This window comes from Microtus oregoni, unplaced genomic scaffold (genome assembly GCF_018167655.1).
Source record: "Microtus oregoni isolate MIOR12 unplaced genomic scaffold, Mior012 000033F_ref0000390, whole genome shotgun sequence".
NCBI lineage: Eukaryota > Metazoa > Chordata > Mammalia > Rodentia > Cricetidae > Microtus > Microtus oregoni.
The window spans coordinates 10,455,579-10,527,667 of NW_024543092.1; the positions used below are offsets into that span (position 1 = coordinate 10,455,579).

At 44.5% G+C, this 72,089-nt stretch overlaps 2 protein-coding genes across 2 annotated transcripts; both read left to right on the plus strand.

Moving 5' to 3' along the window:
• The first annotated feature begins 7,553 nt into the window (after positions 1–7,553).
• Positions 7,554–23,106, plus strand: Iyd (iodotyrosine deiodinase). The gene is made up of 5 exons (XM_041680201.1): positions 7,554–7,740; positions 12,280–12,471; positions 13,688–13,847; positions 18,982–19,138; positions 21,482–23,106. Exons 1-5 carry the CDS (start codon positions 7,575–7,577, stop codon positions 21,662–21,664), a joined length of 858 nt encoding a protein of 285 aa, XP_041536135.1. The 5' UTR covers positions 7,554–7,574; the 3' UTR covers positions 21,665–23,106.
• Positions 23,107–30,298: 7,192 nt separating this feature from the next.
• LOC121466534 (elongation factor 1-alpha 1) lies at positions 30,299–32,010 on the plus strand. The gene has a single exon (XM_041680289.1). The coding sequence runs from the start codon at positions 30,365–30,367 to the stop codon at positions 31,751–31,753; it is 1,389 nt and encodes a 462-aa protein (XP_041536223.1). The 5' UTR covers positions 30,299–30,364; the 3' UTR covers positions 31,754–32,010.
• Positions 32,011–72,089: the final 40,079 nt, after the last annotated feature.

Here is a 72,089-nt window from a genome sequence, read left to right on the forward strand (position 1 = left end):
CTGTGTGTATACTGCTCATATTTGTCTGGTTGCCCTATCTTATCCCCTTCTCTTCCCTACTCCTCTTCCCCACCAATAGTCTCCCTTCAATGTTATCTTCTCTCACTTGTTAAAAAAAAAATCTAGATTTCACGTATGAAAAGTGATATTTGTCCTTCTGAGTTTGGCTTGTTTCTCATATTATAATGATCCTGAGTCCCAGTCATATTTCTGCAAATGACAATTTTTTGTTTCTGTTTATAGCTGAGTCAAACAACATTGTGTTCATATGCCATTTATTTATCTGTGTGCCAATCCACCCATCCTTCACTCTATCTGTCTGTCTCTCTGTCTATCTGCAGACATATGGGTGTCCAAGTGGATCTCATACCTTAGCTATTACGTGGATGAACATCCACGTGATCATCCTCATCATGGACTGACTTAGCTTCCCCACAAGTGTCCCCAGCAAGGGCATGTTTGTACCATATAGTAGCTCTGGTTTCGTTTTATTGAGAAACTTCCACACTCAATTCTACAGTGGCTGCATACATACCAGGACCTACACATGGGGTCGACATTGCCCACATTCTCACCACAACTTACAGTTTATTTTCTCGATGTTATGGCAGTTCCTCTGGCTGAGATGAGATAGGATTTCAGTGTGGTTTCATTTGTTTCTCTCACGGTGAAATTTTTTTGTGATCATCTGTAGTTCTTTGGAGAATTGCTCAACTCATTTGTCCATTTATCGTTTGGGTGATTTTGTTTAATGTTTTAATTTTTGTGTTCTTTATGTTTTAGATAATAATCTACTATCACACATATAGCTGGCAAAGATTTTTGCCTATTATATTTGTAGCAACTTCAAAAACAGAAAACATGTTTTCTCTGTCATGTTTATGATGATCATCATGGTCTGTTTTGAAATTCTATACTTACCATTTTTATAATAGGTGTTTTGAATATCTCCCATCCAACTAAGTACTAAGCCGGGTCCAGCCCTACTTAGCTTCCGAGGCTGGGTGTGCTCAGGGTGGAACATACAGCAGCAGGCAGTGCTTGATTGCTGTGCAATCAGTTATGAAATGCTCCTCTTCTGACTTCTTCCATTACTTTGACATTCAAAAAAAAGTCTGTCTTGGCCAGGAGCCATGAACACTGGTTTTGCGTTCCCTTCTGACTCCTTCAGGTTCTGCTCTCATAGGTGCCCCATTGGCCATTACTACTGGGGTTCACCCCCCACAAGGCAGTCTCTTTAGTCAGGTGCTTGCAAGAGAGTTCCACCCCAATTTCTTCTTGAGGGTTCTCCTTGACCCCGGGAGACTCACTTACCCAGACAAGTACAGGCTACTCTGTCTCCTGTGAGAACAATGACACTTATTGATGATATGGACACTAGCAGAAAGTGGCAGACCAAACTTTCCTTGAACAAACTTAATACAGGCTTCATCAGCTTGTCTAGTCCAGTTTGGGCAAGATTCCTGGTGAGTCAGTTCTGATAAAAATTCCCTAGTCTCAATACATAATCAAATTGCGCATACCCCAATTTTAATATCTTATCACCCAGGCCTGTTTTTGCTGAAAGCCTGTTATGCTGGTCAAACAAGAATCCCATGAGTTTGGGGATGGAGAGATGGCTCAGTGGTTAAGAGCATTGACTGGTTAAGAGCTAGTTCAATTCCCAGCACCCACATGGCAGCTCAAACTATCTATAACTCTAGTTCTAGGGGGTCTGGCAACCTCACACAGACATATATGCAAATAAAACACAAATGTACATAAAAAAATAAATCTTTAAAAAAAAACACTTGGCTTTGATGTTTCCATAGTCACTCTCCCTCCCCTGACCCCCACCCATCTCCCTTGGTTACTAATCGCTACTCGTCCTTGTTCTGTTTGGTGCTGAGGCCAATTCCTTTCTCCTGCTTTGGATGGAGCAGTGCTCTAAATGAGGTCTTCCTTGCTATCTTTGATGAGAAAATGAGTTTTTCTTAAGGCTGAATAAAACACTAATAGGACCGAAAAGCAATTATTAATATTTTTGGAAACTTGTTTGATTATTTTGCAAAGGTGAACATTTGTTCGCCCATCACACAGAAGCTCCCTTCCTGAGGCATCCCTCCAAATTAACACCAGAGTATGGGTAAGAGGCCTCACACTGGGAGCTCAGGATGATGCTCCTTACATCATCAATGTCCAGGGTAAGCGTGGTGCTCTGTGATGAAGACACACAGAGACGCTGCTCATCTTTCAACGTTTGATTTCTTCTACAAAATAAGGACAGTGATTGTGTCTTCCTCAGGGGGCTCCCTGCCCCTTTCTCTGCTCTTTGGAGTTCTGACACAGACCCAGGGGTTACCCAGTTCAAACCAGAATATTGGCTTCGTTACTGGTGGAAGTCAGCTGTAGAAGCACATAGACTTGCGGCAGATCAAGATCCTATGCCTTCCTTCCAACAAAGTCCCATTCTGCTCCCATCACCACAGACCCAAGCCTCTCCAACCCCTCTCTGCTCTGATAGGCTTATCATTTGAGCAAACAACGAACACGGGGATGCTGCCAGGCCCCGGGAGCCACCCATGAACCTTCCCTCCTTTGATATGCAGTGAGCACGGGTGGGTGGGAGAGTGGACTGGGGAGCCAAGGTCTCAGTGGAAGAAGACTTGGGATGTTGTGGAAAGGTTTTCCACCATGAAGCCAGGGTCACCAAGGAAAAGATCTCAGGACAGCATTAGTTACCTGATACTATCAGTAAATGTTGTTACAACACACCAAGCAAGTTGCTGTTTCCTCTGTCTTGCCATTTCACCCATGGCTGAATGCTTTCCAAGAAGAACACCAGTTTCTAAAGATGAGGTAATGCAGATTGGAGAATTACCACGAGTTTTCTTGCTGGCCCAGCTTGGGCCTTAAGGAGTGCTGTTTGGATACTGCGCAAGTGAGAGGAGTCCCTAGGGACTCCTCCAGCCTCAGAATTATTCCCATAGGAGCAAAGACCGTCGTGACGGATGGGTGCATGCTTTCATAGTCCCCACTCTCTGAGCCCCACGGCTTCTATGCTTCTTTCCTGAGAGTTGTTTATAGCCGGGAGTGTCCTTGGGGGTTCCCAGAACTGGCACATCTACATGCCCACTGGGTTAAACAATACATGAAGCCAGTGAAATCTCACACTTTTCCCCTTGTTGGAGAACTTAAGGAGGCAGACTGAGTGTGGATCTAAATGTGTGCTTTGCTTGGAGAGGGAAGATGTAAGCTTTGATTAGCACCGTATCATCCCCAGTGTCTGACACTGTCACTCGATGGTGGGATCCCACGCAGGTGAGACCCCTGTCTTCTGTTATCTGAACTGTAAGTGTTCATGGGAAGGCTACAGGAGAGGGCACCATTTGCTTTCTCAACCACAGCCTTGGGTGGCACCTGGTCTGTCATCTTAAGGTAATTTAAGAAAACCAATTTTCCTTCTTAGGACCTGGAATTGATGCCTGGTATTTTGTTGTCTGTAAGATGCTGAGTATGGCTGAGAGGGGTGGTAGGAAAACGGTTCAAGTAGCATTCAGTGGGAGAATACTCTGCTTCTCTGGACGATGGGTTGCGGGAGATGGGTGAAGCTTTGGTCTGGAGAATCTGAACTTGAGGTAACATCAGTGCTGAGTGTCTCCCCTCTAGCCCAGGCTTTTCCAAACTTTAGCCATCACTAGAATTGTTTGGAGGGCTTGTGAAAATCAGACTGCTAACCCTTGCCCTGGGGTCTTTGTGTCAGTGGGCCTAGGAGAAGGCCTAAAAATAGAATATCTAACAGCCCCCCCCCCAAGGGATACTGCTGTTAGTGGCCGAAGGTCTCACTTTGGGACCCCCTGGTCTACCTTGTCTTCTGTGAAGGCCCCCGGGACATGGCTCTTCATTTTCGGTTTCCTTTTGGAGAGTGGAGTTGTTTCATTGCAAGTGTCTCCTCCTGCAGACTCGATGGTTGATGCAGGCAGAGGAAGGCCTAACTGAAGCACTCATTGGCACAAGACGCAATGGGTGTCGGTACAAGGCAGCCCAGTGAGAGTCAGGTCAGGACGTGTGCTTGCGTGGGACAGCATTAGTGAGGGTGACTATGTATAGACGAGGCTGACTAGCTCATTTGAATGTTCTTGTAAGTTCCTTGTGTCTCCCTGACGCCATATTTGACCTGAGATCAGATTGCAGAGTTTAGCTCACCCGTTTCCAACTTCTCCTTAAAGAGCTGCCTTTGAAGTCACTGGGGAACATTGGATCTTAACCAAGATCACAGTTTGCTTCTGTGAACTCTGTTGGCTCACTCAATGCCACTGGGCAGCATCTTCCTAGAGAGTCCCCTGTTGCCCTCCTTTGCCTTCTGCAAACACACACTGGGAACTTTAGCAGGCAGGAACACAGACAGATGTCCTAGATTTAACATCAGTGTAGTAATACGAGCGGCGGGGCTGCGTTCCCAGCACCCCGGCCGCCTGGCTAGCTTATGCCCCGAAATAATTACACGGACAACTGTATTCTTTTAATCACTGCTTGGCCCATTTCTATCTAGCCTCTTCTAGGCTAACTCTTGCACCTGGACTAGCCCATTTCTAATATTCTATGTAGCACAGCTAGGTGCGCTTACCGGGAAGATTCTAGCCTACGTCCATCCTGGGTCGGAGCTTCATCGCGTGTGTCTGCCCAGGAGCCAGGAGCATGGTGTCTCTGCTCCAGAGAGCAGGGCTGTCTGTCTGAGCTCACTTCCTCTTCCTCCCAGCATTCTGTTCTGTTTACTCCACCCACCTATGTTCTAAGCTATGAGCCCAAGCAGTTTGTTTATTACTTAACCAATGAAATCAACAGATTGATATATGACACTCCCACATCATATCAGCACTGTATTCGTTTCAGGGGGTGTCTTCTAGAATAATACTATTCCTAGTGTGGTCGGCAAGGTGGCTGCAGGCCACCAAGCAATTAATTAAAACCGATGATCAGAATGCAGTGATGAAGAGCAGTGGTGGGTGGCGTGGAAACACCTAGTGCCATATCCTGTACCTTCCTTCAGCACTCCTCCCCTTTCCTTCACTGGCTAAGGACAAAGGACAGACAGACACTAAGGAAGGTAGTGGTTCTCAACCTGTTGGTCGTGACCTCTTTGGGGATAGAATGATCCTTTCATAGGGGTCACCTCAGACCATCAGAAAACACAGAGAGTTACATTACATTACAATTCATAGCAGTAGCGGAATTACAGTTATGAAGTAGCAACAAAAATAAGTTTATGGTTGAGGGGTTCATCACAGCATGAGGAACTGTATTAAAGGGTAGCAGCACTAGGAAGGTTGAGAACCACTCTTTAGAGGTATTGCGAGTAAAGAGGTTCCCAGATTAGTCACATGGTGCCCTTTGACCCACAGGCTCTGTTCCTCGAGGGAAGTCCCATTATTCCAGTGTGAGTGTGTGATACAGAGGTGACCTGAAGCTTTGTCCTGTACTGACACTATTATAAGCCGGAAGCCTGGCCACTGAGAAGGCACTGGATTTAGAGGGCTGGGCCCAGCTCAGGTGAGAATTGAAAGAATTCACAAGACAAGGGATGGATAGTGGGGGCAGACCCCCACTTCCCTGAGACCTGCAGGTAAGCTGGGGCAGGAAGGAAAGTGGGTTCCAAACTCTAGAGTCCCAGTTTCTTCCCTCTGGAGGTCGTTTTCTGCCTTGACTGATCTCCATTCTGCTCTACCCAGGCTCCTGCTGATAGAGCTGCCAAGCTTCTTGCCCCTTGGATGTGCATATTTTAAACCTTTTCTGTAACACCCAGAGGAGCATGCATCTGGGTAGTCAGGTAACAGTGCCTCCTATACTAACCCAGAACACCCATGTCTGCAGCAGGCTTTCTTTTGGACCATCGACCAGCTCCCCAGTCATGACACGGAGACTTAATATTAGTTATGAATGCTCAGCCTTATCTTATGGTTGTCTCACTAGCTCTTTTAACTTAAATTCTTGTTTCTCTTCATCTACATTTTGCCTTGGGTTCTTTTACTTTTCTTTCTTTCTGTGTGTTTTGTTCCATGTCTGGCTGGCTGGTGGCTGGCTGGCTTCTGGCCTTGGGTTTGTCTCTCTCTTTCTCCCTTGTTCTCTTCATTTTTCCTTCTTCTCTCTCCTCCCATGTATTCTCTCTGTCCGCCAGCCCCACCTACTTCTCTACTTCCCAGCTATTGACTGTTCAGCTTTTTATTAGACCCATCAGGTCCTTTAGGCAGGCAAAGTGAAACAAATGCTTGACTTAATGAAACAGATGCAGCATAGACAAATGGAACATACCTGTCCACAGTTAACAAAGGCAGCAGAAACAAATGTAGCACGTCTTTGCCTAGTTAAAATAATATTCCACAACAGATATCTCCAACTTACCACCCAGACCCAGGCAGGGTCAACACTGCAGGCTCTGAACTAAGAGTTCTAGTCCACTCTACAGAAGGACACAATGTGGGTTCCTTTTGGCGAATAGACAGGGACTATTTATGGTCCATTTAACTTCTAGTAGCCGTCGGCAGTTATCTGGTCTCCTTGTGCCTCATTCTTTTGAGTGAAAATGGGGGCAATAGTGGGATCTATTGCACGAGGACTTTGTGAAGCATCTGTCATTTAGTGTGTGGAGTATGCAGAGACCACACGGTAAGCTTTCAGTGTGGAACAGTTGCCTCTATCCCCTGCCTTCTCCCTGCTCCCAGCTGTTAAGGACAACGGGAGAAGTCAGCCATATACAAGCCAGGAAGAAGCAAGTGTGCTGGTAGCTGGGGCTTGTACTTCCCAATCTCTAGAATGGTAAGACGCACGGTTTTGTTATTTAAGTCACCCAGTCGACTGTTATTGCAGCCTGAACAGCAAAGACGTGGGCAAAGATAAAAACTAAGACCAAAACAAAAGCATAAAAACAAAACAAACAAAAAGGCCCCCAAACATTTCAAACTTAGAGTCATTTTTGGCTTTTTGCATCACTTTTTTTAGATTAAATTTTTTTTCTCTAACATAAAACATGAGCCTTTCTTTTCTGTTGCGTATGTTGGCATGCATACTACTGAAAACAAATACAATCTCAGGGTCGTGCCTCTTACACAGGAACCTGAAAATGCACTTAGATAAGTCTCTTTCTAGATGTTTTCTCTTAGGACACCAGAATCTATATTTATAAATCTGTTCTTTTAAAAGTGAGCTCTCTGGGCACTTCCTAGCTTCAGGCAAATTGGAGACACTCTCAGAGCAAAGTTAAATAGGAGAAAGGTCAAATGCCTTTCTATCCACTGCAAGGAAGATCTAGCACATTATAGCATTTAACGTACCCCATGGTGATTAACATCTGAGACTAGACTGAGCAAGTGCATAAGTTTGAGAAATGCATGCATTGGAGCAGGACCAAACCTGCACGCACGAGACTGTGATCTTTGCTCCTCTGCAAAGTCGGCACGGAGTTAGAGAGTGCGTACTTTGCTCCTTTCCTGGCACACCTCCCTCTTCTTGCTTCTACTCCCAGCATTCTCTGCTTCCATCTCTGTTTGTATAAACGCCAGTGTGGGAGTGTGCTGACCTTCCGGGTCAGACTGCAGACCATGTTTCTCCTCACTCCGGTGCTGGTAGCGGTTGTCTGCATCTTGATTGTGTGGGTCTTTAAAAACGCCGATAGGAGCCCGGAGAGTAAGAAGGAGGAGGCTCAAGCTCGCCCCTGGGCGGATGAAGACTTGAAAGACAGCACAGACCTCCTTCAAGTGGAAGCAGGTAACAACCCATTGCTGGACGGGGTTTCACCCTGCGTGTTTTTATGACGTGTAAACTGATGCCAGGCAGTGGAAAGCAAGTCACGTGGTCAAACCATCACTCCCGTGAAAGCAGAATGATACGTGACAAACACGGGTCCTCTCTCAGGTCACTTGCCGGTACCACCCCCTACTCAGTCGTAAGCCATGGAGGCTTGGGTCTCTCCCAGCTCAGAGCCTCCTCTGGCAAACACAGTCTCTTTCTTGGGGCGGAGTGGGGGACTACTGTATAGGATGGCAGTGGGCGTTGCCAGGTTTTGATTAGGAATGGTGAAACTGAGAAAGTGGCATGTCTAGGTATTAGCTAGTTTTTCTCGTGCCAGGCCTGTAGGTTAGAGACAAGAGGAGCAGCCTCTGTGCTTAGCAAGGTAAAGGTCCAGTTCAGGGAATGAGATGAAACAAGGCTAGTGACAAACACTGGGGAATTAGGACAAGGTGTTTCGGAAAGGCTTGGGGGCCTGTTGGGGCTTTGGGAAAGGACAAAGTTGACCCCAAGGATTAACAGGTGTGAGCAGCAGGGGATGCTGGAGCAGGCGAGTATGTCAGAGGAGAAACAGCAAGCCTACACCTATGGTCTAATGCTTGGGAGAGATTCCAAGAAGATGGGAAGATGTGTAGGTATGAAGGTGGGGAAGAGAGAGATGGCTATGCTGGCCCTAGAGGGGAGGGGGCTCTCACAAGAGTCTTGAGCAGTCTGCATTTGTGTAGACCAAGTTTCCTGTCCTGCCAGCCACTTGTGTCCTGCTAGCCAGCTCCAAAATTAACCACATAGAGACTTAATATTACTTATAAATGCCCAATCAATAGCTTAGGCTTATTGTTAACTGCTCCCCTTCAACTTAAACTAACACATATTTCTACCCTCTACCACGTGGTGGTACTTTTTATCAGCATGGCATTTTCACCTTGCTTAGAGCCTTGTCTCCTCAAGACCCCTTCTGACTCACCTTTTTTCTTCCAAGAGTTCTCTCATTTGGCTCTGCCATCTCATCTCCTCCTGGCTAGCTATTGGCTTATTGGTTCTTTGTTAGCAATGGAAGTAGTACATCTTCACAGTCTACAGAAGGGTTATTCCACAGTACATTTGGGACATGTTGCCTGAGCTGGGTGTGAGAAATAGATTCTATTTGGAAGAAGCTGTTTAATTTTCAGTGAGTCTTCGCTTCCCAGAGGCTGCCTGGTGTGTGCGTGTGTGCGTGTGTGTGGGTGTGGGTGTGTGCGCGCGCGTGTGCGCGCGCGCACGTGCACGCAAATGTGCCTGCATTAGAATCAAGTCAGAGAGTGTCTCAAGAGGACTATCTCTTAGTGTCATATCCTGAAGGTTACCCTGCTCAGAGTACCAGCTACACAGACATGCATTGATGTGCAATGGTGTTACATCCTGAGAAGCCTGTGGCAAGTTAAGAATATTGTGGATTGAAAATGCAATAGATGCACCTAGCCAGGCAAATGTGACTGCTTAGCCAGCCACCAGTGAGCATGTGCAATGAGCTTAGCATGAGATAAACCATCTAATACAGCATCTTTCTTGCAAGCAAACACCGAGTCTCATGAGGTTTGTCGAATGCTCCAGTGAAAGTGAACTACAGGATGGGTTGGATGGGTGTGTTCTTGTGCCACGGTAAAGTTAAAACCTTCTAAATCGGACAATGTAAATAGGGGACTGTCTGGTCCCACTTGGGAAGCACTTCCCTTAACACAGATGCCTGTTCTAAGCTTTCATTGAGAATGGTGGTATTAAGGGAGGGCCTTGGATGCCCGAGTTACAGTGAAGAGCATCTTGTTTTAGATGTCACAGAAGACAGAGGGAATGGTTAAGGCTGTGTTATCAATGGACAAGAGAGAAGGATCCAGTTTAGGGGGGTGATATAAAGATGCGCTGGATTTAAGATAGCTGTGCTGTTAGGTAAGAGATTCTGGCCAGAATGGCACTAGTTTAAGGTGGCGCTCAGAGCGTGGGGAACTAATGACTTCACCTGTGGGAGACAAGGCTGAAGGCAGAGCTTGGGAGACACCCAAAGGTGAGAGGGATGTGGTGGAGAGATGTATGGGAGAAAGGACGAGGCATGAGCAAAGAGACTCGGGGACCACAGCACTCTCGCATAGCAGAACGGAGCCAGCTGGTGCTGGATTGGGCCACTTCATCTTCACGGTACTACAATGAGGTAGGCATTACCATTATCCCTATCACAGCAGACTACGGCTCTAGCAGGGTACCACCCACCTAGGCTTGTAGGACTCTGGCAGTCTGTCTCCAGGATCCAGGCATAGGGCTCTTTGCTGGGTAGCCACTCACACAGAGAAGCCTCAAACAAAGGAGGCATGAAAACAGAATTTCAGAGGTTTTTTTTTTTTTTTCCTTCCCTTCCAAGGCCACATTCCTGGGAGCAGTCAGGAGTTCAAGAGCAGAAAGAAGTGGCCCTGTTTGTTTTCAGAGGTCCCTGTTAGCTCTCCACTGTGGTCTCTGCAGAAAATTGCTGAGCTCATAGGCTGGACCCTCTGTGCTGTCTCTGTCCCCATTCCCCAGACAGACTGGGCGGATCTTCTTCCCCAGAAGAGAATGCAGGATGTGCCCCACAGCGCACAGGAAAGTCACTCAGGACAACCCCATTGCAACGTGATGAGGTCTCTTTGTTTGTCTTGATCAGAGATAATGGCTAGTACTGGGAAGCCTCATGCAGCTCCTTGCTTCATGGTGGTACCTTGGCCTTGGAAGCCACCTATTCTCCTGGCTGCCTATAGCTTATGCAAATATGACTGGGCCTTAAGGGTCGGTAACGTCATTCATGCAATCAAGGGAGCATTCCTTGCATATGCTCCTCTGCAGCTTCCTCACCACAAGGTTTTCCGAATCACGTGGAAAGTGTATATGGACACCTGGCAATGCTCTGCGTTGTTTAGAACTGATTGATAGCAAAGTATATACAATGATTGATAGCTAGGTATATGTGATGATTGACATCTAGGTATATGTGGTGATTGATAGTTAGGTGCACGTGATGACAGATAGCTAGGTACGTGTGATGATTGACATCTAGGTACATGTGATAACTCTCCATCACACTTACTTCCTCCTAACTCAGTGGTTCTCAATGTTCCTAATGCTGCGACCCTTTAATACAGTTCCTCATGTTACAGTGAGCCCTCAACCACAAAGTTAAATTTATAACTGTAGTCTTGCTACTGATTTTGTCTGCGTGTGTACATGTATGTAAGTCAGAAGACAAGCTGAGGAGCTGGTTCTCTCCTCCCATCCTGTGTGACTGTGGGATTGGACCCTAAAGGCCTTTAAGTACACTTTATAAGCTGGTGTTTTGGTATTCTCTCTTACCTGTTTCCTGTACAACTTCCTCCCTCCCCTACCGAAGCCACTATAACTGACATTCATTTCTTTCTTTGCTTTTCTTCAGGGTCCTAAGTAAACTGGCTCTGGTTTCCCTTGCTCTTTCTTCTGTGTTTGCTGTCTTTTGCTCTTTGCCCTAGATTTTTTTTTCTGACTACTATCTGCTTATCTTTTATTTGGACAATTTAATCTAAATAATTCTATCATTTTTCAGAAGTTCTGTTTTTCATCTCTGCTATATTAACTTTTTTTCTTCCTTCAGTAATACTGTAGAGATTCATATAAGTCTGTCCTGTTTCCTTCTCTAAGCGTGGTGTCCTAGCTGTTTGCTCTTTTGAGCCTGTGAGTTCTTAGAGCAACGAGGCACCTGTCCTTGTCAAACACTGAGGTTACTAATTTTTACTTAAGATATTCTGTTCCCCCGTGTGCAGGATTGCATTGTTGAATTATTGAGGGTTTTTTTTCCCTAAAATTCTTTACATATTGTCATTTTCTTCTGCTAGACAACTGGGGTGCTTTCAAGAGGAAACGCTAAGTTAGAGGAAGGACACACCAAAAATGTCATAGGCTCCTGAAAGATGACTTGTTTGTAACCCACACTTTGCCAAGGGATGAAAGAAACCTGAGGCTCTGAACTGATTCAACTTCTGACTGTGTGTGTGGTGTGGGCTTTGATTTTATTTGTCCTTCCTGCCTGAGGATCAGAAATTGGAAACCGGACTTGCAGGGATTGGCAGACGCAAGCAGGAAAAACAGGTCTCTGCACTTGCCTCTCTAGGTTCCTATTTTCCCTTCATTTTTGGCTTTGGAATGTCTTACTATGTTCTCAGCCTAATGCTTTGCAAAGACAAAACTACCTTATTTGGTAACCTGAATAGGAGATTGCATCTACCATTTAACAGAAACTTCCATTTGTTATTTTTTTTGTAGGCAAAACTCTCCTTTACTTTGATTGTTAACAGGCCTAGAATTTGAAGGATGATCACGATTAGTGGTGAAATTTCTACAGATCTTTATTTTCCTTCTTACAAACTTTGGTTGGCTATTTTGACATCGTGTAACCGCATAGACTCTCCTGGAACTTCATTCCCTTCCCTACAGTGACCTTGTGACCAGGGAGGTAGCTGAATTTGCTGTGCTTCTGTCTCCTATTCGCAGATGCTGATGAATGGCAGGAGTCAGAGGAGAGTGTGGAGCACATCCCGTTCTCTCACACCCGGTACCCAGAGCAGGAAATGAAGATGAGATCCCAGGAGTTCTACGAACTCCTCAATAAGAGACGCTCTGTCAGATTCCTCAGCAGCGAGCAAGTCCCAATGGAGGTCATTGAAAACGTCATCAGGGCAGCAGGTTGGTAATTTGGGTGCTGAGGCTTGGAGAACATCAGCTCCCCCGAAACTGTGAGAGCGTTGGAACAGCACTGAAGTCCAAACATGCAGACGGCTGGAGTCGTCTGTTTATTTATGAAGGTTTTCCCACTGTTCATGATGGCCAGTGATTTTTTACTTGCTACATTTTAACTCTTGTGTGTGTGTGTGTGTGTGTGTGTGTGTGTAAAAGATGTGATGACAGTTTACAACTTATGAAATCGATACATTGTGTGAACTTCTGTTTAAAACTAAATACTCTGAATAGGTTAGTGCACAGTGCAGGAGAAATATCTCTCCCCTGGTTGAAACAGGCCCCTCCTCTACACTCAATTCACATTTACATGTTTATCTTCCAGGAAACAACCTTTCTCTCATTCAGGTACAGTAATTGGTCGAGCTAACAAAGTAGCAAGATTTCCTTATGTGGATTTGCAAAGTGATCTGAAGCAAGACCAAGTCACTGAAATGTAAATTCCTGTCTCCGCTGAGGGGGAAACTAAGTACTATGTTGCTCCACACTCCTCTATGACTGTCCTTGCTGTGGTCCTACTCTGTCTAAGCCACATTTAAGCTCCTGTGTGGAGCTTGTCCCAGGCCCACTGAGACCCAGCTCTAACCCAAAATGCGTCAAGAACATTTTGTTTCAGCTAAGAATACAAATGCCTTGGATAGTTGTACCCTTAACCTAAGTGGCAACAATCATTACTCCAACCCTGTGAGGGTGTGCATATATATATATGTGTGTGTGTGTGTGTGTGTGTGTGTGTGTGTGTGTTTAAGGTAAATTTCTCTTCTCTTCTTCCTCCTTCTATGGCAGTGCTTCTCAACCTTCCTAAGCTGTGACCCTTTAATACAATTTTTCCTGTTGTGATGACCCCCAACAATAACATTATTTTCATTGCTATTCATAACTGCATTTTTGTTACTGTTGCTAATTGAAATGTAAATGTCCAACACGCAGGACATCTGATAGTTGGAGCCCTGTGTGGTTCTCAACCCACAGGTTGAGAATCACTGCTCTAGAGCTTTATCCCACTGTCCTTACTTATGCCTGTGATCCTCCTGCCTCGGCCTCCCTAGTGCTGGATGGGATTCCAGGCACGCATCACCACAACACCTGCTATTGTGCTTCCTCTTAACAAGCAACTTTCCGCTCCTCTTCAGTCTTACGTTGATTTTAATGTGCCGGGCAACAGGAACAGCGCCAAGTGGGGCCCACACCGAGCCCTGGACTTTTGTGGTGGTGAAAGACCCAGACGTGAAGCATCAGATCCGAGAGATCATCGAGGAGGAGGAAGAGATGAACTACATGAGGAGGATGGGAGACCGGTGGGTCACAGACCTGAAGAAACTGAGGTACAGAGCTGATGAACTAGGGAGGCTTGTCTTTGACTGTTAAGGGACGAAATTACCATGGTAGGCCCTGGGTTTGTGGGATTCAACGTTATTTTTATTATGATGATGTATAAACGGCTTATATTAGTATGGCTCAGTGTGATATTTGAATCCCTGTGCACAGGCTGCATGGGTCAAGTCTCACCCTGTTTCTGTTTTGTTTTGTTTCTCGCTTTATTTTGAAGTGGTTGTGAAAAGTAAGAACTGGCTTCTGCAAAGGCACTGACCCAAATCATTGCTGCTTTTCATTATTTTTAAAATGTTGAAAGATTTATTTTATATTTTAAATTATGAATAATCATAATGTGTATGTCGGGGGTGGGTATGTATGTGCAAGCTCCCATAGAAGTCAGAGGTATTGGATCCCCTGGAGCTGGAGTTACAAGCTCTTAACAGCTGCCTGATGTGGTTGCAGGAACCTGAGCGTGGGTCCCCTGGAACAGCAGAAAGTGCTCTTAACTGCTCAGTCATCTCTCCAGCCCAGAAATAATCACTTCTTGGCTAAAACTGACGAATCACTTCACTTTCCACCAGTCTGGAACATAATATTGCGACACGCTTTTTAAGATCTTGAATGGGGAAAATTGAGTTTTGTTTTAATTAAGGACAAGCTTAATAGATCTGAGCCATCAAATAGATATGGGTACTGTAGGTTCCCTGCAAAAGAAAACAGAGAAGAAATAGGGTGATGAGGGTCAAGGTAGGTGGGTACTGGCTCTCACCTCTCAGAAGGTTCTAAAGGAGGCAAGCCCAAGTGCTTCGCTCTCGGAGCACAGAGAGGCCCAATACCTCTGTCTCCCTGAGGTGGGCCTTCTGTGACAGGTTCTTTATCACCCATCTGACACTCCACAGTGATGGGCCTGAGAAGAACAGTGGGGTCACAAGCATGGAGACAAGGTAGGACTTCTAGCCCAGGAGCGAGAGCAAGGGCGAGAAGACCTAGACCTCTCGGCCATGTTATCCTGAGGGGGACAATTTTCTCTAGGATGTTTATACTGTATCAGAACTCATGTGTCATGGAGAACATTACTTCATACCATGCTCTCAGATAGATGTGGGGTACTAACAATGAAGCTATAATCTTTACTGTCTATTCCTGGGAAGAAATGGCTGAGTAAAAGTCAGTTTGAGGTCTGCACTTAGTGAACTACTAAACTAGCTGGACACTTGAGAAACTGTCACCCCTCTCGCTTCCCATCACCGACACAGAACTGTCCGCTCCTCTGCGCCCATTGTCATTATATACACCTTCCATGTATCTAGAACAGCCGCACCACTCAGCATTTTCACTATGCTTTCTTTTCTTCTGATTTTATAGGCTTTTTTGTTTATAAATCTATAATCAAATAAAGTACCTCTGGAGAATACAATTCAGTTACAGAGTCGCTTAACCTACAATATGTACATAGGGACATACTTGCACACAGACACAGATACACACACAAATACACACACACACACACACACACACACACCTCCAGGCGTTCAAGGAGCCCAGGTTTAAAAGTCTCTCATTATCCTCATTTAAAAGCCTCTTGTGTCCAGAATTGCAGTAGATGCATATTAGGCAATGAAAGACACCGTAGTTAAAAGTGATGGGTGTCAACGGGAGCTGGGCAGGTGGCTCAGAGGTAGGAGCACTTACCAGGCCAGCCTGAGGACCTGGGTTTGCAGCCCTAGCACCCGTGTATGGGAGTGTGTGCTGGAGAGATGGGGCAGAGATTGAAAGCATGTACTGCTTTTCTGGGGGACCTGCACCCAACTCTCAGCAACCAAATCAGGGACTCACAATTACCTTAACTCTAGCTCCAGGGCATCTGACACCACTGGCTTTTTATACCTGCACTAACTATATATACCCACATACAGACACATACACACACACACACACACAACACACACACACATGCACACACATAATTTTAATGATAATATAAACAATGCTCTTAAAAAAGCTAGAAATGACTGAGCACACCTGTCACTCCATTGTTATGTGAGTGGGGCAGAGACAGGAGGATTACTGGGACTTGCTGATTGCCAGCCTGGTCCTAGCTTTGGTGAGAGAGACTGTCTCCAGGGGAATCAGATGGAGAGCAATAGAGCAGAATGCTGGATGTTTTCCTCTGATCTTTGCGTGGGCACATGGGCATGTGACCACTACACGCCTCACACACAGACACATACCACATACATATGTTCCACAGGCATACACACAGAACGGCAAGTGGACAACGTGCCAAGTCACTCTTTTGAGCTGCCTTTGAAGCCCATAGCTGGTATTTTCAACATGTAACATGGGTCCAATTGACCATAAAAACCTTACCGTTTCAGGTCTGGGGAGACCTCTACCCAGACCTGAATTTACCAACTCTCCTTTCAGGGGTCCTCGCTCTTGCAGCTTTCTATTTGCGTTCATATGTCTTAAAGAATTAGTATAAAATTGAATTAACCAAGACTAAACAAAAAATATCAGTTGATAAGATACGTAAAGTAAATGAAAAATATGTTTGAGCGATCAGCTTGCCTTAGAATATCAGTGAGCTGCTTAACCGTGTTGTAGAATATTATTTTAAGATGTGTTACATGTGTTTATGCTGGTGAGCATTTGTTTTAACGATGCAAAGATGTGTTGCATTCTTTTATGTTGCATTTGTTTTACTCTGTGAAGTTGGGTTACTGTGCCAGACTGAAACACCTGACTGGTCTAATAAAGAGCTGAATGGCCAATAGCGAAGCAGGAGAAAGGGTAGTTGGGGCTGGCAGGAAGAGAGAAGAAATTGGAGGAGAAATCTGGGAAGAGATGGAGGAGCAAGGAAAAAAGGGACCAACCACCCAGCCACACAGCCAGACATGAAATAAGAGGGAAAGAAAAGTTATAGAGAAAGGTAAAAGCCCAGAGGCAAAAGGTAGACAGGATAAGCTAAGAAAAGCTAGCTAGAAACAAGCCAAGCTAAGGCCAGGAATTCACAGGTAAAAATAAGACTCCATGTGTGATTTGTTTGGGCGCTGGGTGGTGCCCCCCGAAAGAACAGAGATTAAAAGAGTAAAACCAACAGCAAACCAGCTCATAATCATCCTCAAATCCTTTAAAAACGTGTATTATTTACCTTTACTCTACACATATTTTATTTACTTCTTTTAAATTTTAATCAGGTCTGGAAAAGGGATTAGGCGATTAAGAGCACTTGCTGCTCTTACAGAGGACCTGAGTTTGATTCCCGGCACTCACATGGCAACTCACAGTGGTCCCAGGGGATCCAGTGTCTTCTTTTGGCTTCTCTGGGCACCAGGTATGCACATGGCATACATACATGCTTACATGCATGCAAAGCACTCATACCCATAACATAAATATTTTAACGTTAATTTTGATCATTATGAATACGATCAGAATCTTAAATCATGAAAATGTCAAAAGCATAGAAGAAATCACACAGCAGAATGCAGTCTGGGACACGGCACAGCCTCTTGGGGGTGCTCATCTCCCTTGGTACAGGAAGGAGAGCAGCTGCTGGCCTGCTCATGGCCTGCGGGCAGCAGCGTGAGTCATCGGGGACCTCTGAAGGCTGGAAATCCAGGGAGCCCAGACAGTGCTAAAAGGGATCCTTTTATATCGGCATTTCTGTGATTTCAAATTGTGATGCTTGTATTAGTACAAGCCACTTTCCACATGAACTCGCTTCATCCCCACGATGATCACGTGAGGTGGGAACACAGGAGCAGGCTCCACACACGAGGAAGCAGCAGAGAGAATGCAGCCAGCTACCCTGGCTCCAGAGTTGATCTAAACAATGAATGTTCTCCGTCTTCCATCTCTGTGAGGTGGGAAAGTACTAACAATGGGGCTAAGCTGGCTGAATGGGCCAGAAGACCCTTGAGAGCCATGTCATGAGATCAGCAGAGGAATATACACTTCTGGAGTGTTTAAAATAGTGACATGTAATTAGGCTAAACCATAAAATGAATAGGGACCGCCTCTTGATAATTAGTTGCATGTAATAGCCCATGGGGAACAGGAAGCAGTTAGCTCTCTTTTCGCCATCTCTTCTAGAATGAAGTTTCATCACAGATGTAGGGGGTCAGAGTAAGGGAATCAAGGAAGATATGTTTGGAGTTGAAGGACAAAATTTTCAAGGTATCATTGATACCCACTGGCTCTCTCAGAAGCCACTGCCTCTTCCCCCAGCGAGGGCTTCTCCTTCTTCCATCATCTGCTAATTCCCCTTGCCACCACTGCTGTCTCCCTCACTTGCTCCTTTCCTTGTCCTGGAACCCTTACCTCCTCCTTCTGTTCTCCCCGGCCTGGCCCTCCTTTCACCACCCTCCTGCCTGTGGCATGGCCCCGGCCAGGCTTATGGTTCCCCTCTATCAAGGATGACTTTGTAGTTCTCACTCACACAATCCACGTTCCTGAAATGGATTTTATCACAAGTTGCTCTGGTCAACAATGCAGGGTAAACCCTCCATCACCTACCAAATGAAGGCCAAAACCTTGCAAAATCTACAGGTACCTACCAGCCCACCCATGGCCTGGCAAGCCCTCCATCCTTCGGGCTCCGGGAAGTTTTCTGGCCTCCCCACATCCTCTTTCCTTACTGGCCATACTCATCCATTCATTCCTCCTGGAGCACTTTCTCCAAATCTCCTTCCTCAGCTTCACTGAGCAACTGGAGTCTGTTTCTGTGGCTTCCGGTGTTCTTTTCCAAATCAACACTTTGCTCGGAATACTTGGATGTGCTTGTTATCTGGTTCTTTAGTGCCGCCCAGCAGGCCTCATTTTGCTGAGTATCAGCTTGGTGACACCAGGCTATAGGACCTTTGTCTCTTTCAACCTTTCACAAGCTTTGCAATGCTGGGCACACACACTAGTTTGTTTTTCAACTTCACTAACCTTATACAAAAAAAGACCAATGTGGAAAAGAGTTAAAAATCCAGTCTTTTTTGTTTTAAATAGAAAAGGCAAGTTAAATGTGTATTTAAACTAAGTAAATGTGTAGATAAACTAGGGTAGTTTTTTTTTTTAAAGAAGAGAATAAAAAGCAACCCAAATTTGAGTAAATATTCTCCTGAATATCTCTCCATGGCATCCCTCCAGAACCAATTGGATTAAGGAGTACCTGGACACCGCCCCTGTTCTGATTCTCATTTTCAAACAAGTGCACGGTTATGCTGCAAATGGAAAGAAAAAGGTCCACTACTACAATGAGATCAGCGTGTCCATTGCCTGTGGCATCCTGCTGGCTGCGCTGCAGGTATGTTACCCACCCGCACGCCCAAGGTAGACCAGGAAGACAGGGACCCAAGACTGGCTTTAGCCAGCGGTTCTTGCTGTTCCTAACACTGTGACTCCTTTAACACAGATCCTCATGCCAACCAAAAAATTATGTTGTTGCTACTTCATAAATGTGATTTTGCTACTGCTACGAATTATAATGTAAATATCTGTGTTTTCCAATGGTCTTTAGGGGTTATGACCCACAGGTTGAAAACCACTGCTTTAGCAGGAAGTTTCAGGCAAGTTTCCAATTAGGGGTCATTTGAGAATTGTTTATCTAAAGTTGAGTTCCTATAAAAGGTCAATGTGATTGACAGCAAACCTTGGAAACCTGGATTGGTGGGCATTATGATTCTGCAGGCTGATTTTCTTGCTGGAAATTCACTTGTAATATCTCAGGGTCGGAAAAGCAGTGTTTGCTCTCTTCCATAAATAGCATGGAGCTTAGGGCTCTGAGCAGTCACAGGAGCAGAAAGTAGAGCCGGAAGGTCTCAGAGATATACTCCACTCAGCGCACACTGCTCCTTTCTAGGCTGATGTGACGATTAAGGAGTCACCAGGCTCTCGGCTCCTTCCTTGAGAGGTTCCCTATTCTGCATTGTCTAGGAAGACAGCCACGTGCTTACAAACTTTTCTGCAGAGGTCTTAGAGCAAGGCAAATGTGAAATGGAGCAGGACTGAGCTCTGCCTCTCAAACCCCTGTGCCATCTTTGGGAAACTCTGGGGATTAGATAGCGTATTAACAGTTCATCTGATGGAGACTTGGGGTTCCGGGGAGGGATGACGGAGAGCTACTAAACACACAAATTAATGCAATGAACAATATCACAAGAGAGAGTGGTCCTGCTTTGAAGGAAGGGTCAGTTTTATACAAACGAGGTTCCTCGGCAGCTCCGAGAAAGACGTGGCTTGCATCTGACACCTTACAGCATTTGGCTGTTGCTGCTTCTCAAACCACCCTGAGGAGCCTGGCTTTGGCTTTTCCTCCTGTGGGTGGACGAATGAAGGTGTCTTGGGACAGTGTCCGACCATAGAACGTTGCAGTTGATTTAGGTTTGGGGAGAAGCAGTGTGAGCCTGGTGCCAGCCCCCTTCTCACAGTGCCCCTGGCCTCTGGAAAGGGTTAGCCAGACTAGTGTTCCTGTAGAGCTTGTTGCTTTCTAGTTTCCCAGAATTCCAAGGCAGTTTACGACCGGGGGAAGAGAGAAAAGTGTTCCTGGAACCTGATCCCTAGCACAGTGACTTGATGGTATGGGATGGGATGGGATGGCCATGCAGGAAGCCAGAGGCAGCTCCTGGCCTTCCTCTGGGCTCAGGCTTCAAGGTGGCCAGGTGACTGGGGAAGCGTGGGTAGGAGGGGGAACAGCTGGGGAGGGGCCCAGAGGGCATCGTATGCTTGTGTGGATACGTCTGCCTGTGCTTCCCCAGCATGTGTCACCGGCCCCGGGTTTTATTATTTTGTGAGTTACGGGTTCTGTGGGGTTGGGACCCAGGTCTTCAGGCCTGCAAGGCAAGTACTTCACTGATGGAGCCATCTCCCTAGGCACTGCATGCCTCTTGTGGATGAAGATATGTGATGGTGTGTGTAAGACCTCAGGAGACCTTGTAGGAATTCACTCCAGATCCTTATAATGTGCAGGTTCAGAAGTCACTATTATGACAATTAATAACAAATAATCATCAGATGGGTAACTGGAATTCTGGAAAGAACATCTTTCAGGAAAACTACAGTGGACTTAGACTGTCGACAGTGTTGTTGGACGGCTGTTGCACAAGACACAGACCAGATCCTAAGCTTATCTTTAAGGATAGTTACATTCTCTCTCTCTCTCTCTCTCTCTCTCTCTCTCTCTCTCTCTCTTCCTCCCTCTTTCTCTCTTTTTTGAGACAAGGTTTTCTGTGTAACCCTAGCTGTCCTGGAACTCACTCTGTAGAACAGGGCAGTCTCGAACTCACAGAGATCTGCCGGCCTCTGCCTCCGGAGTGCTGGGATTAAAGGCGTGCCCCACCACCGTCCTGCTGAGAGTTACAATCTTCAAAGTCACTTCCATAACACAGTCATTCCTATTGCTCACTCATCATTAAAAAATAAGACGTTATTCTTCGAGGTGTTTCCTGCTGCTTGTCTAAAGAGGCGTCAGGCGGGGGGAGCACTGGCAAGGTTCACAGGGCATCACCTAAGCTGCCAGCCTCTTTGCCACTCAACTTCAGTGAGAAGTAATAAATGAGCAGGAGTAGAAAAGATGAGAACGGCCCTGGGCTGGAGAAAGAGTTGTGTTTTACCTGGCATTAAAGTGCTTGCTTGTTCTGTCTTGTTTCAGAATGCAGGGCTAGTGACAGTCACGACCACGCCCCTCAACTGCGGTCCTCGTCTGAGGCTGCTCCTGGGCCGTCCCTCACATGAGAAGCTGTTGGTGTTGCTTCCTGTGGGGTACCCCAGCAGAGAGGCCACAGTGCCTGACCTCAAGCGGAAAGCTCTGGACCAGATCATGGTGACAATTTAATCAGTCACCCCGTGCTGGGATGACACTTGCTTCCCCCACCCCACCCCCTGGGTCTGCTGGCTTCTCTTGCTCTCTAAGTCAGGTCTCCTCTGCACACTGGTGAACAAGAAAGGTACTTCTCATGTGATGAAATCTTTCTGCATCTCTAGAACTTTCTGTCCAGTAAGTACTGTTTTGGATGAACTGTTTTAGTGAACACAGAGCAAGAGGTCAAGAAGCATACACACCTTAACTCCTCTACAAAATTAGAGGCGATTATTTTCATTTACTTAAAAAATTCCTATAGAGAAGTCACATTTGAAAGTTTGCTGTAGTTCCAAGGGTTACCTATACAATGATTTATAATTTAAATGTTACCAATCATGTGGTCTTTTGGCTCTTTGCTTTCTGGTGGCTTTGAGACTATGAGTGTGCTATTGAGACCTATTCTGCTACTGGACTTCATGGAAATACAATCCTGAACGAAAAACATTAAAGTCACTAAAATGTGGTACTCACAGAACAAGGAGGCCTGTCTCTGTGCCATGACCTTGCTGGCAGTTATCTGTACATTATAACTGCATGGGGTATGTCGGAGCTGGTTTATACTAGCATGTGGAACCTGGGGATTAACTATTCTGGAATTTTGGAACAAGTTATTCAATTGATTGTAGCTTAAAATTGCCCTTGGTGAAGGTGCTTGCGCAGGAGTTGGCAGCCAGCACAGAGCAGTAGCAGCTTTTTGGAGAAACTGCTCACCACACACAGCCTTTCCTTCCTTCTGCTCTCATGAAACACACCTACCTGTTCTTCAGGAAACAGCAATATTCTATGGGACTTCCCTGGGGACAAGTGTCCAACTATTCCTGCCAGAGCTAGTCAATCACCCCTCCTCACCCACTAGCACTCCCAGTGTCCTGGTGTCCATGTCTTTATTTTTATTGTTTGGGCAGTTGTCCATCCAGCTAGTCTGCTCACTTCCTGGTGTCACTACCGTGGCATCCTCCTCCTTCTCCTCCTCCTCCCCATTTTCCTTTTCCTTTTGTCCTTTTCTCCCCGCTATTCCTCCTTGTCTTCTTTGCACCTCAGCTGGGCTGTTAATGAGAGAAAGCCGGTGCCCCCTCGTGTGGGGAAGATGGTCTTTTTTTGCTCTGAGACAGAATTAGACTTACAGGAACCTTTAGCCTTGAGGTCCTTTGAAGTATCTAGATGCTCCCAACATCTACACATCTTCAGTTTTCTCTACATGCACTCCCCCCCCCCGTGACCAGTGTGTGTCCCTAAGGTTTTACTGAAATGAGGTTTCTTTTAATGCTATTGTGGTTTTTGTAGATTCTCATGGGTGGAATGGGAACCAATTTATGTACATCTTATTATTGTATTGGACAAAGTTTCTCTGAGTTTCAAATATCAGAATAATAAACACTTGGTTGTCACAGTATAAATAAACACATACACACATACACACATGTCATCTTTTTCTAAGGTCTGGAAACAAAGCTCAAAATTTTCTTTGATGTTGTTTTCATCTGTTCTGCAGAGTAAAACTGAGGTTTAAAAAGGACCTTGTTGCCTTTGTGGGGTCCCTCCTAGCCCCACACAGGGAAGGTGGGGAAGGAAGAGGGTCCCCATTGTGACTGTTCAGGTATATAGCCACTAGAGAGGATGAAGAGAGCCAAGGTTCCACAGGAGTGGAATGAGGGGCCCTCAAGTAAAGAGCATCACAGGGAACTAGCTGGTCATTTTCCTATCATTGTCCCTAAAGATATATGACCCTGGTCTCTCATGTTCAACAAAGGCACAAAGATAAAGCTCTGGGAAGGGCTTTGGCAGATGCCTTTTGGGGAATTCAGAACAAAATAACGGTGGTAGTGGTGAGGTGGTGGCGGTGATGATGATGGTGGTGGTGGTAATAGTGGTGGTTGTGGTGATGGTGATAGTGGGGGATAGTGGTGGTGCTGATGGTGGTGGTGGTGCTGATGGTGGTGGTGATGCTGATGGTGGTGGTGGTGATGGTGGTAGTTGTGGTGATGGTGATAGTGGTGGACTGTGGTGATGCTGATGGCGGTGATGCTGATGGTGGTGGTGATGCTGATGGCGGTGATGCTGATGGTGGTGGTTGTGCTGATGGTGGTGATGCTGATGGCGGTGATGCTGATGGTGGTGGTTGTGCTGATGGTGGTGAATAGTGGTGGTGGTGATGGTGGTGGTGGTAGTTACTAGCTAGGGAGCACTGTAGTCTGGGTATTGATAGTACATGTGTGGCACACGACAAAGTACACAGTGACAAAGCATCACATATACAACTTACTACAACGACAAAGAAGGAGCTCCCACATGGGAGGAGTGGAACAGAGCAAACCTCGCTACTGTCTTCCAATGAGAGGGAAGCCATATACATGTTGTTAGTTAAATCTCCATCTCGGGAGTACTGAGGACAGTCCCTTTCCTGTTTCTTATTTGCTCCTTATGGGAGGAAAAGTGCTTTCTCTGATAAGTGAAATTGGGGGGAAATGGATATTGCACATGCTCAAACACAAACATGTACTCTGTCTTATGCTGCATTGCACATGCTCAAACGCCGCTGTGTACTCCATCTTACACCACATGGACAAATAGGGTGACTATTCACCAGAAAGATGGTTCACCAACTGATGTGTCTGAAGGTTTGAGTTTTTGCAGAGCATTCAAATTGATAAACTATTTTTTAAGTATTTAATTTTTTTTTTTTTTTTTTTTTTTGGTTTTTCGAGTCAGGGTTTCTCTGTGGTTTTGGAGCCTGTCCTGGAACTAGCTCTTGTAGACCAGGCTGGTCTCGAACTCACAGAGATCCGCCTGCCTTTGCCTCCCGAGTGCTGAGATTAAAGGCGTGCGCCACCACCGCCCGGCTAAGTATTTAATTTTTAAGGGCTCAAATGCACCTGGAATTTCGCATTCTAACTGGAAGAAATATGGTTATCAGTGAATATTTTGCCTGAGGGGAACGAGAACCATAATGGCTATTTCCTAGCTACCTACAGAGTAGCCCCTTATTATCTGGGTGAAATAGAATTATGAAACATAATATCACCAATCTACACAGAAGTACAAAAAATGATGAGAACGAAGTGGCACCAACTCTGCCTCCGTGGTGCCCTTACCTCCCCCACTAAAACAAAGCAGAGTGGAGAGAGTAGCCAGCACCCTTCCGGGTGGTCTCAGCTAATCTGCGGAGAATGTGCTGGGGAGACTCAGGAGGGGACCGTGTCCAAGCAGCAGTGCCGCCAAGTTAAACAGAGCGGTGCTGCTGGAATGTGAACCGCTTTAATCCCATTCTGGGGAGTTTCTAGAAAGTCACACCAAGGGGAGTGGCATGTGTTACGACTAGAGAACTGCGGCTCGGCATCAAATGCAACAGCATTGGAGCCTTTTTAGGGCGACATGGAAACATTCGAGCGGAGAACTGGAGCCTGTGAGGTCAGGCAGGAAGTGGCATTAGATCGGTAGAACTTCCAGTTTGGAACAAGGGCTCTAAAATGGCTTCCTTCTGAAGCATACAGAATAGAAGCCCCTTGTCCGTGCGATAATAACCCCAAAACAAGGCTTAGGATCCTCATTCCCCAGCTCCGGAGGACCTTATCTCACGCCTGTCCACCCTCCTCAGCTGATCTGAGACATCAATCATGCTGCGTTCCTGCTCAAGAGCTGCTACTTTAGCACCCCTGAGTCCCCTGGGGTACAAAGTCTGTCCCTTGTTGAGTGAGTAACTTACCAAGACCTGGGACATGTGGAACTGAACACAAGGGTGTTGAAAAGTACCATATTCGTATAATTGATACTTTCAGGCTAACTGTAGGGGGAATGTCATTGTGTTCTGTTTTCCTTGTTGAAGTGAATTAAATGTTTAAAGAGCTCACCATCTGAAGCTAAAAGGGAAAATTGGTGTTTGGGTTGTGATTTGACAGAGGGGTATAACCTGTCATAGCTCATTAGCAATATATGAACAGACTCATTATAACTTTATCAGGATTAGAGATGCTTAGGTAAGTGAGAATTCCAAGGCATGCCCGGCACTACACACCTATAATCCCAGCTACTCAGGAGGCCAGTGCAGGAGAATCCTTAGGTTTGAGACCAATCTAGGCAACAGTGAGACACCCTCTCAAAAATAAATTAAAAAGTACATGAGAACGGCGTAATTGGTTGTAAACCATCATGCTAATATTTGAAATGCTAAAAATTCAAATATAATGCATTATTATAAAGAGTTGGAAAATTTGAAAATGATTTTAATTTATTTTGTATATTATGCGTGCATATGTGTGTGTTTGTGTGGTAGTTTATGCATGTGTAAGTGCAGGTGGCTTCAGGATCCAACAGAGAGCATTGGGCCCCAGGAGCTGGAGTTACAGGTCGTTGTGAACCCCCTGGGTCCCCCACATGGCTGCTGGGACTTGGGTTCCCTGGGAAAGCAACAAGCACTTTTAGCTGCTGAGTTATGTCTCTAGCCTTCAGGAGTTGAACATTTTTAAGAGACTCATGACTTACTGGAATTTATCTTGTTGAGTTTGAGTTAATGAAGTATTTATCTAAGTTGCTCTTCCTTGAGGAGATTAATTTTATTTTATTTAAAATTTATATGTTAGTAATATGTATGTCCAGTCAGTTTTAATTTATATATACTGTTATAACAAAATATCAAAGATGGGGCCATTTTTAAACAAGAAAATTTCTTTTACTCAAAGTTCAGCAGGCATGTTTCATGGAAGTCTTTCTGTGTGTTATAACATGGATAGAGACATCATAGATGAAAGAGTGAGAGATCAAACATGAAGGCTCAGAGTTAGCATTATTCGCTTCACGGAGGCACAACCTTACCTCTATAGACTTCCCATCAGGCCTTCCCTCCCAGCATGGTTGCCTTGGCAACTGGGTATGCTTTTAGGGGGGTGGTTTGAAGATACAGCATGGCTAAAACATAACAAACAAACCCAACTCTGGTGGCTTACACAAACGGGATTATTTTTCCCTCCTCCTGCTTGAAGGAAGATGTTCAAAACCAAATCCACCAGGTCAGAGAATTCAGGACCATCCTCAACTGCTCATTTACCCTGTCTCATAGCCATGAACCATGGCCTCCACCATCACAGCCAAACTCAATTCTGGAAGAATGATAAGTTTTCAGAAAATGCAGTGTGCACATTGAATATCAATGCAGAAATATCAATCCATTGTCCATCTCTCTTCTCATCCATCTACCTATCAATTGGATCACATGAAAGAGACAAAAGGTGTTTAGGAACAGGGATCCGTATTTAACAGTAGCTTCAAGGAAGCCTGCAGTCCAGGTGAGGAAGAAACAGACAGCAATCTCTAGTGGACAAATCAGTCTTCAGGTGGTCAAGACCTTCCGTCTGCCAAGGGAGTGTTTATCAAGTGTACCTCCAGCCTTGGCCCTTGCTCCTAAGCCCCAGACTCTCATGCTGGACTGCTTTCCATATAGACATCTTCCAGCTGTCAGCTTTCCCTGTCCAAAGTAATACTTTGTTTTTCATCAACCTTTACCCAAACCATCAATTCACACTCCTCTTGTTAGGGTCCCAGTTTAGAAAGGATCTTGGATCATTCTTTTACCCCAACATTCCATTAGTAAACATTACTGATTCTGCCTCCAAATATTGTCCATGGCAAAGAAGTGTGAAGAAGCAATGTTGTGGGCAGCTGTGAAAAATAAGATCTTTGCTCTAGTGGAGGGGTCTTGTGTCTGCTTCTAGTATCCACAATATCTAGTATAGAGACAGACTCCCTCGTGAATCCTCACACTCAAGCGCACGCATGCGTGCATACGTGTGTGTGTGTGTGTGTGTGTGTGTTGTGTGTTAAACTAAGCCCCTGCCAGAACTCTGCGCTCAATGCCCTCTCTACCTCAAAGGCTTCTTGTTCTAGATGCTGTTATAACTGGCTGCTTCCTGTCAGTGATGTCTTTAGCTCAACTGTGACCTCTTGAGGAGCTTTTGACTACTCAGTCCTTCCATGCTCTAAGTTTTCTGTCCCTCAAACAAATGCCTGTAGTACTGACTTATTTTGGGTGGTGGACTTCAGGTGTCCAGCCATTGTTTGTAGGCCTCTACTAATTAATATTCTGGGAGAATGAGCGTATCATAGCAAAGTGCTTTTTTCATGGTCAGGAAGTAAAAAAGAAAGAATAGGATCCCACTATTCCCCTCAAGGGGACATCCTCCATGACCAAAAGTCCTCCCTGTCATTATCTAAAGGTTCCACTGCCTTTCCATAGCTCATCTGTGAAGATCAAGACTTAAAATATGAGTCTTCAGTGCATTAATCTCTAAACTGAAGAGTGCTGTGAGTTGTCTAAGACAGGGGTTCTCGACCTATGGGTTGTGACCCTCTGCAGGGGAGAGGTATCTAAGAAAAGGTTTTTCAACCTGTGGGTTGTGACCCTCTGCGGGGTGGTGTTAAATGAGCTTTTCACAGGGGTCTCATATCAGATACCCTGAAAAATCAGATATTTACATTACAATTCACAACAGTAACAAAGCCACAGTTATGAAGTAGCAACAAAAATAATTTTATGGTTGGAGTCACCACAACATGAAGAACTGTATTAGAGGGTCACAGCATTAGGAAGGTTGAGAACCATTGTTCTAAGGTCACCCATCCACCACGATTTGAGATTTCATTACTGACTTCATCAAACCTGACTAAGAGGTACCAGTTATTTTCAAAACAATCTTCTGAGTTACCTTTCCATAGGTTCTGTCCCAGGGAAGAAATCTGAGCATGAACTCACACTGACAACCAGGGGCCTTCCCCACACTGTCTGAACTGGCAAAAGGCAAACACGGGCTCCCAGTGCAGATCAGAATACAGCTCCAGAAGTTTTTCAGCAAATGACCTTAACCTTCATGTACCAGAACATACCCAGGGAACCATGGATCCGCAGTTGTAGTAGGAGCCTAGTTGGGATAGCACAAGGATGCGGGTCACTCCAAGAACTAATGGAGACCTCCTTCTAAAACCTGAGATCTTGTTGATCTTTACTTTAAAAGGCAAAGAAGGAAGCATGAAGAGGCTTTGCCCCCAGCTCCCCACACATTCTTGTGAGGGCCGCCCGGATACTGCCTTGAGCCAAGGTGGAGCACCCTGGACAGCTCAAATGTATGCGCAGGCTTAGAGACCATTGCTTTGTGTTTACCCTGGCTTCTCTTTCCAGTCATTCGCATTTGGTTTTCTTCCCACTTTGTCTTGGAGGCAGCCTGGGATGTATAAATCACTTAATGAGCAAGTAAACAGCAGGACCACCAAAGAGATGAAAAATAAAACCCCCAAGAGATGGGTCAGAGAGGAGCCATTGGAGAAAGCAGAGAGGGTGGGGATGGGCAGAAAGAATGTGCTCTCCCTGGGATTGTGATGGCACTACCTCATCCCCCAGGGACCAATTCTATTTCTACCCATTGTATCCATCGTATGACTGAACTAACCTCCATTCTCCCCATCTTCCCCATCTTCCCCTCTTCTTCCAGAGAGAGAGAGAGAGAGAGAGAGAGAGAGAGAGAGAGAGAGAGAAGATAGTGAGCCTATGGCTGAAAAAATAAATGTGAAAAGAAAAGGAGCAGGTTCCAACTTTGGGGAGTGTGGCCGTCATCCTGATGGTGTTGGTTCTCTGGAGCATTGGTTCATCAAATTAGATCATCATCTGGCTGGACCTCTGATGTCTTGTTTGCCTCTCTGCTCAGACCCAGAATGTCCTTCCTTGTCATCTCAGTTGTAAGGCCCCATCCTTTAAAATTCAGCTTTACATCATGTTTATGAAAAGCTATCCCAAAACACTCCAACCACACTGGGTGACGGAGACCAAGGTGGCTCTTCTGATAGATCATCCAAACTTTCCACTTCCCTTTCAGCTGTTGGTGGATAAGAGCCCAGTCTACCAGCAGTGTGTTCTCTGAGTACCTAGCAGAGAACTGACATATGGCCCATCCTTGGTAAAACTTGGTAGAATGGTTGTCGACCACAGAGTCCCCATACTTTGAAGGGTGTCATAGGCTATCTGGAAGACTTCATCACAACAGTTTTTGAATTTTTGGTGGGAAACCTGTGAGGAAGGGTGTTTGAGTCTAAGAGCTAGTAGTAACTGGGGGGCAGGGAGATGGTTCAGTCATTGAAATGTTTGTCCTGGAGGTATAAAAGCCTGAGTTCAATCTCCAGAATTTGCGTAAAAAGACTGGGCATGATGGTGCATGCTTGCAACTCTAGGAAACATCCTAGGTTGAGCTCTGACCTCCATGTATACACACTTGCACACCTACACATATCAAAATGGAGAGAGAGAGAGAGAGAGAGAGAGAGAGAGGAGAGGAGAGAGAGAGAGCTGTTTTTGGGGGACTGGTGTGGTTAAACCAAGTGCAACCTCTTCACTCTTTGGCACCCCACATTTTATAGTTTAATTTCTGGCCACAAACCAGAGCACGGAGCTAAATAAACATTCTTTCTGTAAAATTTTGGACTTAAAATGAACCCAGTGAACCCAAAGGGCTCTGTCTAAACTCATATTCATTCCCACTGTTAATCTTTGACAAAAGGATTATGGATAGGAGCCAACCACGTAACAGGCATTATTCATTCTATCTGCTTCAAGAAGAGATTTAAGCTTTTTTTTTCGCAACGGGTTTGCCGTCAGAACGCAGGTGTTGTGAAAACCACCGCTAATTCAAAGCCAAAATGGGAAAGGAAAAGACTCACATCAACATCGTCGTCATTGGACACGTCGATTCCGGCAAGTCCACTACAACCGGCCACCTGATCTACAAGTGTGGTGGAATCGACAAACGAACCATCGAGAAGTTTGAGAAGGAGGCTGCCGAGATGGGAAAAGGCTCCTTCAAGTATGCCTGGGTCTTGGACAAACTGAAAGCTGAGCGTGAGCGTGGTATCACTATTGACATCTCCCTGTGGAAGTTTGAGACCAGCAAGTACTATGTTACTATCATTGATGCCCCAGGACACAGAGACTTCATCAAAAACATGATTACAGGCACATCACAGGCTGACTGTGCTGTCCTGATTGTTGCTGCTGGTGTTGGTGAATTCGAAGCTGGTATTTCCAAGAATGGGCAGACCCGTGAGCATGCACTTCTGGCTTACACCCTGGGTGTGAAACAGCTAATTGTTGGTGTCAACAAAATGGATTCCACCGAGCCACCCTACAGCCAGAAGAGATACGAGGAAATTGTTAAGGAAGTCAGCACCTACATTAAGAAAATTGGCTACAACCCTGACACAGTAGCATTTGTGCCAATTTCTGGTTGGAATGGTGACAACATGCTGGAGCCAAGTGCTAATATGCCTTGGTTCAAGGGATGGAAAGTCACTCGCAAAGATGGTAGTTCCAGTGGAACCACCCTGTTGGAAGCTTTGGATTGTATCCTGCCACCAACTCGTCCAACTGACAAGCCTCTGCGACTGCCCCTCCAGGATGTCTATAAAATTGGGGGTATTGGGACTGTCCCTGTGGGCCGAGTGGAGACCGGTGTTTTAAAACCTGGCATGGTGGTGACCTTTGCTCCAGTCAATGTGACAACAGAAGTAAAGTCTGTTGAAATGCACCATGAAGCTTTGAGTGAAGCTCTTCCTGGGGACAACGTGGGCTTCAACGTGAAGAACGTGTCTGTCAAAGATGTTAGACGTGGCAACGTTGCTGGTGACAGCAAAAATGACCCACCAATGGAAGCTGCTGGCTTCACTGCTCAGGTGATTATCCTGAACCACCCAGGCCAAATTAGTGCTGGCTATGCTCCTGTACTAGATTGTCACACAGCTCACATAGCATGCAAGTTTGCTGAGCTTAAAGAAAAGATTGATCGTCGTTCTGGCAAGAAGCTGGAAGATGGCCCGAAATTCTTGAAGTCTGGTGATGCAGCCATTGTTGATATGGTTCCCGGGAAGCCCATGTGTGTCGAGAGCTTCTCTGACTATCCTCCACTGGGTCGTTTTGCTGTTCGTGACATGAGGCAGACAGTTGCTGTGGGTGTCATCAAAGCTGTGGACAAGAAGGCTGCTGGAGCTGGCAAGGTCACCAAGTCTGCCCAGAAAGCTCAGAAGGCTAAATGAATATTATCCCTAACACCTGCCACCCCAGTCTTAATCAGTGGTGGAAGAACGGTCTCAGAACTGTTTGTCTCAATTGGCCATTTAAGTTCAATAGTAAAAGACTGGTTAATGATAACAATGCATCGTAAAACCTTCAGAAGGAAAGGAGAATGTTTTGTGGACCATTTTTTTTGTGTGTGGCAGTTTTAAGTTATTAGTTTTCAAAATCAGTACTTTTTAATGGAAACAACTTGACCAAAAATCTGTCACAGAATTTTGAGACCCATTAAAACAAGTTTAATGAGAAAAAAAAAAAAAAAAAAAAAAAAAAAAAAAAGAAGAGATTTAAAACAGGAGATACTTGTGGAAGTGGAGGGGATTCTGGGAAAGAAATGTAAGGAGTGGGCTGCTCAGCCTCTGGGACTTCCTGAACGAGGCCAGAACACAGATAACCTGTCAGAGGGGAGTTTGATGCCTAGGCAATGTAGCCACATTTAGAGATCTGGCTTGAAGTAGAGAGCAGGGAAAGTGACAGACTTGTTTCCTATTGGTTGGCTGAACTAACCTCCAATCTTACCTTTCTTCCTTTCCTTTTCCTTCTTCACCTACTTTAAAGACAGACAGACAGACAGAGAGAGAGAGAGAGAGAGAGAGAGAGAGAGAGAGAGAAGGAAATCTGATAGCTTACTAGGAACATGAAAACAGAAAACAGCGCCTGAGAAAGTAAAATGTAGGAGACTCCCAGACCCCATGACAGCTGTGGAGAACTGACTCTCTTTCAACCTAACCCCGAAGTATCCATATGAACTGAAAAGCATAGTCCCAGTTTTACAGATTTCACTGTTATTGGAGTCAAAAGCACAGTTTTAGAGCCACAGGGCTTGTACGAAGTCCTAACAGTGATCGTGGGGGAGCATTTTAACCTCTCCATTACATATTTCCTTTAGGGAAAATGGTGGAGGCAGTAGCTAACAGTGGCTCCTGCCTCCTAGGGTGTAGAGATGAGGGCATCTGAACACGGCATCTGGACAGCAGTGTGAGCTCAGTCCTTGAGAAGTCTGCTGAGGTTGAGGGATTCTACCTTGTCCTCAGAAAAGCCCTCCCCTTTGGGAAGCCCCTTCCCTGTGACAATATTTGAATTTAGAGATCAAATGCCATCCATTCTTAGCCTTTAATCCGACATAGCTCTCTCTGTCAGTGGAAATCAAGTGTGGCCTTGACATCCAGCCAAAGGTCACCTGTCTCAAAGGCAGAGAAGCAGAAACTCAAGTAAGGCTCTTCTGACTCCAGATGATGTTCCAGTCACTGCTAAGCTCAGCTCCTGCCCTAACACGACTCAGGCTCACCTGCTGCAGCAGCGGAGTGAGGGACCTGCAGTCAGCTGATGAAGTAGCCATTGGAAGCCCTGTCACAGGGCTGGATGAGTCCAGAGGACCTGCTGGGGGATGGATGATGCCTGGGCCTCACCTCCGGTTGGCAGGTGGATCTGTTTATTCAAACCCTGTTCCCCTGAAAATGGGTTTAATTAGTGAGCTCTCCACTATTCCCTGAACAGTCCATTCTTCCTCACTGCCTTCTTTCATTCTTTTTTTTAAAATTCATTCATTCATTTATTTATTTATTTATTATGTTTACAATATTCTGTCTATGTGTGCCTGCAGGCCAGAAGAGGGCACCAGACCTCATTACAGATGGTTGTGAGCCACCATATGGTTGCTGGGAATTGAACTCAGGACCTTTGGAAGAGCAGGCAATGCTCTTAACCTCTGAGCCATCTCCCCAGCCCCGCCTTCTTTCATTCTTTTCTTTCTTTTTTTTATCGTGTGTGTGTGTGTGTGCTTGTGTGTGTAATATAGGGACATTTACCCGTGTGTGTACATGTACAAGAGGGTGTGTTTGCACAAGTACACACATGCATGTGGGGGTTAGAGGTCAACAGCAGATGCTTTCTTCCATCACCCCCTCTACCTTAATATTTGGAGACCGGATCCCTCACTTAGCCTGGAGCACACTGATTCAGCTAGGCTGGCTGGCCAGTGACCTCCAGGTATCTTACCTGTCTCTTCCCCTCCCAGGCTAGGGTTACAGACGCACACTGCCACATCCGACTTTGTCCGTGCATGTACATGGGGTCTGAACTCAGTTCCTCATGCCTTTGGGAGCCATCTCCCCAGCCCTCCCCAACTCTCTTTTTTGTCCACTTTATTCTGCCTGCACAGACGTATTGCACCTACATGTAAGCGCCTCATGTCTGTGGCTAGGAACTGAGTATAATAACATATTTTAATAAGTACAGTTCTAATTTGTTAAGGAGTAAAAACAAGGGCCGTGGTCCAGAAGGATTTGTGGTGTTAGATACTATGTAGTGGACCCAGTGAGATGGAATAAGACTATAATAAAATCTAAGACTCCTCACAGACCAAGCATTTGTTTCGTAAAGTCGAAACAAGGTCTTTGGACTCATATCACAGATGTGCTGTGTGTGTGCCTGCAGCTAATGGACTGCTAATTTCCAACGAGGTGTTTAAATGTAATTAAATTAACACTTCTGCAGTTCCCTTAATTAAGGGCCAAGGGAATGAAGTGATTTGACTTCTGCCAAATTTTCTTCTGTGTCTGATTTTTTTTTCCCCACGTTGAAAGCAGTTCTCAGAGTTTCCTAGCTTAGAGGCAGACACTAAGCCAGAGCCAGCGTGAACCCTGGCAGTGACCTATGAGGGGAAAATTGTGGGGGAGAGGAAAAAAGCTGGGGTGGAAATCCAGCTTAAAAGAAGCAGGATGTCCACTAATTAAAACTAATGCGGGACTTGAAATTCAAAGCCGGTGGACAATGACTTTCATCCTTCGAGCCTTTGCAGCCAAAGACTTGTCCAGCGGCCACAAGCCCACACTGGATGTAATCTGGTTTGTTAGATACATGAAATTTCTTGCTGACTTCCTCCCTCCCTCCTTCCCTTCCTTTACTTCCTTCATTTTTTTTTTTTTAATTTGCTGAGAGACTTTTTACTCTGCAACCCAAACTGGCTTGAAACTTACTGTGTAGCATCAAATGCATGATGGTCCTTCTGCTTCAGCATCCCACGTGCTAGGATTACAGATCATTCCAGGTGTGTGTGTGCGTGCGCGTGCGTGCGTGCCTGTCTGTCTGTCTGTTTGTGTGGTAGGTAAGGTCTTCACCATTGGGCTGTACTTTCAGTTCTCTTTAATATTTTAATATCTACTTTTGAAAGGTTTAAAGCAGTTGAAACTACTGAAACTTACTGAAAAAAAAAAGAACCCCAGAAAAGTCCATAAAGCAAGGAAGTGTGCATATACTGAGGCACACACCTTTTAGCACTCGAGTGCAAAGCCATGGAACTTAGTCCCAAGCAGTCACACAGCACCTAGCTATCCAAGCAGAAGGTCTCTTGAAAGCAGTCCTGAGCGCAGAGAGCCTTTCCCCAGAGTCATTCAGGGCTTACTCTTCATCATGTAAACCTGAAGCCACAGCCAATTTTCACATGACACATGGCATTTGAGACCCAGCCCAGGCTATGGATCACAGCCATTGAAATAAATGACTTGCTTCAAAATGATAAATTATATCACGGTGCTCAAATAACCCCAAGCCTTTCATTCAAGCAGATAGAATTCAAAATTCTATTTTCCCTTCTCAGCCATGTTTCTGTGATTCCTCATAAAGAAGTAAACTGGATACATGCCAGACAACCCCCAGATCTACCTTCACCCACAGAGAAGGAAGAGATGATTCTGACACTCACTGGCCTCATTCTCTAGTGAGGTATCGACAGCTCATCATTTCAAACCGTTTATCAGATGAAGACTTAAAGGGAAGATTCTTTATTATATTTGAAAATTAGAAAGGAAATATGGGTTAAAAACTGTTAGGCCAACATGGTCCAGAATCCTATTGATTATAGAAAGCCAGAGCATCTCAAGGGTGGATGCTCACAGTCACTCTGACGTTGATTCTATAAAAAGCCTCCGGTCTCTTCCGGTCATTTCCAGTCTCAGAAAGCAACCGAGGAAGACACATGATGCTGATCTCTGGCTTCCACAAGTACATACACGTGCACACACATATACAACACTGAGAGATAGAGACAGAGAAGACAGAGAGAGAGCAAGAGACAGAGAGACTCAAATTTAAGCAACATTTATGTGACACTCTGCAGCTCCACTCCATGCAGATGTGACCAACAGAGTGGGACAGGAATCCCGGAGATACCGCGACCAATTCTTACTCCTACAATGATCCCAGATCTGCGCCTATGAAACAGAACTGGGGGAAATCACCCTTAATTGTAGGGGACAAGGAAATAAACGGCTATATCAAGATGAAGTCAAAACAATTCAGTAATCGTTGAGGCTTTTGAAACCCAGCTCATGCTAATGAACCACAGCCACAGAGCACAATCGATTGGATTAGTGTCTTCTTGGATGAATATGCAGTTGTATGAAAGCTATGTTAAAGATGCAAGAGCAACAATAATAATCCGCTGGTCACACTCTGAAGTAGAGCCCATCAGCCGGATAAAGCTTGATCCTACTCCCTTAACCATGGCATACAAATTAAGCGAATTTGTTTCAAGTAAAGCCTTCTAGATGAGGCGACCGCGAAGACAGCTCAGGCAGTGTCGTGTCTACCGCGCAGACATGGGGACCCTGGGTCCCCAGCAATCACATAAAAGCTGTGCACAGTGCTAACGCTGAGCTCAGGGGTGGAGGCAGATGGATGCCTGTCTTTCACTAGTCAGTCAGTGTAGCGAATTGATGAGCTCCTGATTCAGTGAGACCCCTGTCTTAAAGATAAGGTGGGCAGGCAATACTGAGAGACTCCTGGTCTCCACATACACACACACACACACACACACACACACACACACACAAGTTTCTAGATGTAAAAAGAAAATCAAAAAAGATCAGGCGTGGTGACACACATGTTTAACCTCGGAGGCAGAATCAGGTATTTTAGAGGCCAACCTGGTTTACATAGTGAGTTCCAGGTCAGCTAGGGCTACATAGTAAGACTCTGTGTCAAAAACAAAACAAAACAAAAACCAAACAAGCAAAAACCCAGAACTTTGCTATCTTATGAAGTATGGAGATCAAAAGCCTTGTAATGTCCTCGCAGGGGTTCACACGTCCTGTTTGACTTGCACAGCTGCTGCAGTCTATCCAGAAGTTTGGTAAAGGTGAAAATGAAGTCTGTACAAAGCTCCTGTCAAATGCAAGCACGACTCACGGATGAATTCCCGGATTAGGGCAAATTTTCTAGCTCATGAGCCCCAACCCATGAGTGAGGTTTCTTTTTTTTTTTATATAAGATTTTATTTTATTTTATTTAATAAGATTTGAATGTTATGCCTGCACACCAGAAGAGGGCACCAGATCTCATTACAGATAGTTGTGAGCCACCATGTGGTTGCTGGGAATTGAACTCATGACCTCTGGAAGAACAGCCAGTGCTCTTAACCCCTGAGCCATCTCTCCAGCCGCATGAGTGAGGTTTTTGTTGTTGTTGCTGCTGCTGCTGCTGCTGCTGTTTTCTTTCCTAACTCCGGGCATTAAATAACTCACACCAAACCCATTCTGGAGATCAAAATCAGTCCTCCACAGTCACAGTATTCAGACATGCCGAGGGTCTGCTTTGGAGGTAGGTGTAAGTGGCATGGTTGTCTAGTTTCTCACCATGTCATGAATTGACATAGGAATTTAGAAGGCAAGAGAAGAGGTGAAAGAATACAAAAAAATCATCTTAAAGAAAGACAGGAGCTGGGTCTGGGGAGACGGCTGAGGTGAAAAGTGCTCGGTTCTCTTCCGGAGGACCAGAGTTTCTGCTTCCTTGCAAAGATAGCACCAACACAGGGAAGCTCACAACTGCCTGGTGCTTCAGCTCAAAATAATACAAAGCCCTCTACTGGTCTCTGTGGGTACTACACTCACATGCACAGCCTGCACTGCCCAGACGTGGTTAAAAATAAAGGAAGGACAGCTACAGCTCACTAGCTGCTCACCAAACAGAGACTGATGCAGAGAAGCACTGAGGGAAATTCAATTCATCGAGGAGCTCGCAAATTTACATTGTTCCAGTTCTAAGTGAATAATAAAATGTTGCAAGACAAGAGAGGGTGTAGTGAGGTCTTAATTCACTTTTACTTTCTCAGAAAATTTGGAGCATCCATGAAAAGCATGGCGGGAAAATCCTTCCCCATCTAGTAGCACAGAAATAACCCGTGGCAGCGCTGAGCCTTATTTCCCCACATCTGCTACCGAGCACAGTCAATTTGCATAAGATGAGGTGATGGTTTGCTTCCTCCTGGCCTGGCTCTTTAAATAGAAGCTAATTGTTGCAGCTACCAAACTGAGCTCTGGTTTTCCCAGTGTTGTCAGTGAATGCCCTTCTAGAATACACTGTGAAGAACGCTATAAACACTCTGCGGAGATTTTTTTCTTTTAACTGTATCTTTTCTTACCTCTGTTAAATTTGTTGTGATCCTTTTATTTGTTGTTGTGATAAATAAATTGTATTAAATTTAAGTTTAGGCCCCTGTAGTGATGCACACCTGCAACCCCAGCTGCTTGGGAGTCTGAGACAGGAGGACAACAAGTTTGATTCTAGTCAGAGCAGCTGAGGGAACCTTCCTCTCAAAATAAAATGGAAAGGGGGCTAGAAGGCAACACAGCAGTATAGCACCTGCCTGTTGTGTATGAGGCACGGAACTCAATGCCTAGCAGAAGGAAGGAAGGAGAGAGGGAGGGAGAAAGGGAGGGAGGGAGGGAGGGAGGGAGGAGATGGAGGGAAGGAAACTCAATATGCCTTGCTAAACTGTGATTGATTGACAGCGAAACTAGGATACGGTTGGGTGAATCCAAAGAATGCTAAGAAGATAGAGTTGCAGTCTAAGAAAATGACACTTAATAGGGACTAAAGTAAAAACATTTTAGAGGCTTCAAAAGCCAGACCAGCTGCCCAAGAACTGGGGAGTGACGGCAGGGCATTTGCAGCAGGTGAAATACTTAGCTGTCTGGTGAGCAAATGTGTTCTATTGCCACAAAAGCCCTGAATTTTTAAGGTGAGTTATTAAAATAAACAAGGTAGGACAGCCCAAGGGCACTCTCACTGTGTGCACCTTTGCATGTATTTAAGACCTGTTTAGAAGGACACCCTGCTGGCTAGTTTTATGTCGATTTGCGTCATCAGAGAGGAGGGAGCCTCAACTGAGAAGATGCCCCTATAAGCTCCAGCTTTAGGCAAGGCTGTAAAGCATTTTCTTAATTGGTGAGTGATGGGGAAGGGTCAAGCCCAGGGTAGGTACCATTCCTGGGCTGCTGGTCCTCGGTTCTACAAGAAAGCAGACTAAGCAAGGTGCGAGGAGCAAGCTGGAAAATAGCATTTCTTCATGGCCTCCACATCAACTTCCACCTCCAGGTTCCTGTGTTGTGTGAGCTCCTGTCCTGACTTCCTTCAGTGATGTGAACAGTGATGTGGAAGTGTGAGCCGAATAAACCCTTTCCTCCTCAGCTTGCTTTTGGTCACAGTGTTTCATTGAAGCAATAGTGACCGTAACTAAGACAGATACTGAGACACTTTTCACACCCAGGAGAAGGCATCAAAAAAGACAAAGGTACAGAAGCAGTGATTTTATAGATGGCACATGTCTGCAGGTATTTGCTTAAAAGAGAAGACACGAGGACATGGTCAAGGCAGGCAACTTGAGATTATTTTAAGGTTTATCATGTGGTCACAAGCCTTATTTTTTTTTAAAAAAAAAACCGTAAGACAGCAAACTTTAAAGATAAAGAAGGACTTTCTAGAAATTCCAAAGAAAACGTTTAAGTCTTCTAGAGGATAGTTCCCTAGAGAAGGATGGATTGAACACAATGACTGTCAGATGTGTGCTTACTTCAGTGGGAGGAACATCTAAGATGGTCCTGGCTCCAAGACTGTGGTTCTAAACACTTTCTTTATAAGTTACTTTGGTGTCTCAACAGAGCAACAAAAAACTAAGACAGCTATTTTGTATATTCTTGGTAAGAATGTAAAATGGCTGTCATAAATTAGCTGAATAATGTGTGTGTGTGTGTGTGTGTGTGTGTGTGTGTGTGTGTGTGTTGCTGAGGATCAAATCCCAGGCCTATGCATTATCAAGCCTTCTACCACGGAGCACCGTTTTCCCAACTCTGGGAACATAAAGTGGTTCATCTGTGGAAAATAACACACTTAAATGCGGAATTACCAAGCAATCCCATACTTCTTACTCCAGCTATATACCTGAAAGCATTGAAACCATATTTATACAGAGCCTGCAGGTCAATATTAATGGATGGATTATTGAAAATAGTCAAGAAGTGGAAACAAGCCGAGGGTCCATCTACCAAGGGACATACAACTAACGTGTGGTACAGCCTCACTATGGACGACCATGAGTCGCTGAAGGAATAAGAAATTACAATGCAACGGACAGGTAACTTTCCAACAGTGTGCCAATGGACAAAGGCAGGCATTAGAAGTCACTACTGCTTGATTCCATTCATACAGAATGTCCAGAATGGGCAAGTCCACAGAGGCAGAAAGTAGATTTGTGGTGGCCTAGGTCTACGGCAGGCAGGGGTTAATAGGGAGCAACCACTGTGGAGACAGAACTACCTCTGAGGCAGTAGCAATGTTCTCAAACCAACCTGAGCTGACAGTTGCATGGATTGGTGACTATACTAAAAGTCATGCAGCGGTAAACTTGGAAACAGTGGTTTTCATCTGTGATATCTGTATTCATAAAAAACAACAGATCATGTTTTCATGGTGATACGTTCTATTCTAATGGTCCCTGGTTTTTCCTTAAGCATCTCGGCGAAGCCACACCTTCTCCCCAGCTCAGTTATTTCATTATTATGTATAGTTATTATGTATCTAGTCACTATGCCATTCTTTGCGCTGATGTTTCTATGGATGTTCTTGGAAGCAGCAGAGTTTCCAACCAACTTGTAAGATGTACTGTAACTCTTCCTCCTCTGGGGATTATTTTCCAGATTTCTTCTGCTAGCTTCTTGTTTACTCTACCGTGGTTGGCGCTGAGCTCCCTTCTTCTAACTGAGGATGTAGGTGGATGAGCAGGGACCTACTCTGACCTGAGCAAGTGTCAGAGTGTGAGATGGTCCCAAGTAGAGGAAGGGAGAGGCAGAAGCTTCACCAGGCATCCAGTTGGGAAGTTCACTATCAGGGTAGTGGATGAGCACTGGTCTGGGCTTTCTCGATGGATGGCCAGTGAGATGGGGAATTCTACTGCATGTTCCAGTGTTAGAGCTCACCACATCCTGGCACCTACATGAAGAAGGAACAAATCTAGGCTGTAGATAGAAGGCTTGTCTCCATCTCTCCTGGCCCTATTGGACCGGTTTCTCTCTATCCACCGGATCCCCCCCTAGCTAGTTCCCACAGTTACTTATGAAATAAAACTCTAAGGCTTATTATCAGTTACAGTTGTGGGCAACAATTCTCAAGCAAGCAAACTCCTACCGGGCCTCAGCTGACTCTACAGAGCCATCAGATTTTTGGTGTGCAGCCATGGGACACTTCGACGTGATGACATCAGCAGTCTGAAGTTTGGCGTCTGTGAGTGTGATGCTCCAGCGCACCCTCCATGCGTGGGCCAAGGAACTTGAAAGCAGCCACACAAGGCTGCTGAGGCTTCATTCTTCTTTCCTTGTGCCAGGTGGGACTTCTCAATTCAGTCTGATTCCCTTCTGAGGTCATCGCTGTCAAACCACCAGGTGGCACAGTCTCGCCAGATGTGAGCCAGACCCGGGACAACTGGGACAATGAGTCTTGCTAGATGACGTCATCAGACACTTCAAGCTGCTTAGCTGACTGTTTGTTGTTCATGCCTCCCTCCCCCAGAGTTTTCCTATGTGTTGGCAATGTCTGTCTTCCAGATCGTGTAAATACAGATGTGTGAGAGCTAGTCATCTGAGTCAACTGTTCAGTCACTAAAGCCAGGCTGGAAAGGGCCTCTTCTCTTTGCTTTCTGCTCAAATATTTTGATGACTCCCCTGTCACACATTCTTTATAGCCTTTCATATGGTTACATCAGCGCCCGGGGCCGCTTTTCTTCTATGCACATAGGGAAACGTAGGAAAAATGATTCATCTTTAATATACAGGAAATTCTCGCACAGTAAATAAATTTCCCATCTCTCCTAAAGATGTCTTTCATTTTCCTTTGCAATGCATTAAGAAACTCCAGCTTTAGTGAAGAAGCTAAGAAAAGAAAATGTCCCAAGACATGAAGGAAATGACCACTTTCTCTTTAAAAAGTTTAAGCATTTTCTATCTATCTATCTATCTATCTATCTATCTATCTATCTATCTATCATCTATCTATTTATCTACCTATCTATCATCTATCTATTTATCTATCTATCATCTATCTATCAATCTATCATCTATCTATCTATCTATCTATCATCTATCTATGTATCTACCTATCTACCTATTTGTGGATATACAAGTATGGAGGTCAGTAGACAACTTTTGGGAGTCCTCTGTTTTCCACTCTGTGGGGTCCCAGGGATCAAATTCTGATTGTTAAAATTGGCAATAGGCCACTGAGATATCCTGAAAGTCCATGATTACTTTATTACCATCTTTGTGATTTGTCTGCACCCCCCCCCCCAAAAAAAATAAAAAAAGATTTGTTCACAGTTCACAGGAACTGTACTAGCAAAGATCAGGTAGCTTAGCGAGACTGTGTTTGTGAGATTATGTTCATGGCCATTTAACGTAGGCTACCTCCCAGGCAGTCTGTGGTCCCCACCAGCACCCACACATGCAGACCCCAGGGAAGAAGCTTGGTAGGGCTTTGGGAGGGACAAGTTCAGATACAACAAAGGAAAGAAATGGAAGAGATTTGCCAATGAGAATTGCCTTTTTTTTTTTTTTTGGCCTGCGTTTATATGATATGGCCAGCAGGGGGCTCATGCTGTGGAATTGTGACCTGAGAATCACTTGGAGGTTCTGGTCTAGTGGAAGCCAGAAATTTGGGGCACTGGGTCCCTGCTGCTGCCCCCTGAAATGTTGACATTTGAGATCTCATGAAACTGAAGAAGTTCCAATGAGGGCTGTGGAGATGACTTATTTGGTAAAGTTCTTGCTGTGTAAGCAGAAGGACATGACTGAGGCTCGCTGGGCAGCCAGCTCAGCCCATTCAGCAGTCCCAGGTCCCCAGGACAGAAACTGTTTCAAAAAACAAGGCTGATATCAGACGCACATCTGAGGCTGACAAACATGCAAGCACACACAAATGGCCTCCACACACAACCCACAATCACCCTCTCCCAAGCCTCATTGATGTGGTAGTAGCCCAAGAGTGGACGGGGTCAAGAGAGCCACATATCCAGGGTGGAAAGCAAAAGGAGAGAGAAGACCCATTAGTTAGTTCTCCCTTAAAGTCTTCATGGCCCTTGATTTCCGCAGTGGAGGGACAGAAAGAATAGAGTCTGAATTACAAAGCAAGGATGTGAATTTTTTTTATGGGGTTTGATTGTGTCAACAGAATTGTAGGAGCTATTTATGGGTGTGTTATTGCAATCTCTGGAGATGACCTTTAATTCTAGAACTGTATGGTTAAAGATTTATTTTAACTCTGGGATATAAAAAGAACCTCGTGGTGCTTTGATAATTGTTAAGTGGTAGGTTGTCTTTAATTTTTGAATAAGTGGGATCAATTTTTACATGCGGTTGCAACATTTTTATAACCTTTGTTTGCTGTTTGTTTTTGAACCCTATCTTCCTCTTGTCTGTTCTTTTGACCCATATACTATAAAATAAGCTCTGGCATTATACATCAACAATTAACAATTACAGCTGGAGGTTTTTGACACTCTTACTTTTTTTTTTCCTGAGACAGGTTTCCCTGTGTAGCCCTAGCTGTCCTGGAACTTGCTCCATAGAACAGGCTGGCCTTGAACTCACAGAGATCCACCTGACTTTACCTCCCCGGGTGCTGGGATTAAAGGCATGTGCCACCACCTTTACTTTTTGCAATCCTATAATAAAACACAAATATTAGGGCTGGTGAAATGGCTCAGAGGTTATGAGCACTGACTGCTCTTCCAGAGATCCTGAGTTCAATTCCAGCAACTACACGGTGGCTCACAAACATCTGTAATGAGATCTGGTGCCCTCTTCTGGCCTGCAGGCATACATGCAGGCAGAACATTGTAAACACAATAAATAAATCTTTTTTAAAAACACAAATATTAAAGAAAGTAGACATGGATTCAGTTTTGTAACAATTAGATTTGATCTCAAGGTAGTGAAGACTTATATGACTAATTTTGACGTTAGCCATAGAAAATGATTATGGATATAGTCACAAAACTCAGAGATTGGCACAGTGTGGGAATACTTATTTATCACAGTGCAAAGGGGATCTCTCGGGAGACAGAGAGGGCGCTGGGCTCTGTGTTCTCACTCAAAGATCAGACACTTTCCATCAGGTGATTCCACAGTCTTCTGTTGCCTTGGCCTCCTCTACCTGTGTTTTGCTTCATATGAACAGGTTAAAAAGTTGTATGTGTAGGGGACAGGGGAAGAGAATGAAAGACTCACAGTGAATTTAACTGCCTCAACTTACAGGTGATAGATAGCCCATCATTTCTGCTTAGATTCCATTGGTGAGAACTCCCCCAAGAATGATCCCAGGGAGAGGAGAGTCTGCACGCCCGTGTAAACTATTCTGGTGTAAACTACATAGCAGGGAAATATGAATCTCGAAGCCCTGTAGCTTAGGGGTAAGGAATGCCCCACGCTGCTCTTTGGTGCAGTCTTTGAACAAAACCTGTCTGCTCACACCGTACCCAGACAGGCCTAAGAACATGCTAGTCCTGGGAATAACTCTCCCCGTCCAGTGGGTATCTAGTCTAAGGAGTCCACATGAGGTTCTGATGGAGGATAGTTTTTCAGGAAAGGGGATATTTTTCAAGTCGATTCAAATTCCTCCTTATGAAAATATCTCTAGATCAGTGGTTCTCAGCCTGTGGGTTGTGACCCCTTTGGGGTCTAATGACCCTTTTACAGGAGTCGCCTAAGACCATCAGAAAATGCAGATATTTACATTACAATTCATAACAGTAACAACATTAGTTATGAAGTAGTAACAAAAATTATTTTATGGTTGGGGGTCACCATAGCATGAGGAACTGTATTTCAGGGTCACGGCATTAGGAGGGTTGGGAGTCACTGCTCTAGGTCCTTTGTCTATGTGGTAGCCTTAAGTCTTTGTTAATGTGAACACCCCATGATTCCTGCCTCCCTATATTCACCCTGTGTTGTTTCCTTCCGGGGTGAAAACTGCTGACCAACTGTATAACCAGTAAGATGTTTTGAAACTGATGGAGCCTGGTTTCTGAGAATAGGTTGAAGACATCTTTGTGGCTTCACCGCACTTTCTTAGCTGGCTTGCTTTTGAGGGAAGCCAGCTGCCACACGATGAAAATACTCGAGGGTCCCTACGAAGACAGAGAGGTCCACATGTCAGGGAATTAAATATCTTTCCAACAACGAGCACCGACGTACCAGCCATATGAGGGTGCCATCTTGGAATCAAATGCCCCAGCGCCAGTCAGAGCTGCAAATGGCTACAGCTCTCAGTGATCTTTGACCCATAATGTCCCGTGAGACCCACATGCCGAAACTGCTCAATCAGGGCTCTCCCAAATTCCTGATCCACTGAAACAGTGAGAGACAATAAACGGTCATTGTTTAAGCCACTAAGGTTTAATTTAACCAAAGAGCAATTTATCCTGTGGGATTGCTAGCTCAGTCTCTCTGTACAATCTGTTACTCTATCTCCGGCCACAAGGTCAACAAGGGAGGAAAATGGACTCCTTGATTCTACTCCTTTGGTTTGAAATCTCTTCACCTCAAGTCAGGGGTTCTCAAGTTCCCTCATGTTAAGACCCTTTATTGCAGTTCTTGTGAGGACCATAGTAAAAAATGCCCTTTTAGACATGTAAAAATGGCTTAGTCAGGATCCCCACTACACCCAGGGCTGTGCCTGATAACCAGAACTCAGTGATGTTATTCACTCAAGATAACCAGACACCGTCCTGGAGCCCCATGACGCCCACTGAACAGTATATAAGCAGAGATCAAGAGCAGTGCTCTGCTCTGCACCTCTGGAGAGACGCCACCTTGATCTGACCTGTGGCTGAAAAGTCTCTTCCAGGATTCTAACCCTCAAATCAGAGACTTCTGTTAGCAACTGAAGCTAACCTGCAGCTAAGATATGTCACACAGGCGAGCAACCTCGGAGAAATAGGCTTAGGACCATAGTCACTAACTGAGAGTATGAACCTGCGGGATGACCCTCCGCATAATAAAATACAACTTTTCCTATAGTACCTATGTGTATCCACCTTCTTACTCTGAACACTTCCTCATGTTATGGTGACCCCCTCAACCATAAAATCATTTTCATTGCCACTTCAATAACTACAATTTTCCTACCATTATGTATCATACTGTAAATATCTGTGTTTTCTGATGGTCTTTGGGGGTTGTGACTCACAGGTTGGGAAACACTGACTTAAGTGGGTTCACTGTATTTTTAATGTTCATAAAAATGTTGTTACTTCATCTAAAAGTTTGCTAACATGCAATTTACCTTAGCCAGTTTATTAGGCAGGGTTTTCTAGGAGAACCAATAGAATGCGTATACATCAGTAAAGGGGATTTATGAGACTGGCTTACATATTAGGGGCTGGGTAATCCAGGACTTTCTGTCTACACATTGGAAGACAGCGAACCCAGAGTTACCCACTCAGTGAAGCGAGATGCTTCAAGATCCTCAGTTCTGAGGAGGCAGAAGTTGTGAAAGTTGCCTGGAGAGCCTGGTCCTTGGTTCATGTTCATTGAAGGAAAGGAGGAGTCTGGTGAGAGTGGAGTAGGCAGCAGCAGCCACAGGTGCGCTGGCTTTACAGCTGGGTACCCACTGCAAGCTGTCACCTCCCTGGAGGGCGGGTCCTTCCCCTCCAGTTAGTCTTCTCTGAAACATCCTCACAGACATGCCCAGGCCTGTCTCCTCAGTGAGTTGAAATCTCTTCAAGTTGACAGTCAAGTATCGTGGAAAGGTTGTTTTACTTAAAACGTTTTTGTTATTTTTGAAACGTTCACCCACGTACACAACAGAATATGATCATATCTACTCCCCGTTCTCCTCCTCCCGCTTCCCTTACATGCTTCCCAGCTTCATGCCTTTTAATTTGTTTTCATTTAATTTAACTAACTTCCAAGTCCAGTTAGTACTGCTCATAAGTGCATGGACGTGGGCCATCCAGGGGAGCAGGGGAAACTACCACAGGTCATATTCCCAATAAAGGATTCTCCCTCCCCCAGCAACTATCTACTACCAAGAGCAATATGGGATGGGGCTTGATGATCATCTACCCCATCTATGCCAGGACATTGGTGAGCTTGATCTTGTGTAGGTAACCACAGTTGCCGTGAGATTATGGCGTAACAGCCATGCCAAGTCCTGAAGACAGCATTTCAAAGCACTCCTCCACGTCCTCTGCCTCTTCTTCCACCATGTTCCCTGAGCCTCATTGATGGTGAGGTTAATATGGATGCCCTATTTGAGGTTAAGCCCAGAGACTCTCATTCTCAGAACTTTGACCTGCTACCCATCTCTCTATTGATTGCTGACCCACTGCAAAATGAAGCTTCGCCAACCAATGTTGAGGGCATCTCAAGCCTGCTTGTGCCCAAAACTCAAGATTGACTTGTTCTTGGGGAAGAGATCCCCTAAGTAGAGTGCTATTCATTTAAATGTTTACGCAGACCCTATTTGGGAGGTGACTGTCACTCACAGATGAGCAGACGAAGTCCCGGAGTGTTTAGGTGTTTAGATAATGTATTCTACGTCACAGTCAGTATTCAAAACCAGAAGAGTGCCATTTTAGAAGGAGGAACTGTTTCATCATGGACTCACCCAAAGTCAACAAGATTCCTCTGTGAAGAGTGAGGAGCCTGGAGGGAGGGCACCATCTGTTTGAGCAAAGTACAAGCTGAAGAAGAAGGACCCAGTCACAGCTTGAAGTCAATTCAAAGAATCAGCTGAACAGCTCTTTACTAAGCACCAACCTGGTAATATAGATGCCCCCTTAGATCTTACTAATTTTTAGATTCTTAACAGAGGTAAAGATAATGGTGGTGGAGATGATGATGGTGGGGAGGGGGGTGATAGCCTGCTATTGGTCACATTTCAGTTACTATTCCAAGTTTTTCAACTGCAGCAACTCATGTCACCTCACGATTGTATGGTAAGAATTGCTGTTATCACTCTTTTACTGTCTGGGTACCAGGGCAAGGAGGGCTGAAATAACCTGTCTAATGTCACTCAGGAGTAAGAGATGGACCAAAACCAATGAGGCTAAGCACATAGTGCACACATTTGCATCTTTCCTGTGTTGTACACCTATCTGAGCAAATGAGTTATCAAATTAGGCTTGTCCTATATTTGCTGGCTTGGTAACAGCTCTCTTACCACACCTTACATCTCCCAGTGTGTGCTTTGCCTCTCTTCAGACTACTGTCTGAACACTCTCTCCTCCCCTATCTACTTGGAATTCCCGCCTTGCCCTATACTGCACTGCAATAGGACCAAAGCACTTCTTTATTAACCAGTGGTATTAACAGCATAGAGAGGGGAATCCCACATCAACTGTCCATTGTTGCTCACCTGACCCTATATGAGTGCAGTGTGATCTACTAAGCTACTCAATGTTTTCTGTGTGCATATATGTATATACATGTGTGTGTGTGTGTGTGTGTGTGTGTGTGTGTGTGTGTGTGTGTATACATATATAGTGACTTCGGGGAACACATAGGATGTGTTCTTTGCTCTCTGTCAAGTGCATGGGCTCCAATGACTGTGGTCCCAATCTTGTTAACCTTCCTGTATCCCGGATCAGTGAGCGCTAAGAAGTCTGCGCTTAACCAGGGTGGTATGGTTCTCAAGCTGTGGCATGAAGGGGAATCATTTGGAGGATGTTGCCTCCTGGAGAAATTCAGAGCCGTGGACAAGGGCAAGAGAGCCATCCTTGGCTCTAGTTAGAACCCAGGAAGGGTAACCTTTCTCTCATACCCACTTTCTCCCTTCCAAGTGTTCACATGTTCCAATTATCATTCCATACTGCTTAAGCTTTATTACAGTTGTCGCAATGCAGTTCCAAAGATGATATGGCTTATGCAGGGCAGAAATTCATTTCTTACAGTTGTGGAACCTGGGAAATTCAGAGTTAAGAGAGATGCCATGTCTGTGAGAGAATGTTCTTTAGTCTACAGTTGATGTCCTCTCCCTAAGTGCACACACAGTGATCAAGACAAGGGCTCCTTATAAGACACTAATTCCATTCATGAGGACTCCACCCTCATGGTCTATTCATCTTCCCAAATTCAGTTGTTTGCATGAAGGGCCACATTTGAGGTGACTGTGAAGGACTAGCCATAGTCTAGATCGGACTTGGCAACCATGTCCACAGGCTCATTTCAACCCCTCGCCTTTTCTGTCAGAGCCGCAACCTACAAATCTCTTTCACATCCCTAAGTGATCATAAGCATCAAAAGATGAATAACATTTTATGGTGGCATATAAAAGACCAATGTCAATTTGGGTGAATCAGTCTCTTAGTGGAACCCAGCCATAAGCGTTGGTTTATATAGAGCCTGTGGCTGCTTCTGAGAGTTGAGTTGCTCCAAAGGAGATTGTCTGCCCCGCAAAGCATCAAACATTTACCATCTGGCTCTGGAGAGCAAAAATGTGCTGACCTTTGGTCCAGGAGGAAGAGGGGCTGCTCTGGCCCAAGGCGTGAGACCAGAAGACACAGAGTGTATGGGAACCTGTCTGCTCAGAGCAATGTCCTCAGAGCAAGAAGGTCATGGAAGAGAAGGAGGTAGAGCAAGGTGATGCAAACTTTACCCAGGAGCATAAGGGAGTTCCAGTATAGTGCTAATGATGAAAACCAAAGATAGATATTGGGGTTCAAGATGAAGATCAGAAAAGCAAAGTAGCCAAGCCACTAGAGAGATTTTACCTCTACCAAAGCTCAGACAAAAAAAAAGGGGGGAGGGGTGCAATCCTGTCCTCAACATGACTGCAGAATGCTCTCCATCAAACCTCAGACTGCAATGAGCTCCTCTCTCCTCCCACCTTATATTCCGCTCTCCGCCCAGCCATATCATTCCTATCTCCACCTCACTAGTGCTGGGATTTAAAGACATGAAATTCCTGAAAGCTGGGATCACCTCCTTTTAGACAGATTCAGTCTTATGTAGCCCAGAGTGCCCTGGAGTCCTGGGAATAAAGGTGTGTGCCAAAACTCCCTGGCCTCTAGTGGCTTAGCTCTGCACTCTGATCTTCAGGCAAGCTTTATTTATTAAGACGCAAATAAAATATCACTACACTCCATAAAACAGGGTACCATGGTGGAAAACTGAATGGCGCGGTCACAAGTTGTCCCCTTGTCAGTTTGGGAACTTAGTTACTGTTATAGTCATGGTGACCAAATGCCTGAATAAACAAAAAGGAATGTTTTGTTTGTTTGCTGTTTGGTTCATGATCTCAGAGGGTTCAGTCCATGTCTGCTTGACTCTCTGTCAAGGATCAGGACATTATGGCTGCCAGATGGGAAGCAGAAGGCAAAACAGGAAGAAGCTAGGGACAAAATACTTCTAAGGACCCACGCACAGTGACTACTTCCTCTAGCTAAGTTCTACCTCCTAAAGTTTCCAGAACCTTCCTAAATAATGCCACCAAATGGGAAACAACTATTGAATATTCAAGCCTGCAGGGGGCATTTTGTGTTCAAGCCGTAGTAGAATGGAGACAGGAAGTGGAAGAGCAGGAAGTACAGATAGAACTAGGCAGTGTGCGAAAAGCTCAGTTCATCAGGCAATGTCACAGAGGAAGCACAGTCCTCAGCTGCTATACTCACACCATCTTCTTCTCCTGGTTTAGTCTGGCATCTGAATAAATGGTGAACTAAGGTCTTAGCTGTGTGGCTTATTTTTCAAGTCAATCAGGAATAGTTATCCTTTTGCTTTTTCTCACACCAGGGTACCGAAAATATGCTAGCATACCCCAAAGGAAATTTATAATCAATAAGGGATTGTATTTTGTTGATTTCCTAAGACACAATCAGGGCAAGACCACACACAGTGGGACACCAAGTTAGGGACAAAGGACTCTTTACAATGGTACTTTAGTCCGTAGGTGGCAATTATTCACTGTCTTTGTCATGTCTCCTGTGACCTTCAGCATGAGCTTCTGCCCACGAGTCACTAGGCTGAGAAGCAGCTTAACCCCGTGTCTGTGTTCAGGGCGCTGGAGGGACTCTAGAGGAGCCTTGGGAAGGGAGCACTCTAGGCTCATGTCTTAGTCTGATTTTCTATGGTAATTAATCACTCAGACATTCTTCCAGTAAAAGGCATGGACTCTGTGAAGGGCAGGAACTGTGGGAGGCTGCTGAGGAAGGATGAAGTACTTCAGAGAGTCTTCCTAACCTCAAATATACCCAGGGAGTCAGTGTCTGGGCAACAAGATGAGCCAAGGGAGGAGGAAGCCACATGAGATGCTGCCTCAGCGCCATTTTCCCTTCCTTTATGTTTGCGGGGAGAGAATGAAGTCAGAATTATTTTTAAATAAGATTATTAAAAAAAAAAACCCAAACCATTAAAAGGTACACATTAAATATTCATAAGCACAAGCCCACATCCTTTCTAGGCCATCTTCCACCTCTTTGTGGGACATCTTCCTCCTAAGCAGGGAGGAGCTTGGGCCTCACCTGTGGTCAGTCCCCAGGGATCCTCCCCAGTCCCAGCCCCCCGTTCCTCACGTCTCGGCTCTGAACAATGCTCATCGTGCTCACATTTCTTCATTTTCTAAGTTTATCTTTAGTCTGTTGCCACAAATACAAGCTTCAGTTGGCTAAATGTGTCATTTGCATCCAACCATTTTCCTTACAAATTTCCCCCATTTACTGTGTGTATGGAAAAAGCCAGCCTGGAATACTGAACAGAAACCTGAGGTGTTGGGGAGTGCCCTTCTGGACTGACAGGGAGAGATGAAAGGTAGTGTTTTAATACCCACTGGGCACAAGAGCCCCAAGATCAGACTAACTCCTGTGACCTTGGCCCTTGTCCGCCACCTTTCAAAGGGGTGAAAATGGCTTTTGAAAGCTCAGTCTACTGTGGAAGAGGGTTTAAGTCACCAGGGTGGATTCCAAGCATGCATGTGAATTAATAAACAATCACACACAGAACAAAAGGTTCCAAAGTGTCATTTCTAACCAGCCACTTCCTCACAGTGGCCCCAAAGCAGGAACGGGTCTGAAAGGCTCAGGGCAAAATGAAAATGAGGGTTTCCTATTAAGATGTTATTAAGACTCTCACAATAGTGGGAGTGGCTCATTCAACCTGGATCACTAGGTCCCATCGTGCTCCGGGCCCTGCAGCAGCTGCCACACACTCTGCATACCCAGAGAAGTTTAATGCACCTTTGAAAATGTGTCTGGTTTCCTGGAAAGAGTCCATCCAATGTCTAAAAATCTGCCTTCTGTACACAGGCAAGGATGCACTGTCCTGCCGCCGGTGTCTTTTCTTTAGCTTACGGAGGAATGAGTTGCAAAGGATCGAAATTGCTTGCTTCAGAGAAGACCTTTGTCAGTGATGTGCTCAGGGAAGAGCTGCCAGGCCTGGGTGCCAGAACCCCAGTGTTGAACGGATTCAACACTTCAGGTTGTACATTGTCTTTGGGTGGACGAACCCGTACAGTGTATTTTGTAAACACACTTGTATAAATGCCAATACCCTTACTTTGTTTCTGTCTGCTCTACTGTTGAATGAGGTCAGCCATCTCTAGCTCCCAAAACCTGGTAATTTATTTCGGATTCCTTTTAGAAAACTGTCACATTGAAGGTGGCAAAAATAGTCGATAATGTGTTGTTAGCTACAAGGCAGAGGTTCAGCAGTGACGCGCGTTCTTCGCCTTCTAAGATGAGTGTGATAGGGAGGCAAAAGCTGGGATATGTGTCTGGGAAACTACAGAACTCTACTTCTGGAGTGGGGAGGAATTGGTGGAGGAGAGTTCAGGGGCCAGTTAGGGAGTACATGAGGTGTTAAGTGAGTGACCATGGTCAGCAACCCCTCTGCTATACATCCAAGGTGGGAGACAGTGTAAGGCACACAGGGGTTCCCCAAGCCATGACATCTCTCTGAGGGACCAAAAGGTGTAAAGCTCCATGGGATGAGCTGGCAGCAGTGCAATGATGGGCAGATAAAGTCCCCTTAGGCAAAGCCCCTTCCGCCGTCGTAAGACCCCTAAATACCAGTCTCACCTCTGGTGTCTACTGTAGGGCATCAGATGGGGGCAGCATGCCCAGATTTGGGATGACAGCAAACCTGACAGGTTGAGGGACAGTGTCTGGGGGCAACACGGAGCTTCCCAGAGTCCAGTGTGTGAGATGTGACTTCTCAGCCCATCCCTCTACTGTCCCTACCAGTGAAGCTGCTATCTGGAAGGTGGGCTGGCTGCTGGAATGTGGAGTCGAAGTTGGCTTCTGTGACAAAAGCTGAGTGGCAGGTAGATCCTAAGAGACAGTGTGCAGCAGAGAAGAAGCAAGCAGGCTACAAAGTTAGGACCTAGAAATCTTTTAGGACCCAAAGGTCTCAGACAAAAAAGGTCCTCGGAGAGGATCCTGCAGAGCCCAGAATCAAGAGAAACGAGGATGTCCCTCCCCTCTGGACAGCTGCTCCATTTGAGGGTGAATAAATTTACATACAAAGGCAACATAAAAGCATATCCATGGTGTCTGGAGGTGGGGATTGAGAGGGGAGGAAGAGGAGGCAGGAAGGTATGGGGTGAATATGTGCACAGCACATTATTTACTTGAATGGAAATGGCCTTATGAAATCCAACACAATAAAGTGACCCAGGAAAAGGACACTTCTGCACTATTCTTAGTGAAAAAGTTAGCAAAGATCTGTTAGCCGGTAATGTTGGGGTCATGGCACTTCCATGTATAGAATTTATACTGAGGTGAGGGCTTTTGAGTAAAAACATCTCCAATATGATGAGTAACCAGTTTATAGGCACACGGTGTCTTTAAATATTTAGATCAAGCTGTGCAGAGCTAACATCCCTGCAGGATGTGACCCTGTGCAACTCCTTGCAGGAAGAGGCTCCAGCAACAACAATGACAAGAAGGGACCCCACTGCTCCAACCTTCCCTGCCGTGTTGCTGAGCCAGCAGCAAAGGGCGAAGGCTCAGGCAGGCAGCTCTGCCGGCAGGAGATAAACCAGCCTGGGTGTGTACCTCTGTGGGGGGATATTATTCTGCTCAGCTTTTCTTGGGGGCGGTGGTGCCAATATATGCATGAGGTCACTCCACCACACCCCCATTCACCACCCTTTTCCTAGCATTGAAGTGCAACAAAAGGCTCCCCCGCCCCCAATCCTGGACGTGCTTTCACAGTAGAAATGTAGGAGAAGAGGCCAGAGGGATGACATTTATTATATATAAATGTTTGAGCTGGGGAGATGGTTTAGTCAATAATGTGTTTGCCAAGCAAGCGTGAGCCCCAGAGCCATGTTAAACAGAAGCCAGGCATGTGCTTGTCACCCCAGAACTGGGGCAGCAAACAGGCAGGCCCCAGAGTCTGCAGGCTAGCCAGCCTAACCTACTCAGTGAGCTCCACTCCACTAAAAGGCTGTTTCAAGGGGGAGGGTCGGGGAAATGGGAAATGGGACCTGAAGAATAACACTGAGATTGCCCTCTGCTCCAGGCACCACACACACACACACACACACGCACACACACACACACACACACACACACACACACACACACTTAAAGAAAGAAAGGTAAAAACACGAGATTTTATGGGAGGTCACTGCTAACAGGCTCTTGTTTCCATTTGGGAAGACAGAGCTGGGGGATGGAGTGGACAGGGCCGGGGTTAGGATGGGTGGAGATGGAGATCAGCCCTCTTCCTCCTCCCCCAGTCCCTGCTGGATGATTTTTGAGGACACACCTTTCCCAGCTTTAATTTTCTCCAACTCTATACTCCTCTCCATTCCAGTACTGCCCGCCCAAGGGTGTTCATTTTATTCCTGAATAATAATTGGGTTTGGATACTATGACCAACTGCTCAAGAGTCCAAAGGTTTATGTTCCTTTAACTACCCTGAATTCATAAAGAAGATATGCTGCTTATGATTTTGGATTTGTTACTTAAAAAAATTCATAATAATGTGCCTGAGATGATCAGCTTATAAAAAAAAATAAAAGAGACCCCTATGGCAGTTACCATTAGAACTGGACAATTGTCCAGAACTCATCATCGTCATAGCTCCTTTCAGCAGCCCTGGAGCCATGCTATACCACAATTGACCAGCTAGGGGCTGATGCTACATCTACCCATAGTCTTGTCTTGTCACCTGTTGGCTTGCTACATTTACTCAATTCTATGATAGGACTGGAGCAATCCTTGAACAAGTTATAACTCCTGGCAGAAGGGTTCCATGTCAAGAAAGTGGTAGTCCAGCACCCTGGGGGTCCAGGGAACTTTGAGGTTGTACCTGATATCAATGCTTTGTTGTCCGGATGGCATTAGGAGTCTTGTATTACAATTAGAAGACCACAGCACAAACCCATGAGACAGATTTCATACAGGTTTAATAGACTCTACTGTGAAGTCAGAAGTGCAGTGGTAATCCTTGGATCTCCACCTGGCATCCATAGACATTCAGCGGCTAACAATGAACAGGCCTGCTAGTTGGGGTTTCTGTCCCGCCCGGTACTCTACAGCCAGAAAGTCCCAAAGAAAATCATACAGAGATCTCTATAAGTTATAAAGCTTATTGGCCCATTAGCTCAGGCTACTTATTAGCTCTTGTAACTTATATTAACCCATTATTCTGATCTATTTTTGCCATATGGCTCAGTACCTTTTTTAGCTGGCAGGTCACATCCTGCTTCCTCAGTGGTCTGTGCAGGACTGGGAGGAATCAACTTCCTCCTTCCCAGAATTCTCCTGTTCTCATTGCATCATTCCTACTTCCTGTCTGGTTTTCCCACCTATACTTCCTGCCTGGCCAATCAGTGTTTATTTAAAACATGATTGACAGAATACAGACAATTCTCCCGCACTAAGAGGCGTCCCTTGGATCTCTACCTGGCATCCACAGACATTCAGATCTGTGCCTCAATGACCATCTTAGCACTGATTAGAAACTGTATTTCTTGAATTATTGCTAGCATGTGAGCGAGTTGAAACACAAAGTCCAAGAGGTTATGTTTTCATTGTCTAACACAAGGTGGTTGCAGCATAAGCTGAGATGCCATCATTTATGGCTATTCAGTCATCTATCAAAAGTGTTTATCCCATGGCAGCTATGCTCCTGGGAGGTGATGTGGAAGCAGTCATTTTCCAGGAAACCACCAGATGGCTCAGAGAAAGGCAGGGAGGCTAGTTTGGCTTCATGAAAGTTTTATGACTTCCCAGTCATTGGAAACTAGCTCTGGGGAATTCTTCAAACCTCTCTAAAGTTGCAAGTATGAGAAAATGGAAGGTTGAGGAACATTTTGAGGTTATCACTTAAACAAGGAACTCATGGGGCATCTCACTGATCAGGAGACAGAAAGGGATCCTTAGGAGCCTCTACTAAAAGGAAGAGGATTGGCACAGACAAAGACTGAACAATTAAGAAAGTCTTTGGTGCTACATGTGAAGACTTCCACTAGGGATGAAAAGAACAAACACTCGGGGCCTAGTGCAGGAATGTAGGCTTTAGTTGAGGCCCTCTGTTCACAACCATACACTTGGGGACAGGGAACAACACCAGATCAGTTCTTGCAGTTGACCAATACATCCATTTACAAAGAAATGAGTCCACAAAGACAGTCTAGGAGGCTGTGAGATCCTGAATATGAGGAAAAAAGGAAGGAGACACATGAGCACAAAAAAGTCATTCATTTGCAACAGCTGATTGACCCAGAGCAATGTGAGAAAGTTATTAAGAAGGCCTCCAAAGATGCTGGACTGGAGCTTGGTCCCTCTGAAGTTGGGCTGTAAGGTTGTAATCCAATCTTAGTGTCCTTATACCCCAAGGCCAGCAGTTCACAGACCATTGAGATCATTGTGTGGAAGTTAAGTGAGAAAGTTTGCAATAAATCTGGCCCAATGGTAAGGCAACTTAGCTCGGACCCAAAAGAAGGCATTGACTGACTGCCCTGATACAACAATGAGTACGGTTGAGCAGATTGACCAGACATTTGCTACTCTGTCAATGTCTGCATATATAGGAACCAAATCTCCCCAGATGAAGTCTGACTTGTCATACTCACTAAAGCCAGCTCCCATTCAAGCTCAGTAGCTACCTGCAACTGAGAAACTGTCCACATCAAAAGGAACTCAAGACCAGGCAGAATTTTGGAGCGTATTTAGTGTAGAGAAGTAGCCTATAGAAAATCTAGATACCTTATTGATGTGAAATTCCCCTCTGTATGCTTATTAAAAAAAGTTATAGAGTAAAAAAAAAACCCATGTAAAGATGAAATATACACAGAGTCTGGATTATGTATGTTACTGTGTTTTCTTTGAATTTTTTGACTGTAAATGAGCTAAGTACAGAGAGACATTTCATTGTACGGGAGGCTAAGCTACCCAACATATATATTTTAAAGGTACCTTGACTTAAAAATTTGGGTCTAAGGATATGTTGCTTTGGAAAAGAGATTCTGCTTTTGTTTCCACAAAGGATGAGAACCTGTAGATTCCTTCCAGGCTAATGTGGTTTGATGGACCAACAGTCTCTGTAAACCCCCCCACCCCCAAAATACTTTGCCCAACAAAAAACAGGAAGCAGATTGGAGAAAAGTATGTCCAAATTCCCAAATACTGTTTATAAATTTTTCCTTAAATTTAAAAGGGGATATGCTGTAGAGATGGATACTTTGTATTGGTATGGATCTTGGTCTATTGATACAAATTTAAGGTCAGTTTTGTTATTATATGTATATTTCTGCTCTTGATAAAAATATTGTGTTTGTGCAGCTCATTTAAAAAGTAATACATAATTAAAATACAGATTAATAGATAGTCATTTATAATAGTTAAACTTGTAGCCACGTTAGTGAGGTTTTCTAGATGTACAGAGATATATTTTAGATGGGTAGGTATTCTTAAGATCTTTCAAAGACATACAGAATATGGTCTTTAAAATGTTTTAAGAACTTAGACTTTTCTCAAAAGTGAGACATGTCTGCTTCTGGCAACATGAATTACTTCAGAGAGGTTGATGGGCATTGAAAAAACTGATTATGGAATTTGCTTTCAATGTGACAAGGCTAGTCATTTGGGCAAGAAACTCCTCTTACCTGGACTGCTTGATGGTATGCTGTATAAACCAGACATGCAGGACCCACAGAGAAATGACTGCTGAAGTTGCCTAAAGAAGGTGAGACAGTCCTTCAGGGTTCCTTCTTCATGAAAGAGTCTGCCAGACATTCTGCAGAACACAGAAGAAAGTGACTGCAAACTGCCAATATAGGCAGAACTGTCTTTGAAATTTCCTGCTTCATGGAAAAGTCTGCTGAATACTATGGGCCTGTAGACTGAAGATGGATGCCCCAATGTTACAGAAGAACTTTGGGTGACTGTCCAGGCAGCGAGATGTCTCTGTCAATTCTACAGTTTTGGAAGTTGCTTATAATGCACTTCTTGTTTACTTAGGTAATACTATAACTTTCTAGAGTCTTTGATGGAGTTGAAGAAAGATAGTTAAATTATAAAAGATAAATTGCATATAAAACTTTAGACTCACAAAGATAGGATAGATGAGGGCTGGAGAGATGGCTCAGTGGTTAAGAGCACTGACTGTACTTCCAGAGGTCCTGAGTTCAATTCCCAGCAACCACATAGTGACTCAAAACCATCTGTAATGAGATTTGGCACCCTCTTCTGGCCTGCAGGAACACAGGGAGGCAGACTGTTGTATACATAATAAATAAAATGTTTAAAAAAATAGATAGGATAGATGATAGAGTATTTTCCTTAATTTGCCAAATGTAAATGGACTAAATTTTGTAACTATAATTCTTAATTAATAACTGATATATTGTATATAATCTTACTATGTTAAAGTTAAAAATCTTCCTTTTTATTTAGACAGAAAAGGGGAGGTGATATGGGATTCTCCTCTGTATGCTATGAATATGTTTAATCACCACTGTTTAATAAAGAAGCTGCTTTAGACCTACGGCAGCACAGAACAGAGCAAGGAGAGAATTTCAAGCAGAGATAGAGGAGAAAAGAAGGCAGAGTTAGAGAGATGCCATGTAGCTGCAAAAGGAAACAGACACCCAGGAACCTTACCAGTAAACCACACGCCTCATGGTAAAATATAAAATAATATAAATGGGTTAATTTAAGATGTAAGAGTTAGTTAATAAGAAGACTAAGCTAATAGGCCAAGCAATGTTTTAATTAATACAGTTTTGTGTGATTATTTCAGGTCTGAGCAGCCAGGAAATGAACAACCAGTTTCTGTCAACAAAAGATGACCATTCAATCCATGTACCCTTCATACTTATGAAGACACACAGATCTTATTGCAGCCTCTCTGGTTTAAGGGACAACTTAATAAATAAGCAAGTGAATGAGACAGAAAGAAAAGAATATTAAGTGGTAATGGGGAATGCTGTTCTAGGATCCACCATCAACTCTTCAGGTTCCTGGTCAATAGCATATCACTCACAGAAGTACATGGTAGAACAAAACCACTTATCATTTGATAATCTGGAAAGTAAAGACCAGGAATGATAAGGGGTCCTGAATCTCCTTCAAGAGTACACTTCTGATAACCTAATAACCTCCATCAAAATTTCTTCTCCCAACAGCCCAACAAATGGACCAAGCAAATGGTCCTCAGGGGACATAAACCATGGCAGTGAGCTGGGGAGAAGACATCACAGAGTGATGTATCTGCAGTGTTTCTTGCCAGATTTCAGGTAAACTATCTAAACCTGATGGTCTCACTCAGGTGTGTTATCGTCTCTATGGGGACAGCCCACCCAAACCCCATCAAGCATTCCAGCATATTTTGGGACTACACTTTCCTGTATAGAAGAACATAATTCAACCACAACTTGCCCTTTTTCTAGACTATGAAATCTATAAAAGTAGCTTTAGGTTTAGATATTACATGGAACTAAATTTTCTACCTACAATTTTGAAAGAATTTAAATTCTTATAGGACAAAATCTGGTTGTGGATTACATCAGGATCATTAAGAATTAACCTTGTTTTACTCTGGATTATATGACAATAAGGATTGCCCAGGACGTCAGCCCATCTCTGCAGACAAGTGGGACAAAGGACAATGTCTTTCTTTGGAGAATGTGCTTTGCTTAGATTTAACTTGAGGAGGAATGTATTGTTTAGTTTGGGGACAATCTGAAGAATGTCCATCAAGTAGGGCATCACTATGTGCTACAGAACAGGCCACAAGAAAGCTAGGTAGAGAAAATAACTGCTCAGGTTCAAAGAGAAAAATGAAAGGATCATTCCGCAATAAAAGAAGTTGTCCCCTGGAGATAGAATCTGCTCCATCTCTCCTTCTCCATCTTTTCTGATGAGGGGTTCATTCATATATCTGCATAGATACTGCCAACAACATCACCTTTGTTTGGGTCTGCTATAACAAAACACTAGAGGTGGGTAGTTGGTTCATCCAGAAGAGATGGTTCTTTACTCACTATCTGGAAGGTGAGTAATCCATAAACAGACTCTGGAATCTGGATGAGGGCCATGGTGCATCATAACTTGGAGAAAAGCATCCGAAGACAGAACAAATGTTTGTTCACAGGTCTCTCTTTTTGGAAAGTGACCAAGGCCATCATGGGTACCCAAGCCTCATAGTCTCATCTAGTCCTAATTTCTTCCCAAGGACCTTATATCTGAATGCCATTAGAGTGGGGGTTTTCAGAATGGAGTAACATGTAAACTTTTGCAATCACATTCAAACCAGCGTGCCCTGGTCTATTTTCATCCAACCAGAACAACAGCTGCTTTTCAACCCGCTTCTTACTTGAACAAATAGCAGCATTTAGACAATTCTCAGCTTTAGAACATGTGCTTTCCAGACCCCCAAGCTTGTTATTCTCCTCTTAGCCTGCTGGCATAATTTCCCAGATTTCACAATGTGCTCTGTGGCTCAGGCTTAGGATTCCCAAGGTTAAGTTCAGCCATTGTCATGTGGGCAAATGTTCATGCATTGATGGTTTCTGAATTCTTAGCTCCAGTTCTAACCTCCCCCATGATCTCAGTTAACTATCAGCCTGACATGTCATGGACACCTCAGATTGGGTGTGACCAAGCAGAGCTACTGAAGGCTTGCTTCCTATAGATCCTTACTCCATCTTTTTCAGTCCCATTAGATATGAGAACCTTCTTCAGTTTTTGCATCTAAATGTTTTAAAATTTCTGTCTTCTTGCTGACAAATAAAACAAAACAAACAAACAACAACAACTACCAAAACCTCCATAACAACATAAAACAAGAAAAACCATGGTCTAACCGAGAGAATGAGTTGAGGCTAATTTTAGGAAACAAAGTGTAGACATTCAAATAGAGAATATTGAATGAATTATGAATGGAAGGAAGCAGGATACTCAAATTGTCACCATAGGTCATCATGGTTCCATTTATCTTAGTAGACATTACAACTATGTGGATCTCCTAGGTATTTAAAGACCTTCTTCTCTGGCATGCCAGACTTCTGCCTGCCATGATGACTAAACTTCTAGACCCGGGGTTGTATCAACAAATGGACCTAAAACTATGATGCTGATTGATCTATCTTTTCTTTTGTTGTCTCGAGAAAGGTTCTAAAGTATCCCAGGTGGGCCTATAGACTGTTGAAGCAAAGCAAAAATTCTAAATCTTGATCTTCTAGCTTCTACCCTCCCTCTGGAGTGGTCTGGGATGATGTGTGTGCATGTGTATATGTCCATCCAACACTTTATTTCAAGCAATGATAGGGATCAAACAAAGTGTCTCTAGTTTTTGAAGCTAGCTCTCTACCCACAAAGCTACATCCCCAGCTTGATGTCTGTTATTAAAAAGGCAACTTAAATAAAAAACCCTGGGTAGTAAGTGCTAGGCCCACATATACTAGTCTCCACGCAGATACAAAGCACTTCAAACTGATCACCTGCCTCAGTTGCCTTTCAAGTAGTGGAAAATAACCTTAGATGTGAATCTAAATGAGTGTTTAGAAGGTGGGAACTCACATTTCAGCTTTCTAAGCTCCACACCACCCCATAAAACAGTATAGACAAAGAGATGCTGCATGTCCAGATACTGGCTTAGGTCATCTCTCGATGAGCTTTTGAAAATAAAGTGAATGGCATTCATGGAAGTCAGATACATTCTCTTTTTTTTCCCCTTTGGATTCTTGAATTGCCTGAACCCTTGATATTATTTCCCTATGTAGGATCATCCTTTAAATGACTGACCCCCAACAAATCTTGCTATTAAAATTATCAGTGATGAGGAAATTTGGAGTGGGTCAGAGCTACTGATTAGCAGAGGAAGTGTGAAGTCACTAAGAGCTGTCATCACTTCTTTGCCTCTAGATAAGAAATCTCATCAGATGCTGCAGGCTCCTTTGTACAGCACAAGGAAGGGCCAAAGCCTGCAACCTGCTGCCCCAGCCTTACTGATTGAGGAAACCAGCTGTTCTCTTCGCTTGGCAGACCCCTGACAAGTGGGAGGTGAGAGCTGCACCGGATGTGCTCTGAAGAGGAAGCAAAGGGCAAAAGAAAACAGAAGGCTTGGGGTGGGGGCACCTTTTCTGTAACCATGGAAACCAGGCTGGGCTCCTTGCTTACTTTGGCATTTCCTCCCTCTTCATATGGCTATGATTCTCTTTTACCCCTGGCCCCCAAATCTCCCTCTTCTGCCATCTTTAGAGTTGTAGACTCTGTCCATGTCTTTTCAAGTCTGAAGAGCAGGACAAAGAAGTAAAACTTCTTCTGCTATGCCCCTCCGCCCCCATCCTTCTGATTGGGATTCTTTCCCCCACAGGAAACTTCCACTTGGAGAAGGCAGAAGGCATGGAGTTGCTCTCTCGGGCGCCTCTCACAGCAGAGCCAATATCACACGGAGTGTGTCCAGGAACTAGACATTCTTCCCTCCAAATCCCACTTCAGGTCCTCACAACTCAAGCTGCCTAACCAGACTCACTTACTCACAACTTGCTGCTGTCCAAGTGAGCTACAGTGATGGGGTGCTAGGAGGGAGCCCTCCTCTATCACCTAGCAGGGGAGGTGAGGTGAGGGGTAGAACCAAAGTGGGCAATCAGTGATAATGCTGCTAGTAGGGTGTGTGTGTGTGTGTGTGTGTGTGTGTGTGTGTGTGGTGGAGGAACAAGGGTAAGGCCGGAAGAATGACCTTGGAGATTCATTTCTTCATGGGAGTCATACAAATGGTGCATGCTTTCTCTTATATTCAAAATATATATACACATATGCCTATGTAATTTTATGCTAATATACATAGTATAGCATAAAACATATTCATACATGAAGGTCTTGTTTTGTAGACATGGGGACCAATGGCTCTGCCAGAGAACTATATCTCTATCCCATATATAGAGACATCGCAGATTTGATGATGAGCTTTTTGAGGCTAGTATCCAATCAGCATGCATTTTATCTAACCAAACTAGAGGAGACACACAAATCACTCTTTCAACACTTGTACTGTATACGTATTTGTACTTGCAAAGCCAATTACAGGACATATGATTGGCATATGGCTATTTGGATTAATTTTCCTGGTGGGCTGGACACTGAACATGCATGTGCCTCATATACTTTGTAAGACAGAAGAAGTCAAAGGCGGGAAAGTTGAAGAGGATCATTGGCAATAGCACAGGCAATGGTGATATGAGTCTCCTGGGAAGCTAAACTTGAAGAATTCCGTGTCTAAGAAGAGCTTGGGAGACTGAATGATATGAGTTGATTTCAGTCATTCCTGCCGTAGGCTGTTCTGGCCACAGGACACTGTAATCTGGTCAGTTCCCACCCCTACCACCACCTTTGCTCTCTGTCTATTAACTCATTGGAGCCATGGCCACAATTATTTGTGCTGTATGCATCTGGAGGAAAACTCGAAGGTAACATTGACTTGCCTTGGTTTTGAGTTTTGCCTGAAGCCATTTTACTGTATCCAAGATGCATCAAAGGTGTGAGTAAAACTATAAGAGAACCCAAAATACTCTTTGTTACAGGGAAAGGGTGAAAAATTCCCAAGGTATTACCAGGTCTTTTCTTCCCCCATTGCATCCTGGGTAGAGAATCCCTACAAGAGGAAAGGATAATGAACTCTGTTTTCTGGGAAAAGAACATATGGGTAGGCCCCCCAACACAGTGCCAGAGACGTGCACACAGGCTTGCTTGTGGTCCAAATGTGTTCTTGAACCCCTCTGGTCTGCAGTTTCCTCACGAGCAAAGTGAACAGGTGCCAATGACAGACATGATTAGTTGCCTCCCTCATGACTATCTATCTTTCTCCTCTGCTTTGTTTGCTGCACGCAATCTCACGGAAGGTGAGTCCCACCTTAAGCCCCAATAGATGAATTTCATTGGTATTGGCCATGCGCAGTGGCTCCCTGTTGGGAGGACTGGCTTGAGGGTGGGCATGTGTTATGATTTGCCTTGCAAATCCCTCAGCATATTTGTCAGGTTTTTAATCTCCAGCACCTCAGATTGTGACCTGATGAAACGGGTCTTTACCAAGATAATTTGAGTTAAAAATGATATCATAAAAAATGATATTATTAGCACAGGTTCTGATCCAGTGTGAATAAAGCCTCTACAAAGAAAGACACATCCAGAGGCAAGCCATGTGAAGGAACACGGAGAGAGGTCGGCCATCTACGAGGAGAGGGATAGTTGAAACAGCCTCCAGCCTAAGGGATAGGAATTTCTGCTGTTTAAGATTCTAATCTGTGGGAATTTGTGAATGGAGCCACACTTCTAGCAGTACATCAGCTTTCTAAAAGTGAGTGTGGTGATCTGAATGAAAACAGGCCCCATGGATTCACAGGGAGTGGCACTATCAAAGGGATGGCCTTCTTGGAGAAGGTATGTCATTGGACCGCAGACTTCTAGGTTTCAGAAGCACAAGCCAGGGCTAGCGGCTCGGTTTCTTCCTGCTACCTTTAGTCCACATGAAAATCTCTCAGCTACCTCTCTATCTCCATGTCTGTCTGCACGACGCCATGCTTCCCACCATGATGATTGACAATGGATTAAACCTCTAAACTGTAAGCCAGCCCCCATTAAACACTGTCCTTTATCAGAGTTGCTGTGGCCATGCTGTCTATTCCCAGCAGTAAAGCCCTAACTGAGACAGAGAGAGTCAGGAGGCCAGGTGTGTACGGGGGGGGGGGGGGGGTCTTAGACCAGAGACAGCCAGTGGGTAGGACATGATGCTTAGTGTTAATGATTGTCAGACACAACCTAGCATTATCTACCCAAAAAAAGTCTCCATGGAAGAATTTCTAATGTCGGGTTGGGCATGTCATGCCTTGCTTATGAGAAGACCCAACCTGAAAGCGGGAAGGCCATTCCTGTTATTGGGGACCTACACTGGTTAGAACAGAGAAAGTTAGATGAAAATGTAGACATTTCTCCTTGCCTTTGACCGCGGGTGAGAGGTAACTAACCGCCTCAGGCTCAGCTACTATGTGACTTCCCTCTAGCGATGAACTACTGTAACCTGGATATGTGAGCTAAAATGGATGCTTTATCCCATCTGTTGCTTTCTGCCAGGCTGTTTTATCTCACAACAGAAATAAAACTAGAACACTTGGCTGTGTACAAACTGAGCCAGGGTTGAGAGGTCACGGACATGTCTGGAATACATGAAGGCCTTGGGACACAGTGGTTGGGGGAGAGCCAGGTACCCAATGTTTGGCCTTGGCTCTGGGATCCTACACTGGTTGTTTGTGACCTTGGGCAACAAAATCTCTCGGCTTCTGTTTCCTCCAATTAGAAGGAGATAAAGAGTTCTGAAGTCTAAGCATGAGATAAGGACAAAGTCCTTAGAACAAGGCTGGCACTCAGTGCCCCCAATTACGGTGGCCCCTTCATGTCCACAAAGGATTGATTCTAGGACCCTCTGAGAAACCCCGTTCTGAACACTCATGTCCTCTATATAAAATACCATGGAATTTGCACAGGAATTGTATACTTGCATACTTCAAGCTATCTCTAGATTCTTTTTTTAAAATGTATTTTTATTTCATGTGCATTGATGTTTTGTCTGCAGGTGTGTCTATGTGAGAATGTTGGATCACTTGGAACTGGAGTTACAGTCAGTTGTCAGCTGCCATGTGGGTGCTAGGAATGGAACCTGGGTCCTCTGGAAGAGCAGCCATTGCTCTTAACTACAGAGTCATCTCTCCAGCCTTCTAGATTATTTCTAATACCAGACACATTATAAATACCATGTAAATAGTTCTGCTGCTTTTTAAAGTAAGTAATGGCAAGTATACATGCAGTGCAGACATATTTTTTTCTAAATGTTTGTGTGTTCTCTCTCTCTCTCTCTCTCTCTCTCTCTCTCTCTCTCTGTGTGTGTGTGTGTGTGTGTGTGTGTGTGTGTGTGTGTGTGTATACGTGCGTTTGTGACTAGAGGACAACCTCAGTGTGCTGTTCCTCAGCATGTTCCACCTTTTTTAGGAGACAGAGTTTCTCACTGGCTGGAAACCTCCCAGGCAGGCTAGAGCAGCTGGCTAGCAAGCCTCAGAGATCTCTATGTGTCTCTGTGACCCTGGTGCTGGGATCATAGACGTGTACCACCATATCCAGCTTCTACTTAAGAAGAGGATTCTGGGAAATGAATTCCAGCCTTTGTGCATGCAAAGAAAGCGCTTTGCCAACCGAACTCTCTCCCTATCCCTTCCACATGGTTTTGATGAGGTGTTGGTTGTATCTATAGAGGAGACCCTGTGGGTACAGAGAAGCAAATGTGTGTTTTGCAAAGTAAGTGTGATGCACTCTCTGCTCACCATTCTGAGGCAGACCCCTCAAGCCCTCCTGGCTTTATGTCTCTAGAACACTAACTCATGCCTAGGGCTTACTTAAGTCAAGTCCCAATTATTCCACGGTGACATAAATCAGCTCTTCATCTAGGTATGCACCTGATGTGGCGCTCCAAGAATGGTTTTGGTTGGTCACAATTTTGTAAGTACCACTGGAGGCACTTTTATTCTAACACTGTAGAAATCAGTATTCTTTTAATTCATTTCTAATCTATTTGAAATTTTCATAAGAAAGGGTTAGCTGGGGGAGGGGCCGGATTTAGTGAGAGACCCTGCCTTAGAAAAATAAGGTGGATAAGCCACTGAAGAAGACTTTCAATGTCAATCTCTGACTTCCACATGCACACACACACACACACACACACAAACACACATGCACTGCACACACACAGACTTGAGCACATGCACACACACAAGAAATTGTTACTACTGACACATCTATAACAGATCAAATGCTTTGGATACTAGAGGACATGTGCATTATGCAGTTGTAGAGAGCTGCCTGGAGCCGCACCTTACAGATGGAGCTGGCTTCCGCCCTTCAAGATCCCGAAAGTGAGCGCTCTCTGATAAACAACTCCTTATTTGGCTGAGGCCGGACCCTTGCGATCATCACTCGATGATCGCAAGGCAAGCTGCTTGCGTGAGTGTGGACCAATGAATGGCGCCCACGAGGCTATCCAGGGTTGGTAGTCCAGGCCTACTTAAGGGCTGGGGGAGGTTTGCCCGGGGAGAGAGAGAGATTTCTTCGATTGTCAAAAGTCCTGAATAAGACTGCCTGTAAGAAGAGCTCCGGTGTCGCGTCATCCTTGCTGGTCGTCGTGACACGCAGTCACTTGATATTAACTGTAATTATTTTATATGAGTTTTACATTTTTCCAACTTGGTTTGGAAACAAATGTGGCATGCCAAGCGCCACAGGAGGAGAGAAAATGTTCCGTCAGTGCACCTCACAGGACAGAGAAACTTTGCAAAGCAGGTCCTCTTTCTGCCACAGATTTTTTTTTAGGCTCCTTTCCAAATCAGTCTAATAAATCAGTTTTATTATTTTTTGGTGAAGAGAGACTCAACAATATTGACCTTTATTCACCTACATGGGCACATTCTAGAAACATCCTAGTGAGTGCTATAAACAATGGCCTTTCTATGCTGCACGCAGCCTGCTACGGAGCCATTACCAGCTGCTCCAGGAAGACTGAAACACACACACAAAAATGTCCATAAATATACAATTTTAGCTCACTGATTTCTTCTGGGAATTTATTCTGGTCTACAGTGACTTCATCTTTGGTGACCTGAAATTTGAGGCAGTTTGCCTCACACAACCATCTCTAGTCACGGGACTGTTGACCACCAAGCATGTATAACGATGGATTTCAGAAGCCACTTTCCAATCCAACTGTAGACAGTACCTTTTCTTTTTTTAAAAGTTCTGGCACATAGCACCATTTGATTATGGTCTCGATGTAGCACACGTGTGTAGAGGAACCAAGTGTCAGTTCTTGACAGTGCAAGAAGAAATGAGCCGCCCATCTCTGTTTGGGAGGAAATATTAGGTTTTTCATTAGTCAGGGGATTAAATTAAATGCATGAACAGATGCAGAAAGCACAATCCAGTAGGTACTGTAATTCTGATAGCCAGTCAAGCAGCTAAAAAATAATTAACAAAACAAGTCAGTCGAAAATTCTAAGTTTAGTCAGGAAAGGTCTCTGAAAGTAAAGGAGGTATTTGTAAGACCAGAGAAAATGGCTCCGTCAGTAAAGCAATTGCATGCAAGAATTGGACCTAAGTTAGAAACCCAGAACCAACATTCAAAAAAAAAAAAAAAGAAAAAGAAAAAAGATCGTGGTGGAATTGCAATCTCAGTGTGGGGAGGCAGAGACAAGAGAATTATAGGCAGAAGTTCTCTGTCCCATCAGCAGCTCACAAATAAATACATTAAGGCTTATAGTAATTATAAACACTCGACTGATAGCTCAGGTTTATTACTAACTAGCTCTTACAATTTAAATTAATCCATTTCTATTAATCTATGCGCTGCCACATGGTTCATAATTTGTGGCATCATTTTGTACATGGCCTGCTCCTCTGCGTCTGGTTGGTGCCTCCTCTGCATCTGGTTGACAATTCCTCTCTCTGGCTGTCCTGCCTATACTTCCTGTCTAGCTACCAGCCCGCTAGCTTTTTGCTAAACCAATCCAAGTCCACATCTTCACAGTGTACAAAAGGATTATTCCACAGCAGAGGATCCCTGGGGCTTGCTGGTCAGCCAGACTAACCTACCTGACAAGCTTCAGGCAAATAAAAGAATCAAGCTAAGCTGCTCCTGGAGGACAGTCCTGAGCTTGGCTCTATCTTCCACAGGCATATATATATGCACATACTGATATAGATATGAATAATTTACTTTGGTATAAATCTCGATTTATGGATACAAATTTAAGGTCAATTTTGTTGATGTATATGTATTTTTGATCTTGATTAAGGTATTGTAATTGTGTAGCTCATTTAAAAATGTAATGTATAATTAAGAAATATAGGTTACTAGATAATCATCTAAAATAGTCAAGTTTGTAGTCATGTTAGTTAGATTTTCTAGATATGCATACAGATATATTTCAGTTGATAGGGATTCTTCTTATCTTTCAAAGACTACCATCATTTAAAATGTTTTAATAACTTAGGGCTTTTCATGACAATGAAACACATCTGCTCCTGGCAGCACCAGCTACTTCAAGAGGAAGATGGGCATCAAAGAAGCTCCTTATGGAGTTTGCTCGCCATTTAGGCAAGAAATTGCTCTTGCCTGGACTGCTTCACTGGACATGTAGGACCCACAGAGAGATGGCTGCCAAACTCGCCTAAAGGTGAGACAATCCTTCAGGGTTCCTGCTTCGTGAAAGAGTCTGCGAGACATTCTGCAGGACACAGAAAAAGTGACTGAACTGTCTTTGAATTTTCCTGCTTCATGGAAAAGTCTGCTGGATACTATGAGCCAGTAGGCTGAAGATGCCTCCAATGGTACAGAAGAACTTTGGGTGACTGTCCAGGCAGTGAGATGTCTCTGTCAATTCTAGAGTTTTGGAGGTTGCTTACAATGTACTTCCTGTTTACTTAGGTAATATTATATCCTTCTGGAGTCTTTGAGGGAGTTGAAGAATAGATAAGTGGTTATAGTTTTCCATTTTATGCTAAAAGATAAAATAGATATAAATAATGTAACTGTAATTCTTGCTTGATAACTGTTTTGTTATATGTAATTTTACTATGTTAAAGTTAAAGCCTTTCTTTTTTGTTTAAACAGAAAAAGGGAGATGGTAGGAGCTCCTTCTGTTTGTGTGTTGCTTTCATTGGTTAATTAATAAAGAAACTGCTTGGCCTGATAGGGCAGAACTTAACTTAGGTAGGTGGAGAAGAGAGAACTGAATTCTGGGAGGAAGAAAGCAGAGTCAGAGTGAGAGCCACCATGGAGACTCCAGGTCAGACATGCTGAATCTTTCCCAGTAAGCCACGACCTCATGGTGAATACAGATTTAATATAAATGGGTTAAATCAAAATGTAAGAGCTAGCCAATGAGAGGCTAGTGATAATGGGCCAGACAGTGATTTAATTAATACAATTTCTGTGTGGTTATTTCGGGTGTAAGCTAGCTGGGCAGACGGGATGAAAAACAGGCCCTCTCCTCTTTCCTGTAACAACATACAAACACAAAAATAAAAAAGGAAAAAGAAAAGGATTGATGAAAATCTCCATTGAAAAATTAGATCATCTTATTAAAACTGTATGTACACTCCCATGTTTATTACAGTACTATTTCCAATAGCCAAGGCAGAATCAACCAAAGTGCCCTAGATAAAATAATCAATAAAGAAAATAGTATGTATCCACAATGGACTATTGGCATATAAAATGAATGAGACCCTATTTGAAGAAAAATAGGTGTGCCTGGCTGAAACTGTGTCAAGTGAAAGAAGTCAGGCCCAGATAGACAGCTATCACACTGTGTTTACTCACCTGTGGAAGCTTAAACAATGATGTGTTGGCAGAGGCTAGGCAACAGTGTGGAGACAGCGTAGCAGCACGTGGGTGGGTACCCAACACAGCTGCAGAGAAAGAGCACATTCTAGGGCTCCGTAACAGGGAAAGGTAACTACAGTCACACAACCTGATGCACATTTCATGAGCAGGCAGAGAAGGACAGCTTGAAAACTGCAAACACAAGAAAATGTTGAGAAAATGGAGAATGTTGACCATTACACATTATAGACAGCGACTGAAATATCACCCTTGCCTTACAAATAGGTACAATTACCTATTAACTAAAAAAAGATGAAAATTAAAAATAAACAAACCAGGATTGATGCAGATCTGTTTTAGAGACCTCGCCTAGAAGCAAGAGCTCCACCTGAAGAGTCAAGCACACTTTTGCACTAAGTGCTGTCTGTCTGTCTGCCTGACTCAGCTGGAGCTTCATCATTCGGCTTTCTCCACTGTGCATGAACAGAGGGTGAGGAACAGGACTGAGGATGCAGGGAGGATGGCAAGAATGGAGACTGGGACGCTGCTGCAAGGAGAAGGGATCTTTAGAGCTGGTGAGACGGCGTAGGGAGGAAAGGGGCTCGCCACCAAACCTGATGACCTGAGCTTGATCCCTAGTTCCTTCATGATGGAAGGAGAAAACTGACCCCTGAAAATTATCCTCTGCCTTCTGTACACACATCACACACACACACACACACACACACACACACACACACACACATACACCACACACACACCACACACACACACACCACACACACACCATACCACACACACACACACCACACCACACCACACACCATACACATTCACACGCCATATCACACACACATATATCACACACCACACACACACATTACACCACAACACACAACACACATTCACACATACCACACCACACACACCACACACCACACACATTCACACACACCACACACATTCACACACACACCACACCACACACCATACACATACACCACACCACATCACACACACCCACCACACCCACATACATACACCACACACCACACACGTTCATACATACCACACTACACACCGAGAGTAAGTAAATAAATAAATATCTATTAAAAGAGGGCTTTAATGATAAAGATTAGTAAACAAAATGCTAACCAGCATG

Bases quoted from the DNA above. Each gene is read 5' to 3' on its own strand.
- Iyd (XM_041680201.1), top strand. From the start codon at position 7,575: ATGTTTCTCCTCACTCCGGTGCTGGTAGCGGTTGTCTGCATCTTGATT. The intron at 12,472-13,687 runs GTTGGTAATTTG...GCCGGGCAACAG, and splicing joins AAACGTCATCAGGGCAGCAG to GAACAGCGCCAAGTGGGGCC. The intron at 13,848-18,981 runs GTACAGAGCTGA...GCATCCCTCCAG, and splicing joins ACAGACCTGAAGAAACTGAG to AACCAATTGGATTAAGGAGT.
- LOC121466534 (XM_041680289.1), top strand. From the start codon at position 30,365: ATGGGAAAGGAAAAGACTCACATCAACATCGTCGTCATTGGACACGTC.